Genomic DNA, 69,441 nt, shown 5'->3' on the forward strand with positions numbered 1-69,441 from the left:
TAGTTGAGCCCAGATTGTCACTCATCCCACCCACCCAAGTCACTGCTACTACCACTGCAAATATCAAGGCATATGGCTTTTCCAGACAAGTTCTCAAAGCATCCCTTCAACCTGCTAAGACTGGATCTCTACCACACGCCCTCTATTCTAGCTCGAAATGGGGTCTCTCCCACCCCCTCCCAGCCCTGCCATGTACAGACTGGGTTTTCATCCCTTACCAGTGACCATTTGCTTGTTTTGGCCACGGAGCACTCTTCATATATCTCCTGTGGCTGGAAGTCATTGAGAGGGAAAAAGGACAAAAGACACAAGTGAGTGAGAGAGTGTGTCGAAGGAACCCGGAGTAGCCAGTTTCCAGCAGTGGGCAGGGGTGAAGGCAAGAACCCTACAAGCTCCCTGCAACATAAGGGTTACTTACTTTACTTTATTTTATTTTATTTTATTTTATTTTATTTATATACCCTCACAGCTCTCCACAACATAAAGGGCTTTCTTTCTTTCTTTCTTTCTTTCTTTCTTTCTTTCTTTCTTTCTTTCTTTCTTTCTTTCTTTCTTTCTTTCTTTCTTTCTTTCTTTCTTTCTTTCCTGGTTCATTCATTCATTCATTCTTTCATTGGATTTATATATATTTATATACTGCCTACTTTTAAAAGCTCTAAAACAGCTCAGCTCCCTTGGTTGGGGTTTGGAGAGCGGCTCCTGGTCAGAGTAGAGCAATGGTCTGACTCAGCATCACCTGTTCCGAGGGGCTGCCACGACCCCCTCCTCTGCCCCCCAGAGGGGCTTCCATCACTCCCCATCTCAACTGCTCCCTTTGCCCTGCAACCACTCAAGGAGGCACCAGCGGATCCAGCCCTGAAGGAGCAGCCAGCCACACCCTGGCTCCAGACTCACGCTCTGGGTGGCTGCAGGGCTCACCTGGAATCCAGGCATTGAGAAATGGTGGGCCAGGCCCACCAGCCCATGGAGCCCCACAGCCCTTCAGTCCTCAGAGAGCAGACTAGGGGACCGATCCCCCCACCCCACCCATCCTCCTTTGAAACCCTAGAGAGCAAATTGTGCATGAGAACCCTCCCCTGCCTCCTGTGCCTGAACCCCTGGATCCTCCCCCAAAACCCAGGTAGCTCAGACGGATCGGCTCTTCTCCTTTGGAACTCCCTTTGCCTGCCCTTGCTGTCATTCCTTTCTGTCTTTCCCACATTCCAATAGTCAGAACTTAGAATGGGTGCCCCTTGCAAACTGAGACCTTTTGCGGGGTTGGGCTTATTAATGTTGGGGGTCATGACTTCTATGGCAGAGTATTCAGCAGCTATTTCACTCCCATTACAGCAGAAGTCAACAGGGTCTCCGGGGCAACAGCTTGTCCATGATAAGCAGGGAGATTCACACAAGGTTAAACTAATCTGCTTTATTCAGAAGAAGATGCTGAGAGGAAAAGACCTCTATCTGACTTCTGGCTACGTGTTGGTCAGAGAGAGACCTTTCGTGGTCATCAGGGTTACTGGTGCCAAAGGCCGATGGCATCTGGAGCTGGATCTCCAACAATGAAACCCTGGCAGGGGCCATGTTTCTTGAGAGGGTCCCAAATCCAAGGTGCCATTAATCAAGAATGGGCCCAGATAACCCAGGAGGAACAGGAGGACGTACCTGAGAGGAGCCACAGGAGTAGCCCCATCAAGGCTGCCCACGCCGCGGAGTAAGGGGCAGCCCTCTCCCATGTCCTGCCAAGGAGAGAGGAGAGCTGGAGTGAGGATGGGCTGGGCCACTTCACACCCACCGGGGTCATTCCTAAGCAGCCAGTGGGGACTCCCATCCTAGATGTCTCATCAAACCGCTTTGAGAACTTTGGTCGTCTCTCCCCCCACCCCCACATTGGACCTCTTTGGGGCAGGGTGATGAACCCTCCCTCTAAACCCCTTGCCGGAGGCCATCTTCAGCGCTCCCACATGGCCCCAAATGGACCAGATTTGGCGTGAGCAGCAGGGGAGACCGCAACGCCCTCCTGCCACCAGTCGAGTCCAGGGGCTCCCAGGGCAGCAGCGGAACCTCCAGCCCCATCAGGATCCGTCGGAACCCCAGCGCCATGGCGACCAGGTCAACATACCCAGCCCTGGGATGCAGCTCAGCAACGGCCACTTTTTGAATCTAAACAAGTCCTTCGGCTACTACAGAGATGTATATTCCACTCTCCAACCAAAGTACTCAAAGCGGTTTACACAGAGAAATAAATCAAGAAGACCTGAATAAGATGGTCCCCTGTCTCCAAAGGGCTCTCAGTCCAAAAAGAAACATCAAGCAGATGCCAGCAACACCACCGGAGAGATGCTGTGCTGGGGATGGAGAGGACAAGTTGCTCTCCCCCTGCTAAATATGAGAGTATCAACACTTTGAAAGGTGTCTCTTGGCTCAGTTAGCTGAACTCCCAGGGCCCAGTGGTGGGCATGGGGCACCAGGAGGCAGGGTTGCCAACTCTCTCACTAATCCTGCTCCTGTGACTTCAGCAGAAGGCTGGCATGCACATATCAAGCTGGTGATGCATTTCCCATCTCTTTGGGCTAAGCTGGTCAAGCTTTTGCTCAGAGCAGAGGAGCCAGGCGACATCTAGAGGGGGCAGTTCCCATCCTCCACAGAACCTGCGACTCCCCCTGGGCAGAAATGGCCCTTTCAGTCCTCCCTCCATCCCCCTCCTCAACATTTCATTTCTTTTACCCAAGAAGGACCAGTGTTGTGTTCTTCAAGTCCCTCATATGGCCATCCTGCCCCTCTGAAGGGGGAAGCTGCAGGGAGCTCAGAGAGGCCAGGAACCCCTTCCCTTCCTCTGTGCAGGTGGCTCCACTCTGCACTTCCTTGCTGGATGAGGCACTAGAGGAGGGAGGGGGCTGATAGGGCTCTGACCCATCGATGGGGGGCTGCTGCTCCATGAAGACGCCGTGAAGATGGGCTGGGCCAGTCCCTTCCTGCCCTACAAGGTCAGCTCAAAGGGGCCAGGACAGTCTCACTTCCTAAATGTCTCCACCTGGACCCAAATCCAACCCCTGGGGGTCTGACCCGCTCCCACCAAACATTGAACCTATTTGGGGCTGGGTAGTGGACACTCACTCTGGACTCCTTGCCTGAGGCCATGTTCTGCGCTCCCTCACGACGAAAAGTGGACGGAAATTTGCCGTGAGCAGCAGGAGAGGCCAGAAAGTCTTCCTGCCAACGGTTGAGTCCAGAGAGACTGAAGGCAGCAGCGGAACCTCCAGCCCCATCAGGATCCGTTGCAACCGGTAAACACTCCCGGCTTGGACCCCCCCCCCAGCAACCGCCATGTTTGAATGTACACAAGGATGGCGGAACTCCCAGGCCCAGTGGTGGGCACGAGGCACCAGCAGGCAGGGTTGCAAACTCTCTACCTGCTCCTGCTCTTATGCTTTTACAGGAAACCTGGCATATAGAAATTAAACCGATGAAGATTTCCCCATCTCTTCATTTTCATTGCAGCAAAAGCTTCATCTGCTTAATTTTGGACTGTCAAGCTCTTTTTCAAGGCACAGGAGCCAGGCTAGCAAAAAGGTTGGCAACCCTGCAGGCCAACCCTGCAGGATCCAGACTGAAGTCCATCCCTGAGCACACATGGAAGGGGACAACAGGACCGTGCCTTTCCTCCAAGGGGCAGGAGGAATATTCTGAACATTTGGCCCCTCAGGTCTTCAAAGGGAGACTTCTCCACACCGGTGTTACAGGGCAATGAGAGGGGCCAGGACAGTGTCGCTTCCTAAATGTCTCCACCTTGACCCAAATCCAACCCCTGGGGGTCTCCCCCCCACCCCCCATCAAGAGGGGGCAATTCCCATCCTCCACAGAACCTGCGACGCCCATTTGGCAGAACATATAATCTCATGCAAAGCTACAGGCAAGAAACCTTCCAAAACAAGGAGGGCATCATCACCATCTGACCAGAGAGAGAGAGAGAGAGAGAGACCCTGCAGGGGTGTTGCTGGATGCTTAAATGCTCCTGAGCCTGGGCCCTTTTGACCATCCAATCCAGTCATGCTCAGTTCCCAAAAATGACCAGTGTTGTTTTCTTCCAGTCCCTCATATTGCCTTCCCGCCCCTTTGAAGGGGGAACTGCAGGGAGTTCGGAGAGGCCAGGAGCCCCTTCCCTTCCTCTGTGCAGGCGGCTCCACTTTGCACTTCCTTTCTTGATGAGGTCCTGGAGGAGGGAGGGGGCTGACAGGGCTCTGACCCATCCATGGGGGGCTGGTGCTCCATGAAGACCCAGTGAAGATGGGCTGGGCTTGCACTTCCTGCCTACCTGGGTGAGCCCAAAGGGGCCAAGATAGTCTCACTTCCTAAATGTCTCTACCTGGACCCAAATCCAACCCTGGGGGTCTCCACCCCCACCGCATTAACCTATATGGGGCATGTCAGTGGACACTCACTCTGGACTCCTTGCCCGAGGCCATGTTCTGTGCTCTCTCGCGGCCAAATGGCGGCCTTTTTGCTGATCACAATGGAGGTTCATTGTTGGACATAGCATGAAACTAAATGTGCCCTGGCACTCCCAACCACAGTTAGAATTAGAACACCACTGTTTCTTTTTTAGGCTTGAAATGGCTTCACCTGCTCAAACTGGTCACACTTTTGCTCAGAGCACAGGAGCCAGGCCACATCAAGAGAGGGCAATTCCCATCCTCCACATATCCGGCAACTCCCATTTGGCAGAACTGGACATTTCTATCCTCTCTCCTTCTCCCCAACCCCATGCCATTAAATTTATATCTTACATTTAATCGAAAAATAGTGAATTCATATCATCCCATGCAAAGCTATAGAGGAAGAAGCCTTCCAAAACAAGGAGGTCGTCACCATCTGTCCAAAGAGGGAGAAGGAGAGAGAGCCTCGCAGCAGGGGTCTTGCGGGATGTTTAAAATCCTCCTGAGCCTGGGCCCTTTTGACCATCCATTCCAGTCATGCTCAGCCCCCAAGAATGACCAGTATTGTTTTCTTAAAGTTCCTAATATGGCCATCCTGCCCCTCTGAAGGGGGAACTGCAGGGAGTTCGGAGAGGCCAGGAGCTCCTTCCCCTGTTCTGTGCAGGTGGCTCCACTCTGTGCTTCCTCACTGGAAGAGGTCCTGGAGGAGGGAGGGGGCTGGTGGAGCTCTGAGCCATCCAAGACCAGAGGCGTATCTAGGGAAAATAGCGCCTGGGGCAAGCACTGAAATTGCGCCCTCTGGCCAAACATCTGACACCCATCTTTCAGAGAACTTTACCATAATAACAGCTGAAAAATACAAGTCAAGCTTGTTAATCTTTTAATATCTCAAAAACTATTTAGCAGTGGATGTAGCCAGTCCAAAAATTGCTGGGAAACTACACATTTCAGTATGCTGCAGCTCATGAAATACCCAAATACTATGTGGAGGTATACTTGAAAAACTAAAGAGAAGTGCCTGTCTCATTCTCTACTATGCATTGTAGCATCACTATTAAATCAGTTTTTAAAATAAATGGAGAATTTGAATCCAGAGAATCCAGATACTCTGAAAATAATTTAAGGATATGCAGAGTAAACTGTGTCACTGCTTGGAATATATTCTAGTCTTTCAGAAAGACAGTTAAAATGAGAGAAAGAGAGCAAGAAACTCCCAGTGGGCCTTAATACTAAGGATTTCACACTGATTCAAAGACAAACTCACCATTAATAGCCATATTATTAAGACATTACATTTAACTCACTTATCACAAGAAGCAAAGTAAGAGCAAATGAATACAATCCTAGCTCATAAGCTTCAGCTCAGCATTCACAAGCCCCGATTCTCCATACATAGTGCCAAACTAAATATGTGTACAGTGACTTATATATTTATATATTTTTTACAAAAATTACCTGTCGCCCCTTCGGGGGGCTTGGTAAAGGCCGTTTGGGGTAAGCAAATGTTCCCCTCTATCCTCTATCCTCTAGGGCCTCACAGGGACCATTTGAGCATGTGCAGTGGCCATTTATTAAAATAAATTTTGTTTTTAAAAAATGGCCGCTGAAAACAAAATGGCCACAGCGCATGCTCAAATGGCCTCTGTGAGGCTTGGCATGACCTAGGGCCACAGAGAAGCCATTTGAGCATGTGCAGTGGCCATTTTGTTTTTGGTGGCCATTATTTATTGTTTTTTAATTTTTAAAAATGGTGCCCCCCCTTCATGTGGCTTCCGGGGCACATGCCCAGCCTGCCCCATGCTTGATACCCCCTGATGAAGACCCCGTGAAGAAGGGCTGGGCCAGTCCCTTCCTGCCCAACAGGATCAGCCCAAAGGGGCCAGGACATCTCACTTCCTAAATGTTTCTACCTGGACCCAAATCCAACCCCTGGGGGTCTCCCCCCCATCTCATTGACATATTTGGGGCATGTCCATGGACACTCACTCTGGACTCCTTGCCTGAGGCCATGTTCTGCACTCTCTCATGGCCAAAATGGGACGGAAATTGGCCGTGAGCAGCAGGAGAGGCCAGAAAGTCCTCCTGCCAACGGTCTAGTCCAGAGAGTTTGAAGGCAGCAACGAAACCTCCAGCCCCATCAGGATCCATCAGAACCTCAGTGCCATGGCGACCGGTAAACACTCCCGGCTGGGGATCCCCACTCCAGCAACTGCCATATTTGAATCTAAACAAGGATGGCGGAACTCCCAGCCTCAGTGGTGGGCACAAGGCATCAAGAGGCAGGGTTGCCCACTCGTTAACTGGTCCGGCTCCGGTGACTTCAGCAGATGCCTGACATGCAGATCTTAAGCTAGTGAAGCAGTTTCCCATCTCCTTAGCCTAGAAATGGCTTCACCAGCTCAAACAGGTCACGCTTTTGCTCAGAGCAGAGGAGCCAGGCTACATCAAGAGAGGCAATTCCCATCCTACACAGAACCTGCGACTCCCCCTTGGCAGAACTGGCCCTTTCTATCCTTCCTCCATCCCCCCTCCTCAACATTTCATTTCTTTTACCAAAGAATGACCAGTGTTGTTTTCTTCACTCCCTAATATGGCCATCCTGCCCCTCTGAAGGGGGGAACTGCAGAGAGCTCAGAGAGGCCAGGAACCCCTTCCCTTCCTCTGTGCAGGTGGCTCCACTCTGCACGTTCCTCGCTGGATGAGGTCCTGGAGGAGGGAGGGGGCTGATGGAGCTCTGAGCCATCCATGGAGGGCTGCTGCTCCATGAGGACCCCATGAAGGTGAACTGGGCCACTCCCTTCCTGCCCTACAAGGTCAGCCCAGAGGGGCCAGGACAGTCTCACTTCCTAAATGTCTCCACCTTGACCCAGAGGCGTAACTAGGGAAAACGGCGCCCGGGGCAAGCACTGAAATGGCGCCCCCCCACCGTGCCCCCCGCCGCCGCCCCCCCAACATACTACATTATAATTAGGTTTTTCCTCACAAGCGCCCGCTGCCGCCGCCAAGCCAGGCCACTGACTGGCTGCCAGGCGCCAGCAAAGCAATGGGGGGGCGCTGGAGGCGTGGAAGGGACCGCTTGTGGGGAAGGGGGCACCGACACGCTCCCTTGACTGCTGCAGCGCTGCTGCACTGAGCAGGAAACATTTGTATTAACAAAAAAATTTTTTAAAAAAATTTAAAATTGGGTCATGGCGGCGCCCCCCACGTGACCAGAAAAGATGGCGCCCAGGGCACGTGCCCCCCCTGCCCCCCTATAGTTACGCCTCTGCCTTGACCCAAATCCAACCCCTGGGGGTCTCCCCACCCCCACCCCCTTCATCGAGAGGGGGCAATTCCCGTCCTCCACATAAGTGCCACTTGGCAGATCTTGCCATTTCTATCTTCCCTCCATCCTCCTCCACAACATTGCATTTCTTTTCTATCCTACTTTTAGTTTAAAAATATCAAAGAGGCTTACAAGCAATAAAACTCGTATTATTTCGTTCTAAGCTACTGAGGAAGAAGCCTTTCAAAACAAGGTCATCATCACCATCAATCCAAAGAGGGAGGGAGGGAGGGAGGGAGGGAGGGAGGGAGGGAGGGAGAGCGCCTCTCTGCAGGGGTGTTGCTGGATGCTGAAAGTGCTCCCGAGTTTGGGCTCTTTTCACCATCCATTCCAGTCATGCTCAAATACAAGAGCAGTGTTATTTTCTTCAAGTCCCTCATATGGCCATCCTGCCCCTCTGAAGGGGGGAGCTGCAGGGAGCACGGAGAGGCCAGGAACTCTTTCCCCTGTTCTGTGCGGGTGGCTCCACTTTGTGCTTTCTCGCTGGAAGAGGTCCTGGAGGAGGGAGGGGGCTGGCGGAGCTCTGAGCCATCCATGGGGGGGCTGGTGCTCTATGAAGACCTTGTGAAGGTGCACTGGGCCAGTTCATTCACGCCCACCTTGGTCAGCCCAAAGGGGCCAGGACAGTGTTGCTTCCTAAATGTCTCCACCTGGACGCAAATCCAACCCCTCTGGGTCTCACCTGCCCCCACCAAACACTGAACCTATTTGGGGCAGGACGGTGGACACTCACTCTGGACTCCTTGCCGGAGGCCATTTTCTGCACTCCCTCACGGCCAAAATTGGACAGAAATTGGCCGTGAGCAGCAGGAGAAGCCAGAAAGTCTTCCTAACAACTGTCGAGTCCAGAGAGTTTGATGGCAACAGTGGAACCTCCAGCCCCATCAGCATCCGTTGCGACCGGTAAACACACCCAGCCGGGGACTCCCCCCTCCAGCAACCGCCATGTTTGAATGTACACAAGGATGGTGGAACTCCCAGGCCCAGTGGTGGGCATGAGGCACCAGTAGGCTGGGTTGTCAACTCTTTACCTGGTCCTGCTCCTGTGACTTCAGCAGACGGCTGACATGCAGATCTTAAGCTGGTGAAGCAGTTTCCCATTTCTTTGGGCTAGGAATGGCTTTACCTGCTCAATCTGCTCAAGCTTTTGCTCAAAGCAGAGGAGCCAGGCTACATCAAGAGGGGGCAATTCTCATCCTCCACATAAGTGCCACTTGGCAGATCCTGCCATTTCTATCTTCCCTCCATCCCCCCCCCCACTTCAACATTTCATTTCTTTTACCCAAGAAAGACCAGTGTTGTTTTCTTCACTCCCTAATATGGCCATCCTGCCACTCTGAAGGGGGGAACTGCAGAGAGCTCAGAGAGGCCAGGAACCCCTTCACTTCCTCTGTGCAGGTAGCTCCACTCTGCACATTCCTCGCTGGATGAGGTCCTGGAGGAGGGAGGGGGCTGATGGAGCTCTGAGCCATCCATGGAAGGCTGCTGCTCCATGAGGACACCGTGAAGGTGAACTGGGCCACTCCCTTCCTGCCCTACAAGGTCAGCCCAGAGGGGCCAGGACAGTGTCGCTTCCTAAATGTCTCCACCTTGACCCAAATCCAACCCCTGGGGGTCTCCCCCGCCCCCAAAATATTGAAACTATTTGGAGCAGGGCGGTGGACACTCACTCTGGACTCCTTGCCTGAGGCCATGTTCTGCGCTACCTCACGGCCAAACTGGGACGGAAATTTGCTGTTAGAAGCAGGAGAGGCCAGAAAGTCTTCCTGCCAACGGTCGAGTCCAGAGAGACGGAAGGCAGCAGCGGAACCTCCAGCCCCATCAGGATCCGTCACGACCGGTAAACACTCCCGGCTTGGACCCCCCCCCAGCAACCGCCATGTTTGAATGTACACAAGGATGGCGGAACTCCCATGCCCAATACTGGCCACGAGGCACCAGCAAGCAGGGTTGCCAACTCTCTACCTGCTCCTGCTCTTATGCTTTTACAGGAAACCTGGCATATCGAAATTAAACCGATGAAGATTTCCCCATCTCTTCATTTCCATTGCAGCAAAAGCTTCATCTGCTTAATTTTGGACTGTCAAGCTCTTTTTCAAGGCACAGGAGCCAGGCTAGCAAAGAGGTTGGCAGCCCTGCAGGATCCAGACTGAATTCCATCCCTGATCACAATGGAAGGTGACAACAGTGATGTGAATTTGGTTCGTCCCTGGGTCTGCCTTTTAGCCAATCAAACAGACACAGTGGGAATCTCTTTTGAGGCGTTTATTGCTACTGCAGATTAGCAAGGTATCCAGTGGGCTTTGGCTCTGCACTGAATACAAATTGGTTATAGGTGCATCTTACATTTATACAAACAATCTGAATGATGCTGACACCCTAGACATAGTATACGTGGCAATAAAATGGTGGGCTAAGTATCTAGTACGCATGCGAATGATTCATTGTTCATCTGGTGATTACTCCTTCTTGGTTACATCCTGTTTTATTAATTGTCAGCAAAGAACAGTGAGAATCCTGTGAGAACCAAGTTTCCTCAGATACAATTTAGTGGAGAGAGATAACGACGTTGATCATGAGAGACCGTGATGGGCCTGAGCTGGGCTGGGGTTACTTTTAGTCAGACTGAGGTTTTCTAAGTAAAATGGAGTTACTTTGGTTTTCTAAAACACATCAATTCCCCCCTGAAACACTGGATCATCCTGAATCTTCAGGATATATGGGCTTGTAAAGGTACAGCTGTATGTATGGGTCTTACATTATGGCAAGGTTGAAAGGTTCTCATAAACATTTGGATTCAAGCTAGAATGCATTATAAGCAGCAACATGTGATTATCAATAAAAGGAAAATACATACTATAATTAGAATTATCTTCTTTGCACATAAATCAATAGGCTCTCCATATGAGTTAATGAAAGTCCTAACTGTTTGGAAATATTAATAATAGCTCTTTCTAACACATCAACTCCTAATCTTGGAAATATAGTTCTGTGTTTTGTGTAGCTAAAGGATTTGGGACATAAAGTTGCTGAAGGGGCTGTACATATGGCAATAAAACTAGATACATAGCATATAATATCCTAGAGCTACAAACATAATTAGTATAATTCTGATTTGATATAGATAAAAAGTTTTACACATAGCAGCAAGGTTTACATATAAAGATCATACAACTTATAGCAAGCAACATTGTTTTAACCCATCTTTATCCCAAATAAGGTATCAATAACAGTCTTGCATTGTGGAACCAGGTGCTTCTAGTGATTAATGGATTATCAGCTTGTGGAAAGCGATAGCAATGACAAGTCATGTACAATCACATTGCTTAAATACAAGTGTCTATAAAATTAGCAGGTAAAGCTTGCGCTAGCTTAATGTCTTAGAGCACAAACTTGGGGATAGGTGCAGACTTGCAGGTAAATGCTCTGGGAAATGACTGAAGAGCAAGCATGTGAGGTCCATGTTCTGACAGCACAGGAGATAGCATGGTTTTCAACATAATGATAGCACATAGTCACTACAAGAAAGTAATATAAGAAAGTGGTGTAAATCATCAACTCCCACCACTCTTAGTGTCCTCTAGAGTCTGTCATGGCCAAAAAGGAAGCCATATAGAGCTTTAGAATTAAAATTTAAAACAACCTAAGAGTCCTTGGTAAAAAAAATATTTTAGTCCTTCAGTTGAGAACCAAATGCTCTTGTACAACGTTGCAGGATTTTGGCTATCCTGGATGTTCTCTGATCCGTGTTGTTTTGGCTTGTTTGGCTAGTGTCCATAGACAAGCTCGAATGTTCATGTGTTTGGGAGCCTTGACTCCCCCCCTTGTGGGCAATCTGAAATAGTGTCTTTGGCAGAATTTGAAATAGTGTCTTTGGCAAGGTATCTTACCCAGGTAGGATGGTTCCAGGGCTTTACAGCTTGGGGAGATGCTGTTGCATGTATGACTCCAGAGAAAAGTGGCAGTCTTCAGGCATTTGTTGTCTATCCCTCTCCTATAGCACTTAGGAGCAGGAAGATGAACTGTGCATTAGGCCTTCTTCTTCGAACACAGGACAGGGTAGCAGATGGACATTCTGTCACCATTGGGTTGGATTGGAAATGCAGATAGGGACTGCCCCCGGGTAGCTGCTGCTGCTGGTTAGTTTTCCTGGGTCAGTGTTGATGTCCTCTGGAGACTCCCTTGGGATCACGTTCTGGCGCTGGATCCAGGTATTCCTTCAATCTGGGGAGGACCAATCCTTCTTGGAAAGACAATTCAAGGCACTGTTGGTTGCAAACCTGTTTATTTGAGAGAAAGACAGGCAAGTGAGTTGCCAATTCCCTCCCCCCATGTAGGGACAGCGTCCTGAGACTAAGTCTCTGGGTGCCAACCATCAACACAAAAGGAAAAGTCAAGTTTTCAAGGCAAATAATACAAAGGATGAATAAAACCCGAGGCTATTTTCAATTTGGTCTTTTGGCATTTTTTCTTTTGTTCCTATGTTCATGGAGCCGCTCTGGGAAGAGCATCTGAAGGTTCCAAGTTCCCTCCTTGGCTTCCCCAAGATAGGGCTGAGAGAGATTCCTGTCTGCAGCCCTGGAGAAGCCGCTGCCAGCCTGTAAAGACAATACTGAGCTAGGTAGATCAGTGGTCTGACTCAGTATATGGCAGATTCCTAGGTTCCTAGGTTCAAATGATCTGGCTGCTCACAGTTACAGTGGCAATTTTCTGCATAAGGAAACACCGTCCCCATGATGGCCAGCACTTCTGTGATCAGCAGTATGTATGACCCCCTGAATATAAATATTTGTAGTAGTTGTAGTAGCAGCAGCAGCAGTATAGTATATAAATGTGATAAAATAAATAAATAAATATGTATGTAATATTTATATTAAACATATGAAAATTACAAAATATGAAATATGAGAAAGAAAGAAAGAAAGAAAGAAAGAAAGAAAGAAAGAAAGAAAGAAAGAAAGAAAGAAAGAATTAGTTTGTGAGGAGATACAGTCATGAGGAAGCCACTTAATTGTGCAGCAGAGAAATGACTTGATTATCAAGCCAGAGGTTGGTGGTTCAAATCCCCGCAGGTATGTTTTCCCAATATAGGAAGATGCTTAAAGGCATCATCTCATGCTTCAGAGGAGGCAATGGTCAACTCCTCCTGTATTCTACCCAAGACAACCACAGCGCTCTGTGGTCATCGGGAGTCAAAACCGACTTCATGGCACACTTTGCCTTAACAGTGATGAGGACAAGTTTCCAGAGGATAGAAAGCAGGGGTGTGAGAGCTGGCTGGGTTCAAGCCGGCTTGGCTTGACAGGTCCAGGGTCAAACTTGGCTGGTCTTGTGTGTTCAAATGGGCACGAAATGGCCGGGATGGGTCCACTCAAATCCAGTTCAAATTTGAACCAAGTCTGCATAACTCCTTTTGTGTACATCCCTAGTAGAAAGTTTGAAAACAACTGAGCTAAACCAAAATAATCTCAAAAACATGTCATGATGTGCAGCGGCCCTCTCCACCCCCAACACAGGACCTTCAGTGACTGTTGCTGGTGTCTATCTTAGGTTTTTTTTTAGATTGTGAGACCTCTAGGGACAGGGATCCATCTTATTTATTTGTTATTTCTCTGTGTAAAGCTGAACTTGGAAGAAGCAAGATAGAAAAAGTATTGACGCTGCTGGAGAAGACTTTGCTGCTGGAGAAGACTTTTGAAGATACCATGGACAGCCAGGAAAACAAACAAATGGATTATAGAACAAATCAATCCAAAATTTTCACTCAAGGCAGAAATGACCAGGCTTAAACTATCATACTTGGGACCCAGCTCCCTTGAGAAGTCTATAATGCTGGGAAAAGTTGAAGGACAGAGAAAACGAGGAGGACCAGCAGCAAAGTGGATGGACTCAATTACGGCTGCAATGAACGCACCACTGAGAGACGTTAAAGGCCAGTTTGAAGACAGATCATCTTGGAGAGAATCCATCTATGTGGTCACTAAGAGTCGACACCAACTTGACGGTACTTAGTCAATCAATCAAGAAAAAATGACATTGAGGACAGATTATGGAGAGGTAAGGCATAGACAGGAGGTGATTCAGCACTTTAATCAGATTCCCTGCTCCTAGTTCTTACGTGACTGTGTGAGAGTGAGAGCTGCATGTAGAGAGACTGCTCTGCCACTGCCATGTCTAGTTTGGCTCCCAGTCAGACCATTGGTCCAGCTAGCCCAGAACTCCCTGCTCTGACAGGCAGCAGCTCTCCAAGATCCCAGGGGATGGGGCCGTAGCTCAGTGCTAGAGTATATGCAGAAGGTCCCAAGTTCTGTCCCTGGCAGCATCTCCAGAGAGAGCTGAGAAAGACTCCTGCCTGCAACCTTGAAATGTTTTAGCTGGACTTCACTGAGCAGAATGATTAACTGCACTTCACTGAGCAGGTGTGAATGGGTAGAAGGCCAAAGTCTGTCATTCTCCTGGGACAATTAATTACCTGGGATTATCAGCAGGTAGCCATGCCCATGACATTTCTGGCTGATTCCGGCAGTTAAAGGCATGGGGAAAGGGAAGAACAAAGACTCATAAAGTCCCCATTCCTCCTGGTCACCTTGACCCTCTAGATTCTTTTTAACAAATACATGTCTGTGGATTCCAGCCTTTCGCCTTCCACCAAAGTCTAGGAAATGTTTTTTAAAAGAACACATTACATCATGAACACATTACAACCAAATCCAGTCCAGCTACATCCATGCAGTTTCCAGGCCTCCCGACTTTGTGATGTTTACCTCCTGGCAACTTTGAGCCATGTTACTTCCTTAATTCATTCTCTTGTGGCCTGGCCATCTAATTGCATTAACATTTCTCACGGGGGCGGGGGGGCGGGGGATGAACAGCGGAACAGGTGCTAGAGGCGTATGGTTTGGCCGAAACCAGACTCAGCTGGAAATCTTGGCATTTCCCTGGGCCTCTTTTGGCCTTGGGGGACTATTGATGGCTCTGCTGATATGCAAACGTCCGTCTACAGTTCCAGAAGTGAAACACGGCAGGGGGAGAGAGGAAAGTAGATCTGGTGGAGAACATGAAGAGATGTGCGTACTCCCGTCAGTGACGGAGACCCTGTTGCTGGCTGTACCGGTGACTGAGTACTCCCATTGAAATGAACAGAACAAGTCAACTTGTCCCATTCATTTCCATAAGACTGCTTAGAGTCAGCCGCAGAGGGAGGCCAGCGGTGACCCAGCTGCTGCTTCCACCGTGGCCCCCTCCAGCCCAACCCCCTGCGTCTGATGTCAGATGCAGGCATGTAGTTTTGCTCCCCAACAGGCCCACGTGGCCCTGTTTAGGAGCTCAGTTGGCCAGCGCTGCGTTCACCTTCAAAAGTCAGGGGGAGCTGCTCTGGCCGCACTGCAAAGGTAGTGCTGGCCGATTTGGCTCCCAAACGGGGCCACAGGGCCCCATTTGGGAGCAAAATCTCACACACCCCATATCAGACAACTTAATCTGGATTTAAGCCAGTCAGTGACTGGAGTAGCCCATCTCATAGCTGCTACACTTAATTGTGTGTGTGTGTATACACATATATACACAAAAACACAAATTTAAGTGGTACAGAGACTATTGCAGTCACTGGTTCACATCCACACTAAGTTACTCATAAGCAGCCTGATTGAAATTCATGGGACAAGTGCAATTTTCTGAAGCCTGTCGCTTAGGCTGAGGAGGAGGGATACGCTGAGCTTCAGCACATAGCCAGCCAATCAGCAGCGGAGGGGGAGGGTCTTCACGCTGCTCCCTCCCCTTCTGCAGCAGACACAGCACTGAGGACACCTCAGCTTCAAGCCGGCAATCCTGAGAAGTAGAACAAAGAGCACAGCTGCAGTGTGGGGGCAGGAGGGCTCTGAGCCCCCCCTCGATAGGATTTATTGATTGATTGATTTATTTCCATAGACAGGTGTTATTGACTGGTTTGTTTTATCCAGACGTCGAGTCCTTCCCAAGGACCTGCGATGGCTGAATTTTATTGTCAATGTTGTTGCTGTTGTTATAGATATCGGTGCAGAATATAGGCTGTTCCCAGGAAAGCTGCTTTTTGTACTTGGCTGGTGGTGATTTCTGGGGCCCCTATGGTGTTGAGGTGCTCTTCAAAGTCTTTTAGAACTGCAACCAGGGCGCCAATGACTACTGGGATTATTTGGGTCTTTTTCTGCCACAGCCTTTCAATTTCAGTTTGTAGATCTTTGTATTTGGTGATTTTTTCTATTTCTTTTTCTTCTATTCTGCTATCCCCTGGTATGGCTATGTCGATTATTTTGACTTGTTTTTCTTTCTTCTCGACTACAGTGATATCTGGTGTATTGTGTGGCAGATGTTTGTCTGTTTGTAGTCGGAAGTCCCATAATATTTTTGCATCTTCATTTTCTTCAACTTTTTCAATTTGATGGTCCCACCAATGTTTGGCTACAGGTAGCTTGTATTTTTTGCAGATGTTCCAGTGTATCATCCCTGCTACCTTGTCATGCCATTGTTTGTAGTCAGTCTGTGCAATCTTTTTACAACAACAACAACTGTTATTATTATTATTATTATTATTATTATTATTATTATTATTATTATTATTTGCATTTATATCCCGCTCTTCCTCCAAGGAGCCCAAAGCAGTGTACTACATACACAAGTTTCTCTTCACAACATCCCTGTGAAGTAGGTTAGGCTGAGAGAGAAGCGACTGGCCCAGAGTCACCCAGCTAGTATCATGGCTGAATGGGGATTTGAACTCGAGTCTCCCTGGTCCTAGTCCAGCACTCTAACCACTACACCACGCTGGCTCTTCTGATAGCCTTTGAAGTACCCCTAGGGGTACTTGTACCCCCTGTTGGGAACCCCAATCTATCTCAATATTGTCTGTTCTGTCTGGCAGTGGCACTCCAGAGTTTCAGGCAAGAGTTTCCCCCAGCTCTCCCTGTAGATGCCAGGGATTGAACCTGGGACCTTCAGCATCTTTAAGCAGATACTCTACCACTGAAATACAGCCCCATCCCTAACACAGTCCAAGGGACAATAAAATGCTCCTTTGGGGAACAATGTTTGAAAACTGCATGCAGAAGGTTCCACATTCCCTCCCTGGCAGCATCTCCAAGACAGGACAAGATTATTATCATTTTTTTTTTAGGACAAGATTTTAGGGCTGAGAGAAACCCTTGCCTGAAACCTTGGAAAAGCTGCTGCCAGTCTGTGTAGACAATACTGAGCTAGATGGACCAAGGGCCTGACTCAATATAGAGCAGCTTCCGATGAAATGTTTAAAACTGAACACCTGGACATTTTTGATGAAACTGTGAGTCTGGATTTGCTTAAAATGGCAAGAGGGTGGTGGACAGTAGGAAGGCAGGAAGGCAGTCTAAATAAATATCATAGGATTTGTCTTACACATAGTCTTACACAATGCTTGCTTGTGGTAAAACTTGTTTTTGTTTTTAAAAAAGCATGTGGTTTCTGCATAGAATAATCATGTCTGAGCTTTTCTCCCCCACGTAGAACGAGAACATTGATGCGCTCCAGAGGATGATCAGGGCTTTGCTGGAGGAGGCCCCCTCTGTCTGGAACTTAATCAGCATCTTGAATGTAAGAGCAATGAAAGCCCCATTCAGACAGTTGGTAATACATGTGTGCAGGTGTCTGAACATTGGTACGTGATTCTATGTGCATGACTGGAGTTGCTTCGTTTTAAAAGTGAACCTGGGCACGGGCCCCTCACAGGCCTGGTCCAGCTAGGAAGTGTCATGCAGTGCCTGAAAACAGGACTGCCTAATGGTTACATGGCTTCCATTCACCCCTGAGCTCGTTCATGGTTCTTCTCTGCAACTTTGCCAGCTCTAACATAATCTGGCTGAGCTGGGCTGACCAGAACTGCACCCCATATGTCAAAGGTCTCTGCCCCAAAGCGTTGGGGCAGCTGTCTCGACCCAATTCCTCAGCCAGAAGGAGGACGGTGCACCACCTGGAAGCCTATTGGGCTACCTGTATTGCTGCCCTCCTTCTGTTCTGCACTCCTTCACTGCCCCATTGGCCCCCTCTCCTGCCAATGTCTGCTTAAGGGTCGCTTTCTCACTTTCTCCCTGCTCTCTTCTAGGCTGCGAAGAGTCTGCCGTTGCTGCAGGCGGCTGTTTAAGACCTCCCCCACCAGTGACTCCGCCAAGGGCAAGCCCCCCAGAGGGAGGTTCTTTAAACGGAAACACCGCGTTGAGCCTACTCCAGCACCACCTCCAACTCCCACAGGGGGCTCCCCGGCAGTATCCAGAGTCACCATCGATGAGGAGGTGCCCCAGGTTGGGACTGGGGCTGACTTTTTGGGGAAGGTGAGAGAGCTAGTGCTTGGGAACCTGGCAGACTTGTGGGTCCGAATGAAAAGGCCTTTGGTGAGCAGTCGCTTCCCTTTGGGAGATGCTAATCTCTCATTATTCATATAGGCTGGCTGACTTGGGCTGTAACCTAGAACTGGTAGCCTGCCTTAATTCCAAGAAAGGGAATCCCCGTTTTTAAATTCCAAATGGGAATCAAACTCCTTAAACCCACCCACCCCCGACTCTTCTTCCCTTCCAGATCTGACAACTGGAGTGGAGAAAATGGAAAGAGCTGAGGTAGGGATCCATTCAGAAAAGGGCCTTCCTCCCTAGAGCCCAGGACATTTCTCTGAGAGGCATTTGCCCCATACGGGATCTGGAAGCACCCACTCTCTGCTCTGATCCCTTTCCCACTTCTGCATTCTCCCTGAGAGGCAGAAGCCGAATATTCCATGGAGGGGGTGGGGTCCCCAGAAAGGACCTGAGAGCAGCCCACCAAGTAAGGGTGCCCGCTAAATTTCCAGGAAGGCACGGAGAGTCCTTCATCTCTAAAAGCTCAATGCTTCTAATATTCAGGTCATCCTCTGCTGGGCTGAATTCTTGACGTCCGTTATTGACGGTATTAAGGATGCCAAGTCCTGTGAAAGTGAGATGCTGTCGTGTGAAAAAGACAAGGCTGTGGACGCCGTACTGGAGAGTGAGATGTGGCAGAGAATGGAAGAGGATGACCAAGCGCAGGCTCAGTCAAAACCTGACTGCCAAAAGTGTGTGTTTGAGGCTGGTGCTATTCCAATGAAGTCCATGGGTACTGACCAACTCTCTTCTGCTCTTTGATCTCTGCCAGGAAATTATGGAGGACTGTCTTTGGCAGGACTCCCAAGTGGGCACGTCTCAAACTCTCAACCCCTCTCACAGGGGTAAAAATGGTTCTTGCAGGCAAAGACCTTGCAGCAAAACTGTGAGGTCTGGAAGCCATGCTTGCCTTCTGCTTGGGGAACCCCAAGGCAAAAAGTGACCCATTAGACCCTCCTCCATTTGTTCAATATGTAGAAGTCCCTCCTTACCTAAATCAATTAACATCAGAATATTACGTCTCTTCTCTTCTGCTCTCCTCTTCTCTCTTCTCTTCTCCTCTCTTCTCTTCTCTTCAGATGGCCTTGTCTTCGAGGACTTCCATGAAAAGGAGGAGTTTGTCTGATCGCCCATTTGCTTCCTTTTCTTTTTAATGCTCCTAAAGCTAGGAGAATAGCTGCCTGGAAGTATTATATGTTTTTAAGAATACATATCATACCATATCATATCATATTACATGATTGATCTCAACAATGACTTTGAAATGGTTCTGTATTGTATTTTGTATTTCCTTCACCCCTCCCCCCTTTTCGATCTGTTATGATTTAATTTTTTGTTTGTTTTATCTTAATAAGTACAGTTTATTGTTCTTATTCTTATTTGCATTCTTATTCTTACTATTAGTGAAACTGCTATATATCTTGAATTTCTGCCCAGACATTTACGAAGCGACATAACAGCTGGGGGAAGCACCGTGCCTTGCAGAGGTGCACCAGGCAGAAATTCATCTGGGGCATCTCTAGGAAGTGGATTGGGGAAGCTGCAATTCTGGAATGTCTGCCTAGACACATCCCTCCCCAGCCCAATGTCCAGCTGAGAGATCAAGGCAAAGTGTGGCTGCATGGAGCCTCTTTTGGAAAGCCACCATACCCTCCCAGACTGTACAAAGTCTTGACAGCTTCTATGGTGCAGAATTTAACATGGCCACCTTCGCTTGGAATTTCCGTGCTTTTTAGAGTAGAACTGGAAATGGAAAGCATCTCAACTCTCATCTGAAAGAAGAGGTTTTTGGATGACTGGAGAACATTGAAGCCCTATTGAGTTGCTATATCTAAACCTTTTCTGATCAGATCAGCTTAAAGTTAAAAGACGAGGCAACCTGAAAAGATGACACTACTTCCAAATGACAGTCAGGAGAGCGCTGAGGACTAATGTAGAGAACGAAGGACCTAGTTTGGGGCCTTCTTATGTGGACCAGCTCAGTCTTTCTCCTATTCCAGCTGGACGACTACAAACATGATTAATCTCCCCAAAGGAATGAACTTTCACAGCTCTTCCTTTTTAATGAAACTCTTACCTTCAGCATCATTGATCTCAACTAGAAATTAAAATGTCTTACTCCCTGAAGCGTATCACACCATCCATAGATGGCAGAAGTAAGATTAAAGTAGCAATCCTAAACATAGCTGCTTGGAAGTAAATCCCTTTGAAATCAATAGGGCTTACGTTGAGTAAGCATACTTCAGTTCAGGGCTGTAAGATCCGAAACATTCCAATTCACAGACTAGCCCAGTGGAGCAGAACTAATCAATGATTCTATTGACAGGCTTTTGATCTTGCTTGATTTTGGGCTGTGTTGCGTGGAATCCGATCGAATCATTTGGAAATCTTGTATATTATTGCATAAGTCTATATACACTGACGTAATGAGGAGGTTTGGAGAGAAGAGTTTGCAGAGGAGCTCTGTACTGACAGCAGTGCTGGATGATAGTCTTGACATAGCATCTTTTATTGTACACACCATTTTCGTTGTGGGATTAATCTGCACATAACTGGGTGAGTCATGATAGCTGCTGTTTCACCAGTGGGCAAGCAGGATCACAGTGTGACTTGCTCAAGACCACCCGTGAGTTTATGGCTGAGCACCGATGTCAGCCGGGGTCCAGATCGAGACTGCTGCCCCACCCCACCCCACCCCCATTACATTTATACCCCACTCTTCCTCCCTGAGGGTAGAGTTCTCCATGTTATCCTTGCAACAGCCTTCTGAGGTAGGCTAGGCGGAGAATAGTGACTGGCCCACGGCCACCCAGTGTGTTTCATGGCTGAAAGAGAATCTGAACCCAGGAGAGGTGGCTAAGTCATGCATTATGAGAGGCTGTCTCCACAGGAGCACCAATGGCAATAGGGATGGATTTGGGGCTTGATCCTGCTCTCAGTTTACAATCCTGCTGGAGGCTCAGCACTTGATTAGACAAGAGGACATCTGGAACTTGGTGATGCGAGCACCAAGCCCTCTTTCTTTCATGCCGAGACATTGAACAGCTGGCACCAGACCTTTATGACCAATTCAGGTTTTCTGTTAGGCGACTGCAGAACAGCATTCCTTCCGTGACTGGCACTAGCTTCTCCCTTGTGCTTCTTTTTAGATTGCGAGCTCTTTCGGGGACAGGGGGCCACTTTCTTCTCCTTTTTGTATGTAAACCACTTTGAGAACAGTTGCGTTGAAACATGAGATATAAATAAGATAAGTAGTTGTTTGCTTCGGTATTCCATTTCTCAACATCCTTCCTTCACAGAGGAGGAAAGTGCCAGTTGGACTTCCAAGGAGACCCTGACCTGGATGAAGCTGGCTCACTTTTGAACAATATCGTGGCTTGAGTTGCCCTCCGAACAACTTGAGTTGCCCCCCGTAACGTCACGGGCTTGCGACGATCTCTAAACTGCACAGGCGTGCAGTTCATTTGCTTCAAGACACCATCCCTCCCCCCTCGCTGCCACCCCTCAGCCACCATTAGAGTCTTTGGTTTGGTTTTTTAATGGAACTTTGGTGGGGTGGGCCCCCCAAAGGAAGTTTTGGGGAGCCTCGCATGGTGGTGGGGCTCGTGGCTGGGCGGTCCGGATGCCCAAATGACCTTGGTGTGTCCCTAGAAGGATCTGCTCTGCTGCTAACCCCAGACATGGATCTCCTGACCAATGACCCATTTAACCACTGCCACCAAGTAGACTTGTGTGTTCTAGACTGAATCTACCGCAATGGCCTTCCAACCTTCCGTTGCAAAAGCAAACTTCTTTCAAGGTAGTAAAGCCTATAGGCGTGGGGTGGAGTCCACAGAAGCTAGAATTTTCCTTTTGCTATTACAAGAAATCTGACTTTGTGATTAGTTCACTTCAAGGTTGTTTCACACGTTCAGTACAAAACAACAACAACAACAGTAACTAACAGAGCAAAAGGAACAGACAAAATGTGATCAAAAACGCATCCAAGATAGATACGTAGATACTCTGTCTTAACATGTGGTTATGAAATGTCTTGGTTTGATGTCCGGTCACAACATAGCTATGCATCTTATTGATCTTATTAGCAAAGAGCCAAAAGGAAGCTACCCACACCAGTTACGGAGTAGAGTGCAGAGTTGAGTTGTTGCCATTATGTGAAGAACACACATGGAGATTGTTGTACAATCTAAATGAAAAAGCTGTATTGGTGAAGTACATTTAGAGAGGAAAAACCCAGTCCTATCTATCAGCTACATAATGAATAGGAAGGGAGGGAGAGATGTTTCCATCTACTCTCTCAGAGGAAAGGAAGAGGACTGACTCTTGACTGGGAATAGCTGAGGAGTCGAGGCAGGGGCCATAGAGGAGAGGCAAGCAGGGACAGGTAAGGAGACCCTCACTAACTACCTCCATGCCCAATACCCCAAGTGGTCATTAGGAGAGCTGGTGCAAAAGGTCGATGCACTGGAACTCCTTCTCCAACTCTAAGAGTAGTAGCTTCTTTACAGTAAGTGCAATTTCTGACCTTATTCCAAAGGAGCATGGAAGTCTGTTGTGCAGAGTTCTCTCTCTCTCTCTCTCTCTCTCTCTCTCTCTCTCTCTCTCTCTCTCTCTCCATCATAGTTTACCCTGTAGCAGAGGCCTGTACAGAGCAAGCCAGGCTGCACATGGGATATTTCAAGCTGTTTGATGTGGCTTGTCATGCACAGAAATCACGCTTGATGTGGAAGAGGGGAGTGGACTTCAATATTCTAATCAAAGAGCTGCATCTGAGCTGGCACAATACAAGTGCCTGTTGCTATTCTCTTAGAATGAGCCAGCCCTATTGGTATCCCAGGTATATTTTGGTGTACTTAAGCTTTGCCCATATATGGCAAAGCTTTTCTGCAAGCAAATCAGAGTGTGAAAAGTCAGACCAGATATTGGTGGTCACCAGGGAGCTGTTGCTGAAAACGGCCTCCAAGGATCTGATCTCCAGCTTGTTGCTAACACTTAGAAGCATTGTGTACATGTGACAATTGAACTGGGATTCTCCATGTCTCCTTCGAATGGGCTTGTGGAGATTGACAATGTGGTTGCTGCATTGTAATTTCACCGAGTACACATGCGCAAACCCAGTGAAGGTCATTCACTTCAAGGAGGCTGTTGTTGGGCTTTGTGATTATTTAGTAAAGCACCAAGGAAGCTACCAGGCATTGGAGAAGATCCTTTATCTTCTGCTTCTGGTGGAGAAGGAATGCCCCTTCTGGTTGTGGTACAGATTCCTCGGGTTCACGGTCTGGCTCTTGCATCGTGAGACATCTTGCCTCTTTCACCTGGATCTCTGGCAAAAGTTCTGGCACATCATCCCTAGTTGGCCCTTGTCTCTCATCAAAAGACACCACATTGCAGATCCTGACCTCTCCATTTGTAGGATCAAGGGTTCTCTATCCCTTTTGGCCATGCGGATATCTAACCAAGACTCCCAGTTCACAGTTGCGATTGAGTTGGGTTCTCCTGGCCTTTGGGACGTATGCATAAGCTCTATATCCAAACATTTTGACATGCTTTAGAGAGGGTTTGTGCCCAAGCCATCATTCAGATGGTGTCTTGTCTATTGCTTTGGCTGGCAATCTGAGTGGCAAGGACTTAGGAACACATGGGAAGCTGCCATCTCCTGAGTCAGACCATAGGTCCATCTAGCTCAGTATTGTCTGCACAGACTGGCAGCAGCTTCTCCAAGGTTGGGAGAAGGTTGGGGTCCACCCTGGTTGCATATGAATGGGAGGCTAGCACTGTAAGAGATTCCCCTTAGGGGATGGAACCGCTCTGGGAAGAGCAGAAGGTTCCAAGTCCCCTCCCTGGCTTCTCCAAGATAGGACTGAGAGAGATTCCTGCCTGCAACCTTGGAGAAGTCGCTGCCAGTCTGTGTAGACAATACTGAGCTAGATGGACCAATGGTCTGACTCAGGAGATGGCAGCTTCCTATGTTTCTATGACATCAGAATGTATTAGCTCCAAAGGACACTGTGACTCTGTCTGTGCAGAAAAGCTGGCTCTCACCCCTTGATTCAGTAAGCAACACTGACCCCTTGTGGCAGCTTCTCTGCATGACTCCACTTGAAAGTCCTTCCTAATGCCATTTCCCCCAAGCTCATTTATCACATGGATTTGCCTATGTGCTAGTCTTTTCGGCCATATGGTCGAACAGTTCTTGTCTTTGCATGAGGCTGCAAGCCTGGCCTGTTCAGTTACACAGTCCAGTTGAAAAAGCACATCTTTATGCATATAGGCTATATATATTATGCATCAGGAAATCATCCTTCTTAGCTGATGTAGCAAACGTTGTCCTGCAAAGTCACTTTGCAACTTTGATTGACTCCATCTCCCACAGAGGTCAAGTTACTCTCCATATCAGGGACTAAGAGGGCATCTTGGATCAAAATCTTTTCCATTTCCCCATCCAATTGCTTACTAGACAGTTCAGCAGTTCCTCTCCTGGATGAATAACTATTTTCCCATCAGCAAACCAAACAGCAACTTTGTCATTTTTGTCTAAATCTATCAACAGTTGAGGGGAATTCAGGATGTTTGGGGTAGCGCCTGACTCAATAACAAAACGATTCCTCTCATTCCTGGTTGCTACAATGAAAGACTTCTCTCTCTCTCTCTCTCTCTCTTTCTGTTTCCCATTCTTTCAATCCAACCTGCTGTTTGCTTCTCTGTCTGTGAGAAACGGGTATCCTCCTTTCTATTGTGTAGACAGACTGTCAGTCATCTCTGGAGCTATGCTGACCAGAAACAGACTTCCCCAAGTCTTCAAACGTCATCAGGCAATGGCTGTGCTGTTAACCATAATATCAGTTGTCAGCTCTACAGCCCTATGAAAGCAATGTAGCTGCAGCTTATAGCAGCGAGCAATGTTGGTATCCAAGCAGTTGTGGAAAGCTAAACAACACTTGAGATTGACCCTCATGGTTGCCCACTCGCCCTTTTTAGGACAGGGAACTCCCTCTACTTGTCAACCTGATGAGCTGGTGAGGACTCAGCCGTTAAGAGTTCAGAGAACTTTTGCTCTCCACCTGAAAGAGACATCCCACTTCTCAGAGAAGTTGAAGGTCACCCCTTCAAACCTGCACATACACTTCACTCAAGCCATTTCCAGACTTCTCTTCCTTTGGTGTGCACCCAAACGGACCAACTCCAGCATCCATGAACTCATTCTTCTACCTGAATATTGGACCCTCCAGGTATGACTGATGCATTGCCTCCAAGCAGGTTTTGAAGTATGACTCCAGAGGCAGCATGGAGAAGACAAGCGGCTGCTTCTCTGTGGTTGACTGTTGCACTATTACGTCAGTAGCCTCCTCCCTCCTTCACTTCCACTGGGTCTCCTCCTCTCCAAGCATGGGAAGGAGAGCCCTGCTGTTCCCCAAACAAGAGGGTCCAGAGGGAAGCCAGGCAGCTGTTCAGAGCTTCCTTCCACTTGGGGCATCAGCTCTTGGCTTTGAGACTCAGAGGGAGGGAGGGAGAATCCTGCTGCTGCCTCTTCCGCCACCCTCCGCTGAATAATGCCAAAGTCAGCGATGAAGAGGCAGAGTGGAGAAGGCTAAGCAGCCACCGACCTGCTCCACGCTGCCTCCTGGCAGGCAAGTGACAGCATCGCCACACTCTGGAAAGAGCAGAGAGCAGTGGCCAGAGGGCAGAGCCAGCAAAGTGATGTGTGTCCCCTCAGGTGAGAATCAGTGTCAGGATTGCGCTGAAGGAATGAGTCCCCGTGTCGTGCTGAAACAAGAGCACATCTCAGCAACCAAGGTGGCTCTCGGGATGAATGGCAGTGGGCGGAGGTGGAGGGGTCTGCTCTGAGGGGCCTGTGGTGGTTTTGCTTTCAACATGGTGGGGAAGAGAGTCCTCTGATTTCTCAGATCAACAGACATATGAACAGGAAGGGTGAGGTTTGGAAGAACTTCTACTACTAGTACTACTACTACTACTACTACTATTACTACTACTATTGATATACCGCTTTTCGACACAAGTTTCCAAAGCAGTTTAAGTGGAGTAAGAATCAAGGAATAAAGATGGCTCCCTGCCCCCAAAGGCTCACAATCTACCGAGAAACCTAAGATTGACACCAGCAACCGCCACTGGAGGGTTACTGGGCAGGGGGTGGGTAGGGCCAACTGCTCCCCCGTGCGGCCTCTGTTCAATAAAGAGAATCAGCCCTTTGAAAAGGTGCCTCTTTGCCCGCTTGGCAGGGGATGCCTCCAAGTCCTGAAGCAACCACTAGAGGCAAGACGACCAATGGCCACTGCTGAGGCTCATGACACATCCTCTTTTATGACACCTCCGGGGCTCAGCTGCTCTTTGTGGGTGAGTTAGGCGAGGAGGGAGGAGGCGAGGTGGAGAGGAGTTGGAGAGATAGTGAGGAAAGAGTGTATTAGAGAGTCCGTTTCCGTTTCTGTTTCTGTTGATCCATCTATTTATTCATCTATTTGTTTATTTATCCATTTATTGATTGATCTATTTATCCATTTATTTATCCATTCAGTGTTACAGTTATTGTTAGTGTTTGTTATTTTGTTGCTTGTTGTTTGTTGTTTGTTTGGGGTGGTTTGGGGAGGGATCTAGGGGGGAGGGAGGGACAGTCAGCTTTTAGTAAGAGGAGGGATAGTTATTCAGGGGGGAAGAGTTAGACAGGGAGGGAAATGGGCGAGAAGATGAGGAAAGGCTTCTTTGCACGGTTAGTAGGAATGCATAACAGCTTTGCCTTGCTCCCTCTGTTCCCGGACAGGTCTGACTAGAGACCCATTCTCACCTTCTCCCTGCTCTCTTCTAGGTTGCGAAGAGTCTGCAGATGCTGCAGAAAGTTCTTTAAGACCTCCCCAAGCAGTGACTCCGAAAAGGGCAAGCCCCCCAGAGGGAGGTTCTGGCCACGAAGCAAGCGGGTTGAGCCGACTCCAGCGCCACCTCCAACTCCCTCAGGGGGCACCCCGACAGTCTCGGGAGTCACCATCGGTGAGGAGGTGCCCCAGGCTCCTGGCGAATGGTTGGGACTGGGGCTGACTCTTTGGGGAGTGTGGGACAGCTGGTGCTTGGGAGCCCGGGAGCCAGCCTGAATGCCAACAAAGGGAATTCACCTTGCTTAATTCCTCATGGGAATTCAAGTCCTGAATCCCCCCTCCCTTCCCATTCTTCTTCCCTTCCAGGTTTGACAACTATCCAGGAGGAAGTGGACAGAGCTGAGGTAGGGAACCATTGAGGAGAGCGCCTTCCTCCACAGAGCTCAGGACATTCCTGTGAGAGGCATTTCTTCCATCCGGGATCTGGGAGCACCCACTCTCTGCTCGGATCCTTTTCCCAGTTCTGCACTCTCCCTGAGAAGCAACAGCTGCAGAATATTCGATGGAGCAGGTGGTGTCCCCAGAAAGGACTTGAGAGCAGCCCACCAAGTAAGGGTGCCCGCTCCATTTCCAGGAAGGCACAGAGAGTCCTTCCATCACTAACATTTCAGTGCTTCTAATTTTCAGGTCATCTTCAGCTGGACCCAGTTCCTGTCCGCAGTAATAGAAGACGTCAAAGACATCAGGTCGCAGGGTGGTCAGCTTCTGACCTATGATAAGGATGAGGCTGTGCAAGCCGTACTGGTGAGTGAGATGTGGCATAGAATGGAAGGGAATGCCCAAGCGAGGGCTCAGTCCAAAGTGTGTGTTTGGGGATGGAGCTATAGCAAGGAAGTCCGTGGGTAGTGACCACCTCTCTTCTGCTTTTTGATCTCTGCCAGGAAATTATGGAGGATGTCAAAAAGCATCCGGACCCTGGGTTCCTGCTGCGGTTAAGCCTGGATGCCGTCACGGAACTCACGTATGCTTATAGCCCACGGGGATTAAATAGGAGGGGGTTGTGTCAGGAAAGGGCAGTGGCAAACCAGGCCAGATCTGTAACTGGATCTCCCCTTTCCCAAAAGATGGCCATTAATGTGAAGGTTTTTCTTTTAGAAAGAAATCTTCTTAAGTACTACGGCCTTTTGCGAACCAGGGCCTCCCCAGACGGGGACTGGTCATTTTTGGAAAAAAGAAGGGAAACCATCACAGACCTGTCGTCGTTTTTGACGCTTGCTGGGTTGCCATGTTCCTCTTCTCTAGAGGAGCTTCCATTGGCTGGATCACCAGCCCTCCTCACACTACGAAATCTCATCTGTCTCCCTCCAGCAAAATGAAGCCGCCTATGCCCTTCAATCTCAAGGCAGCAGTCCTCAATGTGGCGGTGTCCGGGCTGAACCAAGTGGACCCAGGGACCCAGGTAAATTCTTCTTGGGCTTTTTTCTCTTGCGAAGAAAACGTGATAGCACTGTCAGTACCAGTGATTTTTCAATGTTGTATTCTCCAGACCGGTTGTGTCTCCTACTCATGACTGATCTTCTCTTTCCCCCCTCGAAGGAGAACATGGCATCCTTTAAGAAGATGCTCAGGGGGCTGCTGGAGGAGGCCCCCTCTGTCTACAGCACCATTGGCATCTTGAAGGTAAGCGCAATGAAAGCCCTATTGGGACGTTAGGTAGTAGATGCGTGCAGGTGTCTGAACGCTGGTACGTGCGTGACTGTAGTTGCATTTCTTTTCAAAGTGAACCTGGGCACGGGCCCCTCACAGGCCTGGTACAGAGAGGGAGTGTCAAGCAGTGCCTCTATTCAACAGCATGTATGAATTGCAGTCCCTGTGTCCAGATCTGCCCCTGTGCACTCTCCACTCGTGGTCCGAGTGTGCAACATAAGGTGTGAATGGGGCTTCTTTCTTTATCCTCTCCCACATCCGAACGTGGTCTGACAGAAAGAGGCAGCAGACCCCATCCACTTGGTGTATTCAAGATACATCTAGGTCACTTCCTTATTAGAAGACAACTGGCTGAGAAGACAGAGAAAACCATCACTCTCATAAGCAACTTTCAGAAATATTGATCAACTTTAGAATTGACTTCTAGAATTCTGAATGACAATTCAGAAATATGTCAACTTTATTGCGGGGGGGGGATGTTTATATGGAATTTGATCCTCCTTAGACTCCTTTGGGACACAACCAAGGGATGTTCCTGTAGTGGAACAAATTCCTTCCGGGCTTAGCTCTCAGTAGCATGGCAAGGGATGATTTAGGCCAGTGCGATGACTCTGAGCTGCTGTTGCAACCCACAGGAGCTCCACAGGTATATTGAATCAGAGGAGCCCCGGCTGCAGGCTCTGGGCTGAGAAGCCTACGTCTACGTCCTGCAGCATGTGGCCAGACTGCCCAATGTGGAAGTAAGTACCCTGCTGTGGACATGGCTTGGCTCTGCTTCAGCATCCTCTGGGACCCCTTGTCAGCTTCCAGGTTCAGAAGAAGACCTCCCATTGGTCCCTGGTCACACGGGGGCAGCCTGGCAGCACACTTGCTGGAGAGGGGCTGTTTCCACTGCGGCTCACCGAGGAAGAGGAGGAACAGGACAGAGCTGTCACCCGCCCCCACCCCATGTCTCTTCTGACTGCCCAGTGCTCAGAAGAGCCACACTCCATCTTTGGGAATCCTCAACTTTGTTCCCAACGGGATCATCTTCAATTCTTCACTGCTTTGGATATGGTGTCACACTGACATGAAAAAAACATGTCCGTCTTTATTTCTACAGCTGACCACACACAAGGCTCTCTTGCGCATTGAAGATGACTTGACTCATCATTTGATTGAAAGCACCATCAAAGGTAATGCCAATTTCCAGGGAAGTGGGGAGGGCAGAACTGTCTCCTTGGAATCCCAGAATGGGCCTGGGCGACAAAGGTCATCATTCGTCCAAGGAGCCCCAGTTTTGCTCTGACCTCTCTGTGGCAGGCCTCCCGAGTGGGCATGTTTCAAACTCCCAACCCCTCTCACATGGGCAAACACGGTTCTTCTTGGGAAAGTCCTTGCAGCTAAAGTGCGAGGTCTGGAAGCCATGCTTGTCTTCCGCTTTGGCAATCCCAGTGCAAAAAGTGACCCATTAGAACTGTGGTCTCTACTCTATGACCCCTGATCTGACTCTTCCGCACTTCCTGTGCTGATGAGTCTCAATCCTTCCTTTCCCAATCAATCAGGGCGGCTGGAAGGAAGGGCACGGCCCGCTCCCCACCCGTTAAATGTGTTGAAAGTTGCTCTTTATGGAAGGAGCGGAGGCAGCAGTGCCCGGGCTGATGCCTTGCCTGCACAAGCTCCAAGCAATGTGCTTGCATGATGGCCACTTTGAAGAACTACTCCGAGAGAGAGAAAATAAGATTCCAGGATCAGAGTTCCAGTATCGATTGATTGATTTTATTGAACGTATTTATGTACCACCCGAAACGTATGTCTCTGGGAGGTTTACAATAAACAGTACACATGAAAGAAAAATAAAACATGAAAATCGTTTATTGTCCTTGCTTGGTGTCAAAATGTGAAAGACACCAATTTTTGTATGATACTGAAAACAAAATCCCGCAATTAATACATCCTTTATTGGCTCTGTTGGGCAAAATGAAGAAAGCATCTCAAAAGGGAAAACCTCTTCTGGCCATGACTTCCTGATGGGGGAAAGAAGGGCTGGATAAGGGCCGCTTCTTGGCCATGCTGGTGATGGACTTCCTGGCCCCTGCTCAGCGGTCGCTGCAGCGGTGCTGGCGAGAGGGAAGACAGGGAATGTGGTGGCACTCACGGCAGGAATCAGCTGGACCTGCTCGGCTGCTGGACAGTGGAGCGCCACAGGATAGATCCAGCCCACGGACCCTGAGTTGGACATCCCTGTTCGAGGTTGTTGTGTCTTATAGACAGGTCAGTAGAGTTGAATGACGTCTTCCCTTTCATCTGTGGGCCAGATCCCATTGGGCTGTACATTGGGTAGTGAGGTCTTGCAGTCTCATGCCTTCACAGATATCTTCCATGGTTGGCTTCGATGTACTGGAGGGCTTCACACGGTACACGTACCCTGAGTTGTATGAACTCGGTCCAACAGAGTGTGGATTTGGAAAACAGGGACCTATGTAACATAAAGGGGAGGAGGGTTAACACAATGCAGTTTTTAAAAAAGCCTTGCCATGAACTGGAGCACAACTTCTTATGATGCTGTTATTTGGAAGAACTGCATGCAGACAGCACTGTGTGTGCTGTCAGCCTCAATTCTGTGTGTGCACCGACAGCCTAAATTCTGCCACAGGCAAGGTTGAGTTCTGCGATGGGATAACTGGTGCAAATTAAACCACTTCCCATTATTTCTCTCACTTTGAACAAAACTATTGTGCTTCTGTTGACTATAGGGATGGAAAGGGAAGGGTACACAGCCATGAAGTTGTGGCCTCTGGACACTGGAAATCAACAACAACAACAAATATTTCTATACCACTTTCAACAAATGTTTCCAAAGAGGTTTACATAGAGAAATCATATATAAATGAGATGGATCCCTGTCCCCAAAGGGCTGACAATCTAAAAAGAAACCTAAGAGTCACTGGAGGTGCTGTGCTGGGGGTGGATAGGGCCAGTTACTCTCCCCCTGCTAAATGAAGAGAATCACCATGTTAAAAAGGTGCCTCTTTGCCCCGTTAGCAGGGTCCTTCAGCATTCAAGGTCCAGGGGTCCTTCAACAGTATCAACATCCTCTTAAGAACCATTTGCGTACCTTTCTAAAATCACAGTGCCTAGACATTGGCTTTTTGTTTCAAAGAGGGACAGAAAGCTGAGACTCAAGAAGCTGAATTCTGTAAGCGGATTCTGAAGACATTTTGGCACTTAAAAAATGCTGAAAATGGTCCCAATAACTACACAGCTCTGAACAAGATTCTTCTGCCATCCATCCTCTTGCAGTCAAAGCTCCACATGATTGACCCTTCCAAGAGAATTAACACCTCTTTGGGAATATCCTTTTTTGTATGTATGAGGGCAAGTTGGGTTCCAGCATTTTTCAAAAATGGTAGGGCATGCTATTCAGTTTAGCCCTCCCTTTCTTGGCTCTAGGTGCTGAAAGAGCTTCAGGTACTCCGAGGGAGACAGAGGCCTGGGATCTCCAATTGGATCTGAAGGTGTGGAACCCCATGCGATGTCCAGAGCTGTTTCAGCATCTTCCTCTGAGGTGGATTCTTCAGTTCAGGAATTTGGTGGTAGAGGGTCAAGGTCCGGCTGCTTAGGTGGTTGAGTTCTTTGGTCTCTTGACTGAGACCAAGACCGGCAGTGCTGAGGAGAATGTGATCGGGACCGAGCGTCTGGATGGTCCAATCTCCCCGGATATTGGTTTCGATGTGGAGCCCAAAGCAAGGGTGAAGATAGCGTCCTCTATCACCAATGCCAGATCTGTCGTCGAAGAAGTTAGTGGAACGATCAGGCATGATCAGATGGAGAGTAGTCTCAGTGTCGAGGTTCTCAGTAGCAATATGCCAAATCCTATGGGATAGTGTTTTGGAGAGTACAGATGGTGAGGGGATTCCCTGTGGCCCGGAGAGCGTTGGTATCACGTAGGGTCTCTTCTAGATCATTGGTATCGTGCAGGAGACTCTTTTCAGTCCGGAGGTGGCTGGTCTTGAGAAGACCAGCTAGTGTTGATGGTATCATGCTCCATATGTGCTTTGTCGATGTCACCTTCAGGATCGGAGGGTGATCTTGGTGTGACTTCTCTGGGGTCTCCCTTGTTGGGAGTGGAGCGGTCTCTCGAGTCTATGTTGGGATGGTAATGATCCCTGTCTTGGCCTGGAAGTCACTGTGCAGACTTAAGGTTTGTAGATACCCAAGTCAGCTTTTTTGGAATCAGAGCTGATGACCGAGACTTTTTTGTGGACTTTAGGCAGTAGAGATATCAGGGTGGGAGTGACGAGCTTCACGGGCCACACTCTATTGGCAGCACAGTGTAGTGTGTGCATTGGCTGAGGAATCTTTTCATTCGTAGTTGGTGAAAAATGCTGAGAATAGAAAGAAATAGAGAAAGACTTGATTTAGTTAGGATGCACATTCCAAAGTCCTGGGGAACCCTAGAAAAGGCTGGGTTTGGGTCAGCACCAGCTGAACCAGTGGCAACTGCAACCAAACCTCCCCAGATGATCTGAATAGGCAGCAGCAGGGTTCATGAAGAAGGTAGCATTTCCTTTAATATCTTGGGCCCAAGCCCCAGAGACCAGCCTGGCTGCTGTATTCTACATACATTCGGCATACTACAGACAAAAACTGCCCAAAGTACAGTGCATGGCACTAGTGCAGAATGTCACTAGCATATGCGCCACTGTTTCCAGCTGGTCTATCTCCAGGAATGGACGTAGCTGGCGTATCAGCCTAAGCTGATAGAAAGCCCTCCTGGCCACTGCCTCAAGCTGAGAGACCAGGAAGAGGCTTGGGTCCAGAAGTACTCCCAGACTACATACGGGCTCTTTCTGGGAGAGTGCAACTCCATCCAAAACAGGCAGATCTAAGCCACTTCCTATGTCCCAACTTCCCAACATGCGTACCTTTGTCTTCCTTGGATTGAGCCTCAGTTTGTTCTCCCTCATCCGGCTCATCACGGACTCCAGGTAAGTCTTTCGGGAAGTTAGGCCATTACCTAATGAAGTTGAGATGGAGAAAGAGGTTTGGGTGTCAGTATATGGATAACACCCTGCTCCAAATCCCAGACGATTTCCCCGCACCGTTCCATGTAGATATTAAAAAGCATTGGAGATAGAATGGAGCCCTGTGCAACCCCATACAATAGCTCTCCTTTGGAAGAGCAACAATCTCCAAGCAACAGCATCTGGGACCAATATGAGAAGTAGGAGTGGAGCCACCGCAAAGTGGTGCCTCTCACTCCCTACCCCTCTCCCTACCCCTTCAGGAGCTCCAGGAGGTGCCATGATCCACTGATATCAAAAGGATCGGCTGAGACATCCACAAGGATCCACAGGCTCACACTCCCCCTGTCAATTCCCAATTGGAGATCACCCAACAGGCCAACCAAGTCCTTCTCAACCCCATAGCCCACCCGGAAGCCATTTTGAAATGGGCCCAGATCATCTCCTTCTTCCAAGACTCCTGGAGCTGAGATGGCACTACCCTCTCAATCCCCTTGCCCTACCATGGGAGGTTGGAGACAGGCCTAGAATGGGATCCAATGCAGGTTTCTTCAACAGTGGTCTAATCATGGCCTTCCTGAGGCAAGGAGGCATCCTGCCCTTCCTCAGAGAAGCATTAATGATGCTTCCAAGACCTAATCCCATCACCTCCTTGCTAGATGGTATAAGCCATGTTGGGCAAGGATCAAGAAAACAGGTAGTCAAGTGAAGTCTCCCAAGCAGCTTGTTCACATCCTCCGTGCTCACAAATGGAAAATGATCCAATTTCACTGTGCAAGAGGAGCTGCCGGACACCTCCACAGTAGGCTCTGCACTACCTGTAGAGTCTGTTCCATTGGATGAAGAGAGTTTTTATCTGCAAACATCTCTTTAAAATGTCAAAGTGGGTAACTGATGGATCCAAATACTCATTCAAGGGAGGAGGGTCATGTACTAACCCTTTCACAACCCGAGACAACTCTGCTGAACGTGAGCTTGCAGAAGCAATGCGGGCAGAAAAGAACTGCTTCTTTGTGGCACGCATGTGATTGATGGATGGAGTGCTGTCAAGTCGGTGTCAACTCTTAGCGACCACATCATTTTGATAATGGAAAGGCAAAATGTTCATAATAAAAACGATTTTGCCATCCCATGAATTCTTTGCTTTGCATCAATATTGGGTTTCTGTATCATGTACCTTTTTCACATTAGAAGTAATATAGCTTCTCCTGCTAACTTGGCAAAGAGGTACCTTTAACTTGGTGATTCTCTTTATTTAGCGGGGGAGAGTAACTGGCCCTATCCACCCCCAGCACAGTATCTCCAGTGACAGTTGCTGGTGTCTGTCTTATGTTTCTTCTTAGATTGCGAGCCCTTTGGGGACAGGGATCCTTCTTATTGATTTATTATTTCTCTGTTTAAACCTCCCTGAGCCATTTTTGGAAGGGCGGTATAGAAATAGAATAAATTATAAAAAATAAATACTTCCAAATTGGATCTATCCGGTTTCTAATGTCAGAAAATGAAATTAGAGCCAAAGAACATGTTTCCCATTTCAGGAGTAACCTGAAGGGTGTCTGTAGGGTGAGACCACTGTGCTTGGAATTTGAGCAAAAGCTTTACAGATCCTACACACGATTGCTGTCTGGAACACAAGACCGAAGGGATGGAATCAGGATGACAGAAATGGGGATCTGCTGAGTCAAAGACAGCAGCCAAGACAGGAGGTTCATTGAGGCCGGGTGGGCCAACGTATATGACGACACTTGGCTTGGTGGATCCTGGCTGGTTTAGAGCTGCATTCAATGTTTGTGTACACTTCCATATGGGAACACGAACCAGTGATCCTGTTCTTACGTGTGCACGGAAGGTGTCAGGGTTTCCATATGAGAGCCACTTTCACTTTGACAAGCAACACTACTATAACACTGGGGGAAAACAAAATATAAAATTGTAACCCTCAAAAGAGTTTGCATTGGGGAAGACTTATTACTGAATGACCTCAAACCTGAAAGAAAGAGCCAGCTATTTGTACTTACATTCAATAAAATGAGAGAGAGAGAGAGAGAGAGAGAGAGAGAGAGAGAGAGAGAGAGCTTTCCTCTAGGAACTGGGATGGCTGTTTTGGAATTTGGACTGTTAGCCCATCCATCAGTAGTTCTAGCCTGTCATGAAAGAAAGAAAGAAAGAACGTCACATGATCCAGGCCAGTCAATCTAATACAGCAGAAGTGACTTTCTTTCCAACTAGTATCATAAAGGGGAGATCGAAAAATACCCAACCCACCAACCAACCCATTCACAAGAAGCAACTCCAGACGCTCACGGCACATAGGCAACTAAGCAGGGGGAAAGTATCTTTTTTCCAGAGATTGGCATCGGAGGATAAAATGGGCCACAAGCTGGGGCAAGTCCTCTCCGCCTTTCCCTGTTCTTTCTTCTGTTTTTCCTCAGCATCCATTCCCTCAGAGGGATACCTGCAATCCTTCACCGGGCTCCCCAGAGCTCACCTGTCTATCGACAGACCTATCTTCCATTAATTGGCGTAATTCTTAAGCGAAGCCGGTGGCACTCCCGACATCTCGAAGGGAATCCCGCAACATAAAGATGCATTGTGCAAAGCAGTCTGTCCTGAATCTACTGCCACTGGGTAACCAAGTTCTATTCTTGTTGGAGTAGTTGTTCTCTCTCAGCCTAGAAAACCAAAGAAAAAGACAAAAGATTGAGTCTCCGGCTCAAATGGCTATTCAACCACTCCCACCCGCTCCATTCTGATACTCATACAATTAGCAGACTCCTCCTCCTCATTGAAGTCCTCCAGGACAAGATCATCTGAAGGGAAGAGAAGAGAAAAGATTGGGTTTTCTTCTTTCAATTGGCTAAGAGAAGAGTGAAGGAGGGACAGGTCCATGTTGAATAAATGAGGAGGTTCTAATGGGTCACTTTTTGCACTGGGATTGCCAAAGCGGAAGACAAGCATGGCTTCCAGACCTCGCACTTTAGCTGCAAGGACTTTCCCAAGAAGAACCGTGTTTGCCCATGTGAGAGGGGTTGGGAGTTTGAAACATGCCCACTCGGGAGGCCTGCCACAGAGAGGTCAGAGCAAAACTGGGGCTCCTTGGACGAATGATGACCTTTGTCACCCAGGCCCATTCTGGGATTCCAAGGAGACAGTTCTGCCCTCCCCACTTCCCTGGAAATTGGCATTACCTTTGATGGTGCTTTGAATCAAATGATGAGTCAAGTCATCTTCAATGCGCAAGAGAGCCTTGTGTGTGGTCAGCTGTAGAAATAAAGACGGACATGTTTTTTTCATGTCAGTGTGACACCATATCCAAAGCAGTGAAGAATTGAAGATGATCCCGTTGGGAACAAAGTTGAGGATTCCCAAAGATGGAGTGTGGCTCTTCTGAGCACTGGGCAGTCAGAAGAGACATGGGGTGGGGGCGGGTGACAGCTCTGTCCTGTTCCTCCTCTTCCTCGGTGAGCCGCAGTGGAAACAGCCCCTCTCCAGCAAGTGTGCTGCCAGGCTGCCCCCGTGTGACCAGGGACCAATGGGAGGTCTTCTTCTGAACCTGGAAGCTGACAAGGGATCCCAGAGGATGCTGAAGCAGAGCCAAGCCATGTCCACAGCAGGGTACTTACTTCCACATTGGGCAGTCTGGCCACATGCTGCAGGACGTAGACGTAGGCTTCTCGGCCCAGAGCCTGCAGCCGGGGCTCCTCTGATTCAATATACCTGTGGAGCTCCTGTGGGTTGCAACAGCAGCTCAGAGTCATCGCACTGGCCTAAATCATCCCTTGCCATGCTACTGAGAGCTAAGCCCGGAAGGAATTTGTTCCACTACAGGAACATCCCTTGGTTGTGTCCCAAAGGAGTCTAAGGAGGATCAAATTCCATATAAACATCCCCCCCCCGCAATAAAGTTGACATATTTCTGAATTGTCATTCAGAATTCTAGAAGTCAATTCTAAAGTTGATCAATATTTCTGAAAGTTGCTTATGAGAGTGATGGTTTTCTCTGTCTTCTCAGCCAGTTGTCTTCTAATAAGGAAGTGACCTAGATGTATCTTGAATACACCAAGTGGATGGGGTCTGCTGCCTCTTTCTGTCAGACCACGTTCGGATGTCGGAGAGGATGAAGACGGAAGCCCCATTCACACCTTATGTTGCACACTCGGACCACGAGTGGAGAGTGCACAGGGGCAGATCTGGACACAGGGACTGCAATTCATACATGCTGTTGAATAGAGGCACTGCTTGACACTCCCTCTCTGTACCAGGCCTGTGAGGGGCCCGTGCACAAGTTCACTTTGAAAAGAAATGCAACTACAGTCACGCACGTACCAGCGTTCAGACACCTGCACGCATCTACTACCTAACGTCCCAATAGGGCTTTCATTGCGCTTACCTTCAAGATGCCAATGGTGCTGTAGACAGAGGGGGCCTCCTCCAGCAGCCCCCTGAGCATCTTCTTAAAGGATGCCATGTTCTCCTTCGAGGGGGGAAAGAGAAGATCAGTCATGAGTAGGAGACACAACCGGTCTGGAGAATACAACATTGAAAAATCACTGGTACTGACAGTGCTATCACGTTTTCTTCGCAAGAGAAAAAAGCCCAAGAAGAATTTACCTGGGTCCCTGGGTCCACTTGGTTCAGCCCGGACACCGCCACATTGAGGACTGCTGCCTTGAGATTGAAGGGCATAGGCGGCTTCATTTTGCTGGAGGGAGAAAGATGAGATTTCGTAGTGTGAGGAGGGCTGGTGATCCAGCCAATGGAAGCTCCTCTAGAGAAGAGGAACATGGCAACCCAGCAAGCGTCAAAAACGACGACAGGTCTGTGATGGTTTCCCTTCATTTTTCCAAAAATGACCAGTCCCCGTCTGGGGAGGCCCTGGTTCGCAAGAGGCCGTAGTACTTAAGAAGATTTCTTTCTAAAAGAAAAACCTTCGCATTAATTGCCATCTTTTGGGAAAGGAGAGATCCAGTTACAGATCTGGCCTGGTTTGCCACTGCCCTTTCCTGACACAACCCCCTCCTATTTAATCCCCGTGGGCTATAAGCATACGTGAGTTCCGTGACGGCGTCCAGGCTTAACCGCAGCAGGAACCCAGGGTCCGGATGCTTTTTGACATCCTCCATAATTTCCTGGCAGAGATTAAAGAGCAGAAGAGAGGTGGTCACTACCCACGGACTTCCTTGCTATAGCTCCATCCCCAAACACACACTTTGGACTGAGCCCTCGCTTGGGCATTCCCTTCCATTCTATGCCACATCTCACTCACCAGTACGGCTTGCACAGCCTCATCCTTATCATAGGTCAGAAGCTGACCACCCTGCGACCTGATGTCTTTGACGTCTTCTATTACTGCGTACAGGAACTGGGTCCAGCTGAAGATGACCTGAAAATTAGAAGCACTGAACTGTTAGTGATGGAAGGACTCTCCGTGCCTTCCTGGAAATGGAGCGGGCACCCTTACTTGGTGGGCTGCTCTCAAGTCCTTTCTGGGGACACCACCCGCTCCATGGAATATTCTGCAGCTATTGCTTCTCAGGGAGAGTGCAGAACTGGTAAAAGGACCCGAGCATAGAGTGGGTGCTCCCAGATCCCGGATGGAAGAAATGCCTCTCACAGGAATGTCCTGAGCTCTGTGGAGGAAGGCGCTCTCCTCAATGGTTCCCTACCTCAGCTCTGTCCACTTCCTCCTGGATAGTTGTCAAACCTGGAAGGGAAGAAGAATGGGAAGGGAGGGGGGATTCAGGACTTGAATCCCCATGAGGAATTAAGCAAGGTGAATTCCCTTTGTTGGCATTCAGGCTGGCTCCCGGGCTCCCAAGCACCAGCTGTCCCACACTCCCCAAAGAGTCAGCCCCAGTCCCAACCATTCGCCAGGAGCCTGGGGCACCTCCTCACCGATGGTGACTCCCGAGACTGCCGGGGTACCCCCTGAGGGAGTTGGAGGTGGCGCTGGAGTCGGCTCAACCTGCTTGCTTCGTGGCCAGAACCTCCCTCTGGGGGGCTTGCCCTTTTCGGAGTCACTGCTGGGGGAGGTCTTAAAGAACTTTCTGCAGCATCTGCAGACTCTTCGCAACCTAGAAGAGAGCAGGGAGAAGGTGAGAATGGGTCTCTAGTCAGACCTGTCCGGGGACAGAGGGAGCAAGGCAAAGCTGTTATGCAATCCTACTAACCGTGCAAAGAAGCCTTTCCTCATCTTCTCCCCCATTTCCCTCCCTGTCTAACTCTTCCCCCCTGAATAACTATCCCTCCTCTTACTAAAAGCTGACTGTCCCTCCCTCCCCCCTAGATCCCTCCCCAAACCACCCCAAACAAACAACAAACAACAAAATAACAAACACTAACACTAACTGTAACACTGAATGGATAAATAAATGGATAAATATATCAATAAATAAATGGATAAATAAACAAATAGATGAATAAATAGATGGATCAACAGAAACAGAAACAGAAACGGACTCTCTAATACACTCTTTCCTCGCTATCTCTCCAACTCCTCTCCACCTCGCCTCCTCCCTCCTCGCCTAACTCACCCACAAAGAGCAGCTGAGCCCCGGAGGTGTCATAAAAGAGGATGTGTCATGAGCCTCAGCAGTGGCCATTGGTCGTCTTGCCTCTAGTGGTTGCTTCAGGACTTGGAGGCATCCCCTGCCAAGCGGGCAAAGAGGCACCTTTTCAAAGGGCTGATTCTCTTTATTGAACAGAGGCCGCACGGGGGAGCAGTTGGCCCTACCCACCCCCTGCCCAGTAACCCTCCAGTGGCGGTTGCTGGTGTCAATCTTAGGTTTCTCGGTAGATTGTGAGCCTTTGGGGGCAGGGAGCCATCTTTATTCCTTGATTCTTACTCCACTTAAACTGCTTTGGAAACTTGTGTCGAAAAGCGGTATATCAATAGTAGTAGTAATAGTAGTAGTAGTAGTAGTAGTACTAGTAGTAGAAGTTCTTCCAAACCTCACCCTTCCTGTTCATATGTCTGTTGATCTGAGAAATCAGAGGACTCTCTTCCCCACCATGTTGAAAGCAAAACCACCACAGGCCCCTCAGAGCAGACCCCTCCACCTCCGCCCACTGCCATTCATCCCGAGAGCCACCTTGGTTGCTGAGATGTGCTCTTGTTTCAGCACGACACGGGGACTCATTCCTTCAGCGCAATCCTGACACTGATTCTCACCTGAGGGGACACACATCACTTTGCTGGCTCTGCCCTCTGGCCACTGCTCTCTGCTCTTTCCAGAGTGTGGCGATGCTGTCACTTGCCTGCCAGGAGGCAGCGTGGAGCAGGTCGGTGGCTGCTTAGCCTTCTCCACTCTGCCTCTTCATCGCTGACTTTGGCATTATTCAGCGGAGGGTGGCGGAAGAGGCAGCAGCAGGATTCTCCCTCCCTCCCTCTGAGTCTCAAAGCCAAGAGCTGATGCCCCAAGTGGAAGGAAGCTCTGAACAGCTGCCTGGCTTCCCTCTGGACCCTCTTGTTTGGGGAACAGCAGGGCTCTCCTTCCCATGCTTGGAGAGGAGGAGACCCAGTGGAAGTGAAGGAGGGAGGAGGCTACTGACGTAATAGTGCAACAGTCAACCACAGAGAAGCAGCCGCTTGTCTTCTCCATGCTGCCTCTGGAGTCATACTTCAAAACCTGCTTGGAGGCAATGCATCAGTCATACCTGGAGGGTCCAATATTCAGGTAGAAGAATGAGTTCATGGATGCTGGAGTTGGTCCGTTTGGGTGCACACCAAAGGAAGAGAAGTCTGGAAATGGCTTGAGTGAAGTGTATGTGCAGGTTTGAAGGGGTGACCTTCAACTTCTCTGAGAAGTGGGATGTCTCTTTCAGGTGGAGAGCAAAAGTTCTCTGAACTCTTAACGGCTGAGTCCTCACCAGCTCATCAGGTTGACAAGTAGAGGGAGTTCCCTGTCCTAAAAAGGGCGAGTGGGCAACCATGAGGGTCAATCTCAAGTGTTGTTTAGCTTTCCACAACTGCTTGGATACCAACATTGCTCGCTGCTATAAGCTGCAGCTACATTGCTTTCATAGGGCTGTAGAGCTGACAACTGATATTATGGTAAACAGCACAGCCATTGCCTGATGACGTTTGAGGACTTGGGGAAGTCTGTTTCTGGTCAGCATAGCTCCAGAGATGACTGACAGTCTGCCTACAGAATAGAAAGGAGGATACCCGTTTCTCACAGACAGAGAAACAAACAGCAGGTTGGACTGAAAGACCGGGAAACAGAGAGAGAGAGAGAGAGAGAGAGAGAGAGAGAGAGAGAGAGAGAGAGAGAGAGAGAGAGAGAGAGAGAGAGAGAGAGAACTCTGCACAACAGACTTCCATGCTCCTTTGGAATTAGGTCAGAAATTAGGTCACAAAACAGCAGGTTGGATTGAAAGAATGGGAAACAGAAAGAGAGAGAGAGAGAGAGAGAGAAGTCTTTCATTGTAGCAACCAGGAATTAGAGGAATCGTTTTGTTATTGAGTCAGGCGCTACCCCAAACATCCTGAATTCCCCTCAACTGTTGATAGATTTAGACAAAAATGACAAAGTTGCTGTTTGGTTTGCTGATGGGAAAATAGTTATTCATCCAGGAGAGGAACTGCTGAACTGTCTAGTAAGCAATTGGATGGGGAAATGGAAAAGATTTTGATCCAAGATGCCCTCTTAGTCCCTGATATGGAGAGTAACTTGACCTCTGTGGGAGATGGAGTCAATCAAAGTTGCAAAGTGACTTTGCAGGACAACGTTTGCTACATCAGCTAAGAAGGATGATTTCCTGATGCATAATATATATAGCCTATATGCATAAAGATGTGCTTTTTCAACTGGACTGTGTAACTGAACAGGCCAGGCTTGCAGCCTCATGCAAAGACAAGAACTGTTCGACCATATGGCCGAAAAGACTAGCACATAGGCAAATCCATGTGATAAATGAGCTTGGGGGAAATGGCATTAGGAAGGACTTTCAAGTGGAGTCATGCAGAGAAGCTGCCACAAGGGGTCAGTGTTGCTTACTGAATCAAGGGGTGAGAGCCAGCTTTTCTGCACAGACAGAGTCACAGTGTCCTTTGGAGCTAATACATTCTGATGTCATAGAAACATCGGAAGCTGCCATCTCCTGAGTCAGACCATTGGTCCATCTAGCTCAGTATTGTCTACACAGACTGGCAGCGACTTCTCCAAGGTTGCAGGCAGGAATCTCTCTCAGTCCTATCTTGGAGAAGCCAGGGAGGGGACTTGGAACCTTCTGCTCTTCCCAGAGCGGTTCCATCCCCTAAGGGGAATCTCTTACAGTGCTAGCCTCCCATTCATATGCAACCAGGGTGGACCCCAACCTTCTCCCAACCTTGGAGAAGCCGCTGCCAGTCTGTGCAGACAATACTGAGCTAGATGGACCTATGGTCTGACTCAGGAGATGGCAGCTTCCCATGTGTTCCTAAGTCCTTGCCACTCAGATTGCCAGCCAAAGCAATAGACAAGACACCATCTGAACGATGGCTTGGGCACAAACCCTCTCTAAAGCATGTCAAAATGTTTGGATAGAGAGCTTATGCATACGTACCAAAGGCCAGGAAAACCCAACTCAATCGCAACTGTGAACTGGGAGTCTTGGTTAGATATCCGCATGGCCAAAAGGGATAGAGAACCCTTGATCCTACAAATGGAGAGGTCAGGATCTGCAATGTGGTGTCTTTTGATGAGAGACAAGGGCCAACTAGGGATGATGTGCCAGAACTTGTGCCAGAGATCCAGGTGAAAGAGGCAAGATGTCTCACGATGCAAGAGCCAGACCGTGAACCCGAGGAATCTGTACCACAACCAGAAGGGGCATTCCTTCTCCACCAGAAGCAGAAGATAAAGGATCTTCTCCAGTGCCTGGTAGCTTCCTTGGTGCTTTGCTAAATAATCACAAAGCCCAACAACAGCCTCCTTGAAGTGAATGACCTTCACTGGGTTTGCGCATGTGTACTCGGTGAAATTACAATGCAGCAACCACATTGCAAATCTCCACAAGCCCATTCGAAGGAGACATGGAGAATCCCAGTTCAATTGTCACATGTACACAATGCTTCTAAGTGTTAGCAACAAGATGGAGATCACATCCTTGGAGGCCGTTTTCGGCAACAGCTCCCTGGTGACCACCAATATCTGGTCTGACTTTTCACACTCTGATTTGCTTGCAGAAAAGCTTTGCCATATATGGGCAAAGCTTAAGTACACCAAAATATACCTGGGATACCAATAGGGCTGGCTCATTCTAAGAGAATAGCAACAGGCACTTGTATTGTGCCAGCTCAGATGCAGCTCTTTGATTAGAACATTGAAGTCCACTCCCCTCTTCCACATCAAGCGTGATTTCTGTGCATGACAAGCCACATCAAAGAGCTTGAGATATCCCATGTGCAGCCTGGCTTGCTCTGTACAGGCCTCTGCTACAGGGTAAACTATGATGGAGAGAGAGAGAGAGAGAGAGAGAGAGAGAGAGAGAGAGAGAGAGAGAGAGAGAGAGAACTGTGCACAACAGACTTCCATGCTCCTTTGGAATTAGGTCAGAAATTGCACTTACTGCAAAGAAGCTACTACTCTTAGAGTTGGAGATGGAGTTCCAGTGCATCGACCTTTTGCACCAGCTCTCCTAATGACCACTTGGGGTATTGGGCATGGAGGTAGTTAGTGAGGGTCTCCTTACCTGTCCCTGCTTGCCTCTCCTCTATGGCCCCTGCCTCGACTCCTCAGCTATTCCCAGTCAAGAGTCAGTCCTCTTCCTTTCCTCTGAGAGAGTAGATGGAAACATCTCTCCCTCCCTTCCTATTCATTATGTAGCTGATAGATAGGACTGGGTTTTTCCTCTCTAAATGTACTTCACCAATACATCTTTTTCGTTTAGATTGTACAACAATCTCCATGTGTCTTCTTCACATAATGGCAACAACTCAACTCTGCACTCTACTCCGTAACTGGTGTGGGTAGCTTCCTTTTGGCGCTTTGCTAATAAGATCAATAAGATGCATAGCTATGTTGTGACCGGACATCAAACCAAGACATTTCATAACCACATGTTAAGACAGAGATCTACGTATCTATCTTGGATGCGTTTTTGATCACATTTTGTCTGTTCCTTTTGCTCTGTTAGTTACTGTTGTTGTTGTTGTTTTGTACTGAACGTGTGAAACAACCTTGAAGTGAACTAATCACAAAGTCAGATTTCTTGTAATAGCAAAAGGAAAATTCTAGCTTCTGTGGACTCCACCCCACGCCTATAGGCTTTACTACCTTGAAAGAAGTTTGCTTTTGCAACGGAAGGTTGGAAGGCCATTGCGGTAGATTCAGTCTAGAACACACAAGTCTACTTGGTGGCAGTGGTTAAACGGGTCATTGGTCAGGAGATCCATGTCTGGTGTTAGCAGCAGAGCAGATCCTTCTAGGGATACACCAAGGTAATTTGGGCATCGGGACCGTCCAGCCATGAGCCCCCACCCCCATGCGAGGCTCCCCAAAACTTCCTTTGGGGGGCCCACCCCACCAAAGTTCCATTAAAAAACCAAACCAAAGACTCTAATGGTGGCTGAGGGGTGGCAGCGAGGGGGGAGGGATGGTGGCTTGAAGCAAATGAACTGCATGCCTGTGCAGTTTAGAGATCGTCGCAAGCCCGTGACGTTACGGGGGGCAACTCAAGTTGTTCGGAGGGCAACTCAAGCCACGATATTGTTCAAAAGTGAGCCAGCTTCATCCAGGTCAGGGTCTCCTCGGAAGTCCAACTGGCACTTTCCCCCTCTGTGAAGGAAGGATGTTGAGAAATGGAATACCGAAGCAAACAACTACTTATCTTATTTATATCTCATGTTTCAACGCAACTGTTCTCAAAGTGGTTTACATACAAAAAGGAGAAGAAAGTGGCCCCCTGTCCCCCCAAAGAGCTGGCAATCTAAAAAGAAGCACAAGGGAGAAGCTAGTGCCAGTCACGGAAGGAATGCTGTTCTGGAGTCGCCTAACAGAAAACCTGAATTGGTCATAAAGGTCTGGTGCCAGCTGTTCAATGTCTCGGCATGAAAGAAAGAGGGCTTGGTGCTCGCATCACCAAATTCCAGATGTCCTCTTGTCTAATCAAGTGCTGAGCCTCCAGCAGGATTGTAAACTGAGAGCAGGATCAAGCCCCAAATCCATCCCTATGGCCATTGGTGCTCCTGTGGAGACAGCCTCTCATAATGCATGACTTAGCCACCTCTCCTGGGTTCAGATTCTCTTTCAGCCATGAAACACACTGGGTGGCCGTGGGCCAGTCACTATTCTCTGCCTAGCCTACCTCAGAAGGCTGTTGCAAGGATAACATGGAGAACTCTACCCTCAGGGAGGAAGAGTGGGGTATAAATGTAATGGGGGTGGGGTGGGGTGGGACAGCAGTCTTGATCTGGACCCCGGCTGACATCTGTGCTCAGCCACAAACTCATAGGTGGTCTTGAGCAAGTCACACTGTGATCCTGCCTGCCCACTGGTGAAACAGCAGCTATCATGACTCACCCAGTTATGTGCAGATTAATCCCACAAAGAAAATGGTGTGTACAATAAAAGATGCTATGTCAAGACTATCATCCAGCACTGCTGTCAGTACAGAGCGCCTCTCCAACCTCTTCTCTCCAAACCTCCTCATTACGTCAGTGTATATAGACTTATGCAATAATATACAAGACTTCCAAATGATTCGATCGGATTCCACGCAACACAGCCCAAAATCAAGCAAGATCAAAAGCCTGTCAATAGAATCATTGAGAAGTTCTGCTCCACTGGGCTAGTCTGTGAATTGGAATGTTTCGGATCTTACAGCCCTGAACTTAAGTATGCTTACTCAACGTAAGCCCTATTGATTTCAAAGGGATTTACTTCCAAGCAGCTATGTTTAGGATTGCTACTTTAATCTGACTTCTGCCATCTATGGATGGTGTGATACGCTTCAGGGAGTAAGACATTTTAATTTCTAGTTGAGATCAATGATGCTGAAGGTAAGAGTTTCATTAAAAAGGAAGAGCTGTGAAAGTTCTTCCCTTTGGGGAGATTAATCATGTTTGTGGTCGTCCAGCTGGAATAGGAGAAAGACTGAGCTGGTCCACATAAGAAGGCCCCAAAGTTCTCAAAGCGGTTTGATGAGAAATCTAGGGTGGGAGTCCCCACTGGCTGCTTAGGAATGACCCCGGTGGGTGTGAACTGGCCCAGCCCATCCTCACTCCTGCTCTCCTCTCTCCTTGACAGGACATGGGAGAAGGATGCCCCTCACTCCGCGGCGTGGGCAGCCTTGATGAGGCAACTCCTCATCAAGGCTAGGTCCTTCTTCGTTCTCTACATTAGTCCTCAGCGCTCTCCTGACTGTCATTTGGAAGTAGTGTCATCTTTTCAGGTGGCCTCGTCTTTTAACTTTAAGCTGATCTGATCAGAAAAGGTTTAGATACAGCAACTCAATATGGCTTCAATGTTCTCCAGTCATCCAAAAACCTCTTCTTTCAGATGAGAGTTGAGATGCTTTCCATTTCCAGTTCTACTCTAAAAAGCACGGAAATTCCAAGCCAAGGTGGCCATGTTAAATTCCGCACCATAGAAGCTGTCAAGACTTTATACAGTCTGGGAGCGTATGGTGGCTTTCCAAAAGAGGCTCCATGCAGCCACAATTTGCCTTGATCTCTCAGCTGGACATTGGGCTGGGGAGGGATGTGTCTAGGCAGACATTCCAGAATTGCAGCTTCCCCAATCCACTTCCTAGAGATGCCCCAGATGAATTTCTGCCTGGTGCACCTCTGCAAGGCACGGTGCTTTCCCCAGCTGTTATGTCACTTCATAAATGTCTGGGCAGAAATTCAAGATATATAGCAGTTTCACTAATAGTAAGAATAAGAATGCAAATAAGAATAAGAACAATAAACTGTACTTATTAAGATAAAACAAAGAAAAAATTAAATCATAACAGATTGAAAAGGGGGGAGGGGTGAAGGAAATACAAAATACAATAAAGAAACATTTCAAAGTCATTGTTAAAATCAATCATGTAATATGATATGATATGGTATGATATGTATTCTTAAAAACATATAATACTTCCAGGCAGCTATTCTCCTAGCTTTAGGAGCATTAAAAAGAAAAGGAAGCAAATGGGCGATCAGATAAACTCCTCCTTTTCATGGAAGTCCTCGAAGACAAGGCCATCTGAAGAGAAGAGAAGAGAGGAGAAGAGAAGAGAAGAGAAGAGAAGAGAAGAGAAGAGAAGAGAAGAGAAGAGAAGAGAAGAGAAGAGACGTAATATTCTGATGTTAATTGATTTAGGTAAGGAGGGACTTATACATATTGAACAAATGGAGGAGGGTCTAATGGGTCACTTTTTGCCTTGGGGTTCCCAAAGCAGAAGGCAAGCATGGCTTCCAGGCCTCACAGTTTTGCTGCAAGGTCTTTGCCTGCAAGAACCATTTTTACCCCTGTGAGAGGGGTTGAGAGTTTGAGACGTGCCCACTTGGGAGTCCTGCCACAGACAGTCCTCCATAATTTCCTGGCAGAGATCAAAGAGCAGAAGAGAGTTGGTCAGTACCCATGGACTTCATTGGAATAGCACCAGCCTCAAACACACACTTTTGGCAGTCAGGTTTTGACTGAGCCTGCGCTTGGTCATCCTCTTCCATTCTCTGCCACATCTCACTCTCCAGTACGGCGTCCACAGCCTTGTCTTTTTCATACGACAGCATCTCACTTTCACAGGACTTGGCATCCTTAATACCGTCAATAACGGACGTCAAGAATTCAGCCCAGCAGAGGATGACCTGAAGATTAGAAGCATTGAGCTGTTAGAGATGAAGGACTCTCCGTGCCTTCCTGGAAATTTAGCGGGCACCCTTACTTGGTGGGCTGCTCTCAGGTCCTTTCTGGGGACCCCACCCCCTCCGTGGAATATTCGGCTTCTGCCTCTCAGGGAGAATGCAGAAGTGGGAAAGGGATCAGAGCAGAGAGTGGGTGCTTCCAGATCCCGTATGGGGCAAATGCCTCTCAGAGAAATGTCCTGGGCTCTAGGGAGGAAGGCCCTTTTCTGAATGGATCCCTACCTCAGCTCTTTCCATTTTCTCCACTCCAGTTGTCAGATCTGGAAGGGAAGAAGAGTCGGGGGTGGGTGGGTTTAAGGAGTTTGATTCCCATTTGGAATTTAAAAACGGGGATTCCTTTTCTTGGAATTAAGGCGGGCTACCAGTTCTAGGTTACAGCCCAAGTCAGCCAGCCTATATGAATAATGAGAGATTAGCATCTCCCAAAGGGAAGCGACTGCTCACCAAAGGCCTTTTCATTCGGACCCACAAGTCTGCCAGGTTCCCAAGCACTAGCTCTCTCACCTTCCCCAAAGAGTCCGCCCCAGTCCCAACCTGGGGCACCTCCTCATCGATGGTGACTCTGGATACTGCCGGCGAGCCCCCTGTGGGAGTTGGAGGTGGTGCTGGAGTAGGCTCAACGCGGTGTTTCCGTTTAAAGAACCTCCCTCTGGGGGGCTTGCCCTTGGCGGAGTCACTGGTGGGGGAGGTCTTAAACAGCCGCCTGCAGCAACGGCAGACTCTTCGCAGCCTAGAAGAGAGCAGGGAGAAAGTGAGAAAGTGACCCTTAAGCAGACATTGGCAGGAGAGGGGGCCAATGGGGCAGTGAAGGAGTGCAGAACAGAAGGAGGGCAGCAATACAGGTAGCCCAATAGGCTTCCAGGTGGTGCACCGTCCTCCTTCTGGCTGAGGAATTGGGTCGAGACAGCTGCCCCAACGCTTTGGGGCAGAGACCTTTGACATATGGGGTGCAGTTCTGGTCAGCCCAGCTCAGCCAGATTATGTTAGAGCTGGAAAAGTTGCAGAGAAGAACCATGAACGAGCTCAGGGGTGAATGGGAACCATGTAACCATTAGGCTGTCCTGTTTTCAGGCACTGCATGACACTTCCTAGCTGGACCAGGCCTGTGAGGGGCCCGTGCCCAGGTTCACTTTTAAAACGAAGCAACTACAGTCATGCACACAGAATCACGTACCAATGTTCAGACACCTGCACACATGTACTACCAACTGTCTGAATGGGGCTTTCATTGCTCTTACCTTCAAGATGCTGATTCAGTTCCAGACAGAGGGGGCCTCCTCCAGCAAAGCCCTGATCATCCTCTGCAGCGCCTCAATGTTCTCGTTCTGGGGGGGGGGAGAAAAGCTCAGACATGATTATTCTATGCAGAAACCACATGCTTTTTAAAAAACAAAAACAAGTTTTACCACAAGCAAGCATTGTGTAAGACTATGTGTAAGACAAATCCTATGATATTTATTTAGACTGCCTTCCTGCCTTCCTACTGTCCACCACCCTCTTGCCATTTTAAGCAAATCCAGACTCACAGTTTCATCAAAAATGTCCAGGTGTTCAGTTTTAAACATTTCCCCCCTCCGTTTCAAAACACTTAGGACTTCACTGTGAATATAGGAACTTAGGAACATCGGAAGCTGCTCTATATTGAGTCAGGCCCTTGGTCCATCTAGCTCAGTATTGTCTACACAGACTGGCAGCAGCTTTTCCAAGGTTTCAGGCAAGGGTTTCTCTCAGCCCTAAAATCTTGTCCTAAAAAAATAATAATAATAATCTTGTCCTGTCTTGGAGATGCTGCCAGGGAGGGAATGTGGAACCTTCTGCATGCAGTTTTCAAACATGATTCCCTAAAGGAGCATTTTATTGTCCCTTGGACTGTGTTAGGGATGGGGCTGTATTTCAGTGGTAGAGTATCTGCTTAAAGATGCTGAAGGTCCCAGGTTCAGTCCCTGGCATCTACAGGGAGAGCTGGGGGAAACTCTTGCCTGAAACTCTGGAGTGCCACTGCCAGACAGAATAGACAATATTGAGATAGATTGGGGTTCCCAACAGGGGGTACAAGTACTATCAGGCTATCAGAAGAGCCAGCGTGGTGTAGTGGTTAGAGTGCTGGACTAGGACCAGGGAGACTCGAGTTCAAATCCCCATTCAGCCATGATACTAGCTGGGTGACTCTGGGCCAGTCGCTTCTCTCTCAGCCTAACCTACTTCACAGGGATGTTGTGAAGAGAAACTTGTGTATGTAGTACACTGCTTTGGGCTCCTTGGAGGAAGAGCGGGATATAAATGCAAATAATAATAATAATAATAATAATAATAATAATAGTTGTTGTTGTTGTTTTTGTAAAAAGATTGCACAGACTGACTACAAACAAAGGCATGACAAGGTAGCAGGGATGATACACTGGAACATCTGCAAAAAATACAAGCTACCTGTAGCCAAACATTGGTGGGACCATAAAATTGAAAAAGTTGAAGAAAATGAAGATGCAAAAATATTATGGGACTTCTGACTACAAACAGACAAACATCTGCCACACAATACAACAGATATAACTGTAGTGGAGAAGAAAGAAAAAACAAGTCAAAATAATCGACATAGCCATACCAGGGGATAGCAGAATAGAAGAAAAAGAAATAGAAAAAATAATAAAATACAAAGATCTACAAACTGAAATTGAAAGGCTGTGGCAGAAAAAGACCGAAATAATCCTAGTGGTAATTGGCACCCTGGGTGCAGTTCCAAAAGACCTTGAAGAGCACCTCAACACCATAGGGGCCCCAGAAATCACCATCAGCCAATTACAAAAAGCAGCTTTACTGGGAACAGCCTATATTCTGCGACGATATCTATAACGATTGACAATAAAATTCTGGCATCCCAGGTCCTTGGGAAGGACTCGATGTCTGGATAAAACAAACCAGTCAATAACACCTGTCTATGGAAATAAATAAATCAATCAATAAATCCTATCGAGGGGGGGCTCAGAGCCCTCCTGCCCCCACACTGCAGCTGTGCTCTTTGTTCCCCTTCTCAGGATTGCCGGCTTGAAGCTGATGTGTCCTCAGTGCTGTGTCTGCTGCAGAAGGGGAGGGAGCAGCGTGAAGACCCTCCCCCTCCGCTGCTGATTGGCTGGCTATGTGCTGAAGCTCAGCGTATCCCTCCACCTCAGCCTAAGCGACAGGCTTCAGAAAATTGCACTTGTCCCATGAATTTCAATCAGGCTGCTTATGAGTAACTTAGTGTGGATGTGAACCAGTGACTGCAAGAGTCTCTGTACCACTTAAATTTGTGTTTTTGTGTATATATGTGTATACACACACACACAATTAAGTGCAGCAGCTATGAGATGGGCTACTCCAGTCACTGACTGGCTTAAATCCAGATTAAGTTGTCTGATACAGGGGTGTGTGTGATTTTGCTCCCAAATGGGGCCCTGTGGCCCCGTTTGGGAGCAAAATTGGCCAGCACTACCTTTGCAGTGCGGCCAGAGCAGCTCCCCCTGACTTTTGAAGGTGAACGCAGCGCTGGCCAACTGAGCTCCTAAACAGGGCCACGTGGGCCTGTTGGGGAGCAAAACTACACGCCTGCATCTGACATCAGACGCAGGGGGTTGGGCTGGAGGGGGCCACGGTGGGGGCAGCACCTGGGTCACCGCTGGCCTCCCTCTGCGGCTGACTCTAAGCAGTCTTATGGAAATGAATGGGACAAGTTGACTTGTTCTCTTCATTTCAATGGGAGTACTCAGTCACCGGTACAGCCAGCAACAGGGTGTACGCCACTGACGGGAGTACGCACATCTCTTCATGTTCTCCACCAGATCTACTTTCCTCTCTCCCCCTGCCGTGTTTCACTTCTGGAACTGTAGACGGACGTTTGCATATCAGCAGAGCCATCAATAGTCCCCCAAGGCCAAAAGAGGCCCAGGGAAATGCCAAGATTTCCAGCTGAGTCTGGTTTCGGCCAAATCATTCGCCTCCAGCACCTGTTCCGCTGTTCCTCCCCCAGGAGAAATGTTCGTGCAATTAGATGGCCAGTGACGCCCACAGTTCCTTGAAACGGCCACTAGAGAACGAATTAAGGAAGTAACACGGCTCAAAGTTGCCAGGAGGTAAACATCACAAAGTCGGGAGGCCTGGAAACTGCATGGATGTAGCTGGACTGGATTTGGTTGTAATGTGTTCATGATGTAATGTGTTCTTTTAAAAAACATTTCCTAGACTTTGGTGGAAGGCGAAAGGCTGAAATCCACAGACATGTATTTGTTAAAAAGAATCTAGAGGGTCAAGGTGACCAGGAGGAATGGGGACTTTATGAGTCTTTGTTCTTCCCTTTCCCCATGCCTTTAACTGCCGGAATCAGCCAGAAATGTCATGGGCATGGCTACCTGCTGATAATCCCAGGTAATTAATTGTCCCAGGAGAATGACAGACTTTGGCCTTCTACCCATTCACACCTGCTCAGTGAAGTGCAGTTAATCATTCTGCTCAGTGAAATCCAGCTAAAACATTTCAAGGTTGCAGGCAGGAGTCTTTCTCAGCTCTCTCTGGAGATGCTGCCAGGGACAGAACTTGGGACCTTCTGCATATACTCTAGCACTGAGCTACGGCCCCATCCCCTGGGATCTTGGAGAGCTGCTTCCTGTCAGAGCAGGGAGTTCTGGGCTAGCTGGACGAATGGTCTGACTGGGAGCCAAACTAGACATGGCAGTGGCAGAGCAGTCTCTCTACATGCAGCTCTCACTCTCACACAGTCACGTAAGAAATAGGAGGAGGGAATCTGATTCAAGTGCTGAATCACCTCCTGTCTATGACTTACCTCCCCATAATCTGTCCTCGATGTCATTTTTCTCTTGATTGATTGACTAAGTACCGTCAAGTTGGTGTCGACTCTTAGTGACCACATAGAGGATTCTCTCCAAGATGATCTGTCTTCAAACTGGCCTTTAACGTCTCTCAGGGCTGCGTTCATTGCAGCCGTAATTGAGTCCATCCACTTTGCTGCTGGTCCTCCTCGTTTTCTCTGTCCTTCAACTTTTCCCAGCATTATAGACTTCTCAAGGGAGCTGGGTCCCAAGTATGATAGTTTAAGCCTAGTCATTTCTGCCTTGAGTGAAAATTTTGGATTGATTTGTTCTATAATCCATTTGTTTGTTTTCCTGGCTGTCCATGGTATCTTCAAAAGTCTTCTCCAGCAGCAAAGTCTTCTCCAGCAGCGTCAATACTTTTTCTATCATGCTTCTTCCAAGTCCAGCTTTACACAGAGAAATAACAAATAAATAAGATGGATCCCTGTCCCCAAAGGGCTCACAATCTAAAAACAAACCTAAGATAGACACCAGCAACAGTCACTGAAGGTCCTGTGTTGGGGGTGGAGAGGGCCGCTGCACATCATGACATGTTTTTGAAATTATTTTGGTTTAGCTCAGTTGTTTTCAAACTTTCTACTAGGGATGTACACAAAAGGAGTTATGCAGACTTGGTTCAAATTTGAACTGGATTTGAGTGGACCCATCCCGGCCATTTTGTGCCCATTTGAACACACAAGACCAGCCAAGTTTGACCCTGGACCTGTCAAGCCAAGCCGGCTTGAACCCAGCCAGCTCTCACACCCCTGGTTTCTATCCTCTGGAAACTTGTCCTCATCACTGTAAAGGCAAAGTGTGCCATGAAGTCGGTTTTGACTCCCGATGACCACAGAGCCCTGTGGTTGTCTTGGGTAGAATACAGGAGGGGTTGACCATTGCCTCCTCTGAAGCATGAGATGATGCCTTTAAGCATCTTCCTATATTGGGAAAACATACCTGCGGGGATTTGAACCACCAACCTCTGGCTTGATAATCAAGTCATTTCTCTGCTGCACAATTAAGTGGCTTCCTCATCACTGTATCTCCTCACAAACTAATCCTTCCTTCCTTCCTTCCTTCCTTCCTTCCTTCCTTCCTTCCTTCCTTCCTTCCTTTCTATCTCATATTTCATATTTTGTAATTTTCATATGTTTAATATAAATATTACATACATATTTATTTATTTATTTTATCACATTTATATACTATACTGCTGCTGCTGCTACTACAACTACTACAAATATTTATATTCAGAGGGTCATACATACTGCTGATCACAGAAGTGCTGGCCATCATGGGGACGGTGTTTCCTTATGCAGAAAATTGCCACTGTAACTGTGAGCAGCCAGATCATTTGAACCTAGGAACCTAGGAATCTGCCATATACTGAGTCAGACCACTGATCTACCTAGCTCAGTATTGTCTTTACAGGCTGGCAGCGGCTTCTCCAGGGCTGCAGACAGGAATCTCTCTCAGCCCTATCTTGGGGAAGCCAAGGAGGGAACTTGGAACCTTCAGATGCTCTTCCCAGAGCGGCTCCATGAACATAGGAACAAAAGAAAAAATGCCAAAAGACCAAATTGAAAATAGCCTCAGGTTTTATCCATCCTTTGTATTATTTGCCTTGAAAACTTGACTTTTCCTTTTGTGTTGATGGTTGGCACCCAGAGACTTAGTCTCAGGACGCTGTCCCTACATGGGGGGAGGGAATTGACAACTCACTTGCCTGTCTTTCTCTCAAATAAACAGGTTTGCAACCAACAGTGCCTTGAATTGTCTTTCCAAGAAGGATTGGTCCTCCCCAGATTGAAGGAATACCTGGATCCAGCGCCAGAACGTGATCCCAAGGGAGTCTCCAGAGGACATCAACACTGACCCAGGAAAACTAACCAGCAGCAGCAGCTACCCGGGGGCAGTCCCTATCTGCATTTCCAATCCAACCCAATGGTGACAGAATGTCCATCTGCTACCCTGTCCTGTGTTCGAAGAAGAAGGCCTAATGCACAGTTCATCTTCCTGCTCCTAAGTGCTATAGGAGAGGGATAGACAACAAATGCCTGAAGACTGCCACTTTTCTCTGGAGTCATACATGCAACAGCATCTCCCCAAGCTGTAAAGCCCTGGAAACATCCTACCTGGGTAAGATACCTTGCCAAAGACACTATTTCAAATTCTGCCAAAGAGACTATTTCAGATTGCCCACAAGGGGGGGAGTCAAGGCTCCCAAACACATGAACATTCGAGCTTGTCTATGGACACTAGCCAAACAAGCCAAAACAACACGGATCAGAGAACATCCAGGATAGCCAAAATCCTGCAACGTTGTACAAGTGCATTTGGTTCTCAACTGAAGGACTAAAATATTTTTTTTACCAAGGACTCTTAGGGTTTTTTTTAATTTTAATTCTAAAGCTCTCCATGGCTTCCTTTTTGGCCATGACAGACTCTAGAGGACACTAAGAGTGGTGGGAGTTGATGATTTACACCACTTTCTTATATTACTTTCTTGTAGTGACTATGTGCTATCATTATGTTGAAAACCATGCTATCTCCTGTGCTGTAAGGACATGGACCTCACATGCTTGCTCTCCGGTCATTTCCAAGAGCATTTACCTGCAAGTCTGCACCTATCCCCAAGTTTGTGCTCTAAGACATTAAGCTAGCCCAAGCTTGACCTGCTAATTTTATAGACACTTGTATTTAAGCAATGTGATTGTACGTGACTTGTCATTGCTATCGCTTTCCACAAGCTGATAATCCATTAATCACTAGAAGCACCTGGTTCCACAATGCAAGACTGTTATTGATACCTTATTTGGGATAAAGATGGGTTAAAACAATGTTGCTTGCTATAAGTTGTATGATCTTTATATGTATACCTTGCTGCTATGTGTAAAACTTTTTATCTATATCAAATCAGAATTATACTAATTATGTTTGTAGCTCTAGGATATTATATGCAATGTATCTAGTTTTATTGCCATATGTACAGCCCCTTCAGCACCTTTATGTCCCAAATCCTTTAGCTACACAAAACACAGAACTATATTTCCAAGATTAGGAGTTGATGTGTTAGAAAGAGCTATTATTAATATTTCCAAACAGTTAGGACTTTCATTTAACTAATATGGAGAGCCTATTGATTTATGGGCAATGAAGATAATTCTAATTATAGTATGTATTTTCCTTTTATTGATAATCACATGTTGCTGCTTATAATGCATTCTAGCTTGAATCCAAATGTTTATGAGAACCTTTCAACCTTGCCATAATGTAAGACCCATACATACAGCTGTACCTTTACAAGCCCATATATCCTGAAGATTCAGGATGATCCAGTGTTTCAGGGGGGAATTGATGTCTTTTAGAAAACCAAAGTAACTCCATTTTACTTAGAAAACCTCAGTCTGACTTAAAGTAACCCCAGCCCAGCTCAGGCCCATCACGGCCTCTCATGATCAACGTCGGTATCTCTCTCCACTAAATTGTATCTAAGGAAACTTGGTTCTCACAGGATTCTCACTGTTCTTTGCTTACAATTAAGAAAACAGGATGTAACCAAATAAGGAGTAATCACCAGATGAACAATGAATCATTCGCATGCGTACTAGATACTTAGCCCACCATTTTATTGATACGTATACTATGTCTAGGGTGTCAGCATCATTCAGATTGTTTGTATAAATGTAAGATGCACCTATAACCAATTTGTATTCAGTGCAGAGCCAAAGCCCACTGGATACCTTGCTAATCTGCAGTAGCAATAAACGCCTCAAAAGAGATTCCCACTGTGTCTGTTTGATTGGCTAAAAGGTGGACCCAGGGACGAACCAAATTCACATCATTGTTGTCCCCTTCCACTGTGATCAGGGATGGACTTCAGTCTGGATCCTGCAGGGTTGCCAACCTCTTTGCTAGCCTGGCTCCTGTGCCTTGAAAAAGAGCTTGACAGTCCAAAATCAAGCAGATGAAGCTTTTGCTGCAATGGAAATGAAGAGATGGGGAAATCTTCATCAGTTTAATTTCTATATGCCAGGTTTCCTCTAAAAGCATAAGAGCAGGAGCAGGTAGAGAGTTGGCAACTCTGCTTGCTGGTGCCTCGTGGCCAGCATTGGGCATGGGAGTTCTGCCATCCTTGTGTACATTCAAACATGGTGGTTGCTGGGGGGGGGGGTCCAAGCCGGGAGTGTTTACCGGTCGTGACGGATCCTGATGGGGCTGGAGGTTCCGCTGCTGCCTTCAGTCTCTCTGGACTCGACCGTTGGCAGGAAGACTTTCTGGCCTCTCCTGCTTCTAACAGCAAATTTCCGTCCCAGTTTGGCGGTGAGGTAGCGCAGAACATGGCCTCAGGCAAGGAGTCCAGAGTGAGTGTCCAAATAGTTTCAATATTTTTGGGGCGGGGGAGACCCCCAGGGGTTGGATTTGGGTCCAGGTGGAGACATTTAGGAAGCGTCACTGTCCTGGCCCCTCTGGGCTGACCTTGTAGGGCAGGAAGGGAGTGGCCCAGTGCAGCTTCACGGGGTCCTCATGGAGCAGCAGCCCTCCATGGATGGCTCAGAGCTCCATCAGCCCCCTCCCTCCTCCAGGACCTCATCCAGCGAGGAACGTGCAGAGTGGAGCCACCTGCACAGAGGAAGGGAAGGGGTTCCTGGCCTCTCTGAGCTCTCTGCAGTTCCCCCCTTCAGAGGGGCAGGATGGCCATATTAGGGAGTGAAGAAAACAACACTGGTCTTTCTTGGCTAAAAGAAATTAAATGTTGAGGTGGGGGGGGGGATGGAGGGAAGATAGAAATGGCAGGATCTGCCAAGTGGCACTTATGTGGAGGATGAGAATTGCCCCCTCTTGATGTAGCCTGGCTCCTCTGCTTTGAGCAAAAGCTTGAGCAGATTGAGCAGGTGAAGCCATTCCTAGCCCAAAGAAATGGGAAACTGCTTCACCAGCTTAAGATCTGCATGTCAGGCGTCTGCTGAAGTCACAGGAGCAGGAGCAGGTAAAGAGTTGGCAACCCAGCCTACTGGTGCCTCGTGCCCACCACTGGGCCTGGGAGTTCCACCATCCTTGTGTACATTCAAACATGGCAGTTGCTGGAGGGGGGAGTCCCCGGCTGGGTGTGTTTACCGGTCGCAACGGATGCTGATGGGGCTGGAGGTTCCACTGTTGCCTTCAAACTCTCTGGACTCGACAGTTGATAGGAAGACTTTCTGGCCTCTCCTGCTGCTCACGGCCAATTTCTGTCCAATTTTGGCCGTGAGGGAGTGTAGAAAATGGCCTTGGGCAAGGAGTCCAGAGTGAGTGTCCACCGCCCTGCCCCAAATAGGTTCAGTGTTTGGTGGGGGCAGGTGAGACCCAGAGGGGTTGGATTTGGGTCCAGGTGGAGACATTTAGGAAGCAACACTGTCCTGGCCCCTTTGGGCTGACCAAGGTGGGCGTGAATGAACTGGCCCAGGGCACCTTCACAAGGTCTTCATAGAGCACCAGCCCCCCCATGAATGGCTCAGAGCTCCGCCAGCCCCCTCCCTCCTGAAGGACCTCTTCCAGCGAGAAAGCACAAAGTGGAGCCACCCGCACAGAACAGGGGAAAGAGTTCCTGGCCTCTCCGTGCTCCCTGCAGCTTTCCCCTTCAGAGGGGCAGGATGGCCATATGAGGGACTTGAAGAAAATAACACTGGTCATTCTTGGTATTTGAGCATGACTGGAATGGATGGTGAAAAGAGCCCAAACTCGGGAGCACTTTCAGCATCCAGCAACACCCCTGCAGCGAGGCTCCCCCTCTCTCTTCCTCTTTGGATTGATGGTGATGATGACCTTGTTTTGAAAGGCTTCTTCCTCAGTAGCTTAGAATGAAATAATACAAGTTTTATTGCTTGTAAGCCTCTTTGATATTTTTAAACTAAAAGTAGGATAGAAAAGAAATGAAATGTTGTGGAGGAGGATGGAGGGAAGATAGAAATGGCAAGATCTGCCAAGTGGCACTTATGTGGAGTACGGAAATTGCCCTCTCTCGATGAAGGGGTTGGGGGTGGGGAGACCCCCAGGGGTTGGATTTGGGTCAAGGTGGAGACATTTAGGAAGTGAGACTGTCCTGGCCCCTCTGGGCTGACCTTGTAGTGCAGGAAGGGACTGGCCCAGACCATCTTCACGGGGTCTTCATGGAGTAGTAGCCCCCCATAGATGGGTCAGAGTCCCATCAGCCCCCTCCCTCCTCCAGGACCTCATCCAGCGAGGAACTGCAGAGTGGAGCCACCTGCACAGAGGAAGGGAAGGGGTTCCTGGTCTCTCCGAGATCCCTGCAGCTTCCCCCTTCAGAGTGGCAGGATGGCCATATGAGGGAGTAAAGAAAACAACACTGGTCATTCTTCGGTAAAAGAAATGAAATGTTGAGGAGGGGATGGAGGGAGGACCGAAAGGGCCATTTCTGCCAAGGGGGAGGTGCAGGTTCTGTGGAAGATGGGAATTGCTGCCTCTTGATGTGGTCAGGCTCCTCTGCTCTGAGCAAAAGCTTGACCAGCCATGCCAACCACGGGGCCCAGGGAGTTCAGCTAACTGAGCCAAGAGACCCCTTCAAAGTGGTCATACTCTGATATTTAGCAGGGGGAGAGCAACCTGTCTCCCCTGTGGCTCACGCCAAATTTTGTCCATTTGGGGCCATGTGGGCGCGCTGAACATGGCCTCCGGCAGGGGGTTTAGAGGGAGGGTTCACCACCCTGCTCCAAAGAGGTCCAATGTGGGGGAAAGACCACCCAAGTTCTCAAAGCGGTTTGATGAGAAATCTAGGGTGGGAGTCCCCACTGGCTGCTTAGGAATGACCCCGGTGGGTGTGAGCTGGCCCAGCCCATCCTCACTCCTGCTCTCCTCTCTCCTTGACAGGACATGGGAGAAGGATGCCCCTCACTCCGCGGCGTGGGCAGCCTTGATGAGGCCACTCCTGTGGCTCCTCTCAGGTACGTCCTCCTGCTCCTCCTGGGTTATCTGGGCCCATTCTTGATTTATGGCACCTTGGATTTCAGGACCACTTGGGATCCTCTCAAGAAACATGGCCCCTGCCAGGGTTTCATTGTTGGAGATCCAGCTCCAGATGCCATCGGCCTTTGGCACCAGTAACCCTGATGACCACGACAGGTCTCTCTCTGACCAACACGTAGCCAGAAGTCAGATAGAGGTCTTTTCCTCTCAGCATCTTCTTCTGAATAAAGCAGATTAGTTTAACCTTGTGTGAATCTCCCTGCTTATCATGGACAAGCTGTTGCCCCGGAGACCCTGTTGACTTCTGCTGTAATGGGAGTGAATTAGCTCCTGAATACTCTGCCATAGAAGTCATGACCCCCAACATTAAAGCCCAAACCCCCAAGAGGTCCCAGTTTGCAAGGGGCACCCAGTCTAAGTTCTGACTATTGGAATGTGGGAAAGACAGAAAGGAATGAGAGCAGGGGCAGGTAAAGGGAGTTCCAAAGGAGAAGAGCCGATCCGTCTGAGCTACCTGGGTTCTGGGAGAGGATCCAGGGGTTCAGGCACAGGAGGCCAGGGAGGGTTCTCGTGCACATTTTGCTCCCTAGGGTTTCAAATGAGGATGGGTGGGGTGGGGGGATCGGTCCCCTAGTCTGCTCTCTGAGGACTGAGGGGCTGTGGGGCTCCATGGGCTGGTGTGCCTGGCCCACTATTTCTCAGGCCCTGGATTCCAGGTGAGGCCTGCAGCCACCCAGAGCGGGAGAGGGAGACTGGAGCCAGGGTGTGGCTGGCTGCTCCTTCAGGGCTGGATCTGCTGGTGCCTCCTTGAGTGGTTGCAGGGCAAAGGGAGCAACTGGGATGGGGAGCAGTGGAAGCCCCTCTGGGGGGCAGAGGAGGGGGCCGTGGCAGCCCCTCGGAACAGGTGATGCTGAGTCAGACCATTGCTCTACTCTGACCAGTAGCCGCTCTCCAAACCCCAACCAAGGGAGCTGAGCTGTTTTAGAGGTTTTTAAATTAGGCAGTATATAAATATATATAAATCCAATGAATGAATGAATGAATGAATGAATCAGGAAAGAAGGAAAGAAAGAAAGAAAGAAAGAAAGAAAGAAAGAAAGAAAGAAAGAAAGAAAGAAAGAAAGAAAGAAAGAAAGAAAGAAAGCCCTTTATGTTGTGGAGAGCGGGGAGGGTATATAAATAATAAAATAAAATAAAATAAAATAAAATAAAATAAAATAAAATAAAATAAAATAAAATAAAGAAAGAAAGTAACCCTTATGTTGCAAGGAGCTTGGAGGGTTCTTACCTTCACCCCTGCCCACTGCTGGAAACTGGCTACTCTGGGTTCCTTTGACACACTCACTCACTCACTCACTCATTAACTTGTGTCTTTTGTCCTTTTTCCCTCTCAGTGACTTCCAGCCACAGGAGATATATGAAGAGTGCTCCGTGGCCAAAACGAGCAAATGGTCACTGGTAAGAGATGAAAACCCAGTCTGTACATGGCAGGGCTGGGAGGGGGTGGGAGAGACCCCATTTCGAGCTAGAATAGAGGGCGTGTGGTAGAGATCCAGTCTTAGCAGGTTGAAGGGATGCTTTGAGAACTTGTCTGGAAAAGCCATATGCCTTGATATTTGCAGTGGTAGTAGCAGTGAATTGGGTGGGTGGGATGAGTGACAATCCCGGCTCAACTACAAGTGACTCAGGCAAAGGTTGGAGACCCTCGCTATGGAGGAAGCATCATGGGAACTTTTGGGATGGGAAGTGCTGAGAGGGAAGAGGGGTGTGTCTACCTATCTTCCAACCTCGCTCCTTCATTCCGCTCTCCTGCCCCAAATCACTCCCTCCCCCAGGGTTCTAGACTTTGATTTTGTTCTGGACTACCAAGCAGAAAACACGTCCAGGAAGGGAGCAGTCTGGAGGGGAACTAGAGTGGGAAAGTCTTCTTTGGGGTAGATGGTGCATTCTTCCCCCACTGCCACTTCTTGGCTCCTCATGGCCCCCTTTCTGGTGTCATTGAAAAGGGCCTCAAAACACGGGTCTGCAGCATCAAGTGGCCAATAGCTCTGCCCAGCAAAGAGAAGAACTTAGCAAGGCTTTCCTTAATTAAAGGCACCATTCAAGAAACCACAGTGTCCCATGTAGCAGGAGTCCTGACTCTTTTTCAGGATCCTGCCACTCCAAATGTTGTGTAACACCCATGATCTCACCCGACTGCCCAGGAATAAGCGGAAAGCTGGTTTCTGAGGTTCAGTAGATTCTTGGGTTTGGTTTCCTCTCTGAGCCCAGTTACACGTTGGTAGACACGGTTTTGAGGTGCTAAGTAGCCACCTCCTGCTTTAAGCTCCTCTGTTAAGAAGGACCTCTTGAAGGAGGGTTGACGTTTGGACCCCAGATGCCCTGGAAAGGTCAAGTGGGCACCAGAGCACCCATTCCTCTCTCCATTCTCATCCACAGAAGTCATTCTCGGATGGCTCCAGGATTCAGACCGTCAACACTGGGAACGAGATCCTGGAAGACGCACATGCCATCAGTTCCCCGAGGAGGTAGAGTTTCTTCTTGAACTTTTGTGTAGGGAAGGTTTTCTGTCCCCCTGCCAGCCTGGATCTGGGATGGATCCAGTGCCGCTGACCGGCAAGAGGTGCAGGGCAGACAAAAACGATGTCTTCATACATTGTGTAGAAGCAGGGGCGTAACTAGGTTGGAGTGGGCCCCGAGACAAGATTCTTAAATGGGCCCGCCGCCGAGATTAATAATAATAATAATTATTATTATTATTATTATTATTATTATTATTATTATTATTATTATTATTATTATTATTCGATTTCTATACCGCCCTTCCAAAAATGCCTCGGGGCAGTTTACAAAGAGAAAGAGGTGCCTCTTTGCCCCGTAAGCAGGGGGCTTTTATTCTCACATTTCTGTCCTCATTCAAAACATACAAAAAACAGATGTACAAAATTGAGCAAATGAGAAGAGAAGAATTATATGGGAGTAAAACCTTTTTTAAAAGGAGTCAGGAAGCGCATCTTTGGAGGCCCAAATGGATACCTTTCAGGCACAACTATTTCCAAGTCAAAAATTCCTTTTTCATGTGGTGTATTTGCAAAACCAAGGATTTGAGCTTGAAGTTCATCTAAGTGACTTCCAGTCTGCCAGCAAGTAATACCCAGTGGTGGCTCTGTGGACAGCAGATGCAGCTCCCTTTTCAATCGTGAAGCTCTCTTCATTGTGCTCCGTTTTCGAAGTAGAGCTCTAAGAACGGAGCCAAATGCGCTCAGGGGCGTAGCAAGGTTGGAGTGGGCCCTGAGAAGAGATTTCAAAATGCCCCCCCCCCCAAAGTCCAGGGCTTCCACACACCCCAGTCTTGCAAGGATTTAAGTCTGATATTTCAAAATATGTATGCTGCCAAGAAATACATTTCACTGAATACACACACACTTCACAATATATAGTGATATACATTGAATACTATATCTTTGTGCTACTTTTAATGCCTAGAACACACTAGAAACACTAATGATTAAGATGGGCCCCTTGCTGCAGATTAGCAAAGGAGACTTTCAACCATGCAGGGTGAGCCTATGTTTGTTTTCTCAGAATTCTGAACCAATTCAGTCCAGTTTGATTCCAGGAGGTTTTTCACAAGAGGCTTTGAAAGCCCTTTAACACACATCTCCTCTGGAATGGAGGTGCTGCATTCACATGTGGGCCAGATGGACCCTAAGGGGGGAAAACATAAAAGCACAACACATGCGTCACAGTTCTCACTCATGTCTGTTCTCACTCAGACCTGGGTGGCAAAACAACTTGAACAGAAGTGTATTTATGAATGAATGAATGAATGAAGACATAAATAAATTTGTTCCAGAAGTTTTTGTAATTTCCTGCCATGAAACAAGCCACTTATAGGACTTTTTAGAGGTTTTTTTTAAGCCAGCAAATTTTCCAATCAGTCTTCCATGAAATATTCAGAGACTTCTCAGTCTCCCCACCCCCCATCCAAGCCCTATGGCAAGCAGATCCCTACCTGGATATAGGGGGCGGGGGGCGGGGTGTGACCACCAAAAGGAATCCACATTCTACCTGGCCACGGCTGAGCTGTCTGGCCTGGGAAGAAGAGGGTCTGCTGCAGAGAACTGGAGTGGCCACTCTGACTGCCAGCCTTCTTCCTGGGGCTGGCCAGCCTACTCGAATTCAGGCTTCACGGAGGCCTACACGGAGGCCTCCCTGGAAGCCCCGCCCAGCCGCCGATCAGCTGAGAGGCGCCCGGGAGAAAAGCAGCTTGCCTGCTGCTTGGATGGCCGACCAGGAGGACCAGCAGGAGGGAGGGCAAACAGGGCAAGTGGCTGAAGGGTCTTGGGGCTGGGCAGGGGGCAATGGGGAGTCATGGGAGGTGTCTCTGGGGGGCCCCTCAAGGCAGTGGGGCCCCGAGGCGACGGCCTCCCCCGGCCTCATGGTAGTTACGCCCCTGCGTAGAAGCATTCACTCTTCCAAGATGTGGTGGTGATGTCCGCTAGCTTGAAGGGCACAGAGGATAGCTTCCTGGAGGCCTGCCGGATGGCTGTCCCCTATTGGAAGCAGAGTGCTGGGCCAGATGCATCTTTGGTCTGATCCAGCAAGGCTCTTCCGAGGTACTCAGGCCATTGTATTTCTTCCTGCAGTGTCTTCACGGTTGAGGAGGATGGATGGTTTCTCCAGACCGTGGACACCGAATGGTCTTGTGAGGTCAGGAAACGATTCCAGTCGCTTTTGTGGATGGGCTGGTGGAGGGGTGAGGGGAGATTGCATCTCCACCGTCAGGAGACAGAGCGGGGTCAGATCCAGAAAGGGGAGGAAATCCAGCTGCTGCATGTTGGCCAGAGGATTACAGTGGGAACGTCGTGGCTAGGGAAGGATTCTGCCACCCTCTGCCTCTCCTTCCAATGGCCACCTTTCTGGGTTGGTGTGCTTTGGATTGGAGGCATCAAACGGCTCCCAAGACCCTGAGACGGGTCAGGAGAGGAGAGGGTCTTCCTGGCAGAGATCCTCCAGGTCTCTTGACTGAAGAGGCATTTCTGGAGAGACAATCCTGGTCCCCTCAGGTAAAAACAGCCCACAGCAGGAGGGATGGCCCTCACTCCGGACTCAGGGGCCCACCTTGTCTCTCCCTTTGGAAAGGCTGAGCTAACCCTGTTTCCTGCGGAGAGGAGAGAAGAGGACATGAAGGGGTGGGATCAAGAAGACTCTCTGGGCCAAACTATTGATGCCAGTGGGTCCCGTTCCTCTTTGTTTCCAAATGACAAGAAATGACAACAAGCAGTTAGCATTCCATTCTGGAGCTCCCATGCAGTGATGTTTCTGTTAATGGCTGGTTTTGGGGAGGGAAAGAAAGAGATTTCACAGACCTACCTGTCATGCTGTCTTTGGACTAGAGCTCCAGAGTGCAGCCAACTGATTCTGATGGCCCTTTTGAAGGATGGTGGCCAGTTTGCTGACCACAGTAGATCATATCACAATGGAGGTTCATGGTTGGACATAGGATGAAACCAAATGGCCACAAGCATGTGGTGGCTGTGCCCTGGCACTCCCAACCAGTTAGAATTAGAACACATGGTTGCTTTTTAATAAGGTTTTTTTGTCTTTAAAAAAAAATCAAAATAATTTAAAGAAATAAAAATGAACACAAAGAAAATGTCAGGGGAAAAACTCGCTACGAATCCTAGGCCCTAGGAAGATCAGAGTGAGTACACTCATTGGAAACCTTTGTCTCATTTGCAGAGTCCTGACATCCAAGAGGCCAAGATCCCAGAAGACAACACTAGGGATCAGGAGCTGGACGTGGAGAGCTTTGTCAGTTCCCCGAGGTACTCTTTTCTCACCTGGAGAGGCAGCTCCATGGCTCATGGAAGTAGAGGACCTTCCTTAGGAGCCCATGCAAGTTTTTTGGGGGGGAGGTGGTTAGTTTAGCAAGAAGCCAAGGGTGGACAGAAGCTCCGAGCAGCATGGAGGGTTGATTCCATGGAGACAGGTGTCTCCATGCCCAGCCCGTGGGCTTCCTGCAGGCATCTGGCTGTCCACTCCTGGAAACAGGGTGTTGGGCTGCATGCCTCATTCATCTCATCAAGCAGAGCTCTTTCTAAGCACTCGTGTTCTGATCTCATGTGTCTTCTTTCTTTCTTTTTTTAGCGTCCAGAGGCCAAGCACCGTGTTGAGGAGGCTGCAAAACACCACCGTTGACCAAGAGCCATCCCTTGGAGAGGTCAGGAAGCCTCAACATCCAGTCCCTCCCTCGGAAGAACTGTGGGTTGGGCGTGTGGGTCCCCCGTGTTGGCCAGGAGTAGAAAGCATGGGGAATGGCCCCAGTTTTGATGCTGCCGGGTGGGCGGCCATCTTCTGACAGTCGTTTGCTTAAAGCTATGGTAAAGGGACAGCCATGCCCTTAACAACACTGTATCACAATGGTGGCACGGTGGGGGTGATCGGATTAAAGAAGATGGCCGCAAGGAGATGGTGGCTATGGCCTTGACTTCTGGTCGAGATCTCACAGTTAAAGGTGGAGCATCCTGTTGCTTAAATGGCAACCATTGAAAAACAGTGACAAATAAATGAAGAATGAATAAAAATACAAAACAATAAGCAAACTCAACCAAACCAATGAGAAATGAACTAAATGAAAAAGGGGAAAGAAATGGGAAAGAAAGAGGAAAGGAGACCCAGTTTTGGCATGTTTTTGCACGTGCCTTTAGTGTCCTCACTAAGGAGCCGACTGAAAGCATGAAGTGGACTGGAAGTGGTCTTTTCCAGTCACCAGAGCCATCGGGGCCCCAGCTGAGTGAGGGAGCGCAGCATGTCTTGGGGTGGGGGGAGTTGATGCCTTTCCCCTCTGCCATTTGCATGAGTGCGCGAAGGCCTGAAATCAGCCCGACCGACCTCATTGCGAGGAAGGCGGGCATGAGAGAGGAGCTCTTTTGCCATCTCTCCTGCCAGCCTCCAGCCAGCATGCCTGGGCTCCAAAGTGGTTTTTAAGAAAGTTGAAAATCAGGAAAGCGGGAAGAGTTGTGTCCAGAACGGGACGATCCACTTCCGGCCCACTTCCTGCATTCAGCTCACCCGGTGATGACCGCTGGAAGGTGCCAGGCTGGCCTTTTCCCTGCTGAAGCCTAGGAAGCTCAATGAGAGGGCCAGAGCAACCATTTCTCCCCCTTCTCTCCTTCACAGAGTTCTTCCTTCCTGGGGGCCGAGACTCCACATGCCAGCGTGGAGGAAGAGGGGTCGGAAGGGGACTGTGCCACCAGTTCCCCCAGGTACCTTTCTCAGCTGAAGGGCCGCTCCAGGGATCATAGAGGCGGATCACCTTCCCTGGGAGCCTTGGTTGATTGGACATGTTCATGGAGGAGAAGCCAGTTGAAGACTATTACCCATGACAGCCAAGGAACCTCCGAATCTCGAGATATCTCTCTCTCTCTCTGAATAAACACACTTTAATACCACATGTAACCAGGTCTCAAGTGGTTCACAAACAACTAAATAGGCATCTGGCTGTCCACTGTTGGGTTCTGGGCTACACGTGTCTTTCACTTGATCCACAGGGCATGCATTGCTGTTCTTATGCCATGTCTCTCCTTTCTCCTCTCAGAGTCCAGAAGCCAAAGAAGTGGCTCATCAAGAAGATGATGAAGAACACCTACACGGTGGAAGACTCGTCCTCGGCGGAGGTCAGAACTGATCCATTTCATCATCCATTTTTTCATGTGAACGGGCTCTAGGTTGTGTGTGTGTGTGTGAGTGCCCTGTTCCCCAGCAGGAGACAGAACATGGAATGGTTCTAGTTCTAGATGCTGCAGGATGGGAGGGATTGTGATTGGTGGGATGGGAGGAAATGCATCTGAGGCATTGGAAAGGGGGCAAAAATGTGGTGAAAGGCTCTTCTGGGCGGAGATGCCAAATGCCTTTTCTACCAAGAGGCAGGTCTTATTTTAGAGCAGGATGTCTTCCCAACCGTCCCTTTTGCTTGGTTCCTCTCAGAAGCCTCGCAAGGTCAATGCAAGCCCCGGAACACTCCCGTTTCTCTTCTCTCTCCTCCCCAGTGCTCCTCGACGGACGAGGACGACACGATGCATGACATCAGCAGCATCGAGGACGAGGTGTGGGACTCTCCGCTGACCCCCAGTTCGGCCAGGTAGGTACCCTCGTCTCAGCTGAGGAGCCAGTAGGAAGCTGGGGGGATTTTAGCGTAGCCAGCAGATGGCTGCAGGGGACAGGGGCAGCTCCCCTATGTCTGAACCCCATAGAGGGATGTTTCCTCCTACCTGCTCCCTGAGAAATCTGGAGGGGGAGTTCACCCAAGGAAGCCGATTGGCAGCAGGTGCAAGACAGACACCAGCAAGTCTATTGCTGGCTATTAGCAGAGGGAGCTCCGAGACCCCCATGCTGTTGGCATGAGCGGGTGTTGGGGAGAAGGAGCAGGGGCGAACTCCTGTCTCGATGCCCCCTTTGAACACTTCCCAGGGCTTCTCAGTGGGGAACGAAAGGCTGGACTTGGGAGATCTCTGGCCTGATGAAGTTCCCCTGCCAGCCACCTCCCAAAGGAGGCGAGATCTTTGCTTAGCATCTCTTTGGGTGCCCGTGTTCTTCTTCAGCTGGCTGCCATCTCCAACAGGACAGTTCTTTGAGAAGCTTTTCTCTCTCCTCTCCTCTCTCAGGAACATCGGCGAAGAGGAAAGAAGAGGACAGCTGGCCCCAGATTGGTTCTCCTCGGTCCATCTGGGTGAGGTAAGGGGCGGAAACCAAGGGTGACTTGACTCCACCCCTCTGCCCCACCTTTCTTGCACTACACAGGATGGCGGCTTGGATGGCAGTCACTGTTCACACGGGAGGTGGGGACTTGCCCTTTCCCCTTGTGGATGTCTTTCCCTTGCAGTTGACCTCATGCACCCTGAGCCAGAGCCAGCACCCTCCAGGCCCAGATGTGGGTGCAAACACCCATGGCACTGGCCTGGCCCTGATGATTCTCCAGACCCATAACCGTCCCTCGGACTGAGTGCTGAGGCCTGACCCTCCTCTTCTTCACAGGGGAGAGCAACAAAGAAGATCGGGGACGTCGTCCGGTGTGTGGAGAATGCCAGTGAGGTGCAGGAGAGGTTCCCCGAACTCTTGGTGGGCCTG

General features: G+C 48.7%; 3 protein-coding genes across 10 annotated transcripts in view; 2 read left to right on the forward strand and 1 right to left on the reverse strand.

The window, feature by feature from the left end:
• Positions 1-18,325: 18,325 nt before the first annotated feature.
• LOC128333270 (uncharacterized) lies at positions 18,326-29,838 on the forward strand. Of its 5 annotated transcripts, none has more exons than XM_053268550.1 (10): positions 18,326-18,359; positions 18,639-18,826; positions 26,953-27,131; positions 27,323-27,360; positions 27,644-27,760; positions 27,898-27,977; positions 28,325-28,415; positions 28,553-28,636; positions 29,299-29,403; positions 29,766-29,838. In XM_053268550.1, exons 1-9 carry the CDS (start codon positions 18,345-18,347, stop codon positions 29,350-29,352), a joined length of 846 nt encoding a protein of 281 aa, XP_053124525.1. In that variant the 5' UTR covers positions 18,326-18,344; the 3' UTR covers positions 29,353-29,403; positions 29,766-29,838. The 5 variants fall into 5 exon arrangements, with proteins under 5 accessions (XP_053124525.1, XP_053124526.1, XP_053124528.1 ...); XM_053268553.1 differs by lacking the exon at positions 18,326-18,359 and adding an exon at positions 25,113-25,363 and having other exon boundaries at positions 18,785-18,867; XM_053268551.1 differs by lacking the exon at positions 27,644-27,760.
• A 5,052-nt stretch (positions 29,839-34,890) lies between these two features.
• Positions 34,891-49,082, reverse strand: LOC128333128 (uncharacterized). Of its 4 annotated transcripts, none has more exons than XR_008310855.1 (13): positions 49,010-49,082; positions 48,728-48,765; positions 48,261-48,448; positions 39,565-39,743; positions 39,336-39,373; positions 38,936-39,052; positions 38,719-38,798; positions 38,281-38,371; positions 38,060-38,143; positions 37,293-37,397; positions 36,858-36,930; positions 36,158-36,479; positions 34,891-35,813 (listed from the first exon to the last, which is right to left on the reverse strand). XR_008310855.1 is itself a non-coding variant. In XM_053268233.1 (13 exons), the coding sequence occupies exons 2-13, from the start codon at positions 48,740-48,742 to the stop codon at positions 36,337-36,339; spliced, it is 1,023 nt and encodes a 340-aa protein (XP_053124208.1). In that variant the 5' UTR covers positions 48,743-48,765; positions 49,010-49,082; the 3' UTR covers positions 34,891-36,336. The 4 variants fall into 4 exon arrangements, 3 of the variants coding, with proteins under 3 accessions (XP_053124208.1, XP_053124207.1, XP_053124209.1); XM_053268233.1 differs by having other exon boundaries at positions 34,891-36,341; positions 36,432-36,479; XM_053268232.1 differs by having other exon boundaries at positions 34,891-36,479.
• Positions 49,083-64,388: 15,306 nt separating this feature from the next.
• LOC128333126 (uncharacterized) overlaps positions 64,389-69,441 on the forward strand; it is a 9,925-nt gene continuing 4,872 nt past the window's right edge. The window contains exons 1-9 of the mRNA XM_053268229.1: positions 64,389-64,635; positions 64,959-65,022; positions 66,055-66,140; positions 66,463-66,535; positions 67,495-67,580; positions 67,913-67,991; positions 68,364-68,455; positions 68,979-69,048; positions 69,349-69,441. The exon at positions 69,349-69,441 is cut by the window's right edge and continues 77 nt beyond it. Of these exons, the coding sequence (XP_053124204.1) occupies positions 64,595-64,635; positions 64,959-65,022; positions 66,055-66,140; positions 66,463-66,535; positions 67,495-67,580; positions 67,913-67,991; positions 68,364-68,455; positions 68,979-69,048; positions 69,349-69,441 (684 nt within the window). The 5' untranslated portion in view covers positions 64,389-64,594. The remainder of the gene's footprint in view (positions 64,636-64,958; positions 65,023-66,054; positions 66,141-66,462; positions 66,536-67,494; positions 67,581-67,912; positions 67,992-68,363; positions 68,456-68,978; positions 69,049-69,348) is intronic.

Source organism: Hemicordylus capensis, chromosome 7 (genome assembly GCF_027244095.1).
Source record: "Hemicordylus capensis ecotype Gifberg chromosome 7, rHemCap1.1.pri, whole genome shotgun sequence".
Classification (NCBI taxonomy): domain Eukaryota; kingdom Metazoa; phylum Chordata; class Lepidosauria; order Squamata; family Cordylidae; genus Hemicordylus; species Hemicordylus capensis.

Excerpts from the sequence above, each read along its gene's own strand:
- LOC128333270 (XM_053268550.1), top strand. Across the intron at positions 27,978-28,324 it reads GATGCCGTCACGGAACTCAC|CAAAATGAAGCCGCCTATGC; the intron begins GTATGCTTATAG and ends GTCTCCCTCCAG. Across the intron at positions 28,416-28,552 it reads AAGTGGACCCAGGGACCCAG|GAGAACATGGCATCCTTTAA; the intron begins GTAAATTCTTCT and ends CCCCCCTCGAAG.
- LOC128333128 (XM_053268232.1), bottom strand. Across the intron at positions 39,053-39,335 it reads AGGAAGTGGACAGAGCTGAG|GTCATCTTCAGCTGGACCCA; the intron begins GTAGGGAACCAT and ends TCTAATTTTCAG. Across the intron at positions 38,144-38,280 it reads AAGTGGACCCAGGGACCCAG|GAGAACATGGCATCCTTTAA; the intron begins GTAAATTCTTCT and ends CCCCCCTCGAAG.